General features: G+C 40.9%; 3 protein-coding genes across 3 annotated transcripts in view; 1 reads left to right on the top strand and 2 right to left on the bottom strand.

Moving 5' to 3' along the window:
- LOC308139494 (solute carrier family 22 member 4-like) overlaps positions 1 to 5,575 on the bottom strand; it is a gene marked incomplete at its 5' end in the record, with an annotated part of 11,033 nt that extends 5,458 nt beyond the window's left edge. The window contains 6 exons of the mRNA XM_080508955.1: positions 1,152 to 1,278; positions 1,579 to 1,750; positions 1,870 to 2,024; positions 2,373 to 2,476; positions 4,716 to 4,898; positions 5,366 to 5,575. Coding sequence (XP_080365081.1) covers positions 1,152 to 1,278; positions 1,579 to 1,750; positions 1,870 to 2,024; positions 2,373 to 2,476; positions 4,716 to 4,898; positions 5,366 to 5,575 — 951 coding nt within the window. The remainder of the gene's footprint in view (positions 1 to 1,151; positions 1,279 to 1,578; positions 1,751 to 1,869; positions 2,025 to 2,372; positions 2,477 to 4,715; positions 4,899 to 5,365) is intronic.
- Positions 5,576 to 10,504: 4,929 nt separating this feature from the next.
- LOC308139492 (sodium-dependent phosphate transport protein 2A-like) lies at positions 10,505 to 14,738 on the top strand (the record flags this gene model as incomplete). The annotated part of the gene is made up of 13 exons (XM_080508953.1): positions 10,505 to 10,640; positions 10,737 to 10,880; positions 10,963 to 11,074; positions 11,240 to 11,435; positions 11,684 to 11,785; positions 12,001 to 12,052; positions 12,293 to 12,460; positions 12,846 to 12,962; positions 13,270 to 13,394; positions 13,507 to 13,619; positions 13,740 to 14,023; positions 14,158 to 14,277; positions 14,734 to 14,738. The coding sequence occupies 13 exons, from the start codon at positions 10,505 to 10,507 to the stop codon at positions 14,736 to 14,738; spliced, it is 1,674 nt and encodes a 557-aa protein (XP_080365079.1).
- Positions 14,739 to 31,159: 16,421 nt separating this feature from the next.
- Positions 31,160 to 69,830, bottom strand: pdlim4 (PDZ and LIM domain 4). Its single transcript, XM_080508329.1, has 7 exons — positions 69,630 to 69,830; positions 59,708 to 59,859; positions 51,045 to 51,126; positions 41,325 to 41,698; positions 39,848 to 40,005; positions 35,134 to 35,272; positions 31,160 to 33,405 (listed from the first exon to the last, which is right to left on the bottom strand). The coding sequence occupies exons 1-7, from the start codon at positions 69,729 to 69,731 to the stop codon at positions 33,201 to 33,203; spliced, it is 1,212 nt and encodes a 403-aa protein (XP_080364455.1). The 5' UTR covers positions 69,732 to 69,830; the 3' UTR covers positions 31,160 to 33,200.
- Positions 69,831 to 72,089: the final 2,259 nt, after the last annotated feature.

Here is a 72,089-nt window from a genome sequence, read left to right as displayed (position 1 = left end):
CTGTGCACTCCTGCTTCCTCCTCCTGATCACAGCTGTTTGTCATTGTCGTTAGTGTCTGTATTTAGTTCCCCTCTCTTCCAGCTCCAGTTGCCAGTTCGTCTGAGTTCTTAAACCATTCGTACCCGCTTTTTTCCCCTCGTGTTGCCTTCGTGTGTTTTTGACCTTCTGCCTGCCTGCCCGACACTGCCTCCTGGATTTTCCTCCTCCATTGCCTGCTTTGGTTTTGACCTTCTGCCTGCCCGACCTCGCCTCCTGGATTTCCTCCTCCATCGCCTGCTCTGGTTTTTGATCTTGGACTGCCTGACTTTGCTTCTGCTGTGTTTTATTATTTGTTCATCATGACTTGTGTATTTTTATTAATGTCAAGTCTGGTGTTCTTGTGTCCTATTGTGACTCCTTCTCTGACTGCTCCTGAATTGTTCACATCTGCCTCGTCAGTCCTGCCTTCCAAATGTGTGTATTAAAGCTTTCGGGCTCTCGGGACACGTTTACACGTACATTTGGGCCTTGCATTTACACATAAACGCAGCTACGAGTCACCACAGGGTTATGTCACAATTCGTGATGTTTTTGCCAAGATTGTGATTGGCTTCATGCTTCTCATGACACTGATGCTGATGACAGGTTTGGCATGCTCATTGTAGGTCTGAAAGAGGCATATCTGCCGGTCCGTGTAAATCACGATTTTTTTTTCTTGTAAGCATAGAGAGGGTAATATCAGCTTTTCGAAAAACTTTTGTGTCAACGTGGCCTAGTCACGGGTTTTGGTCCTGTGTCAATGGTCCATGATACAAAGGACTATTTATTTATTCATTCAAGTTTGTTTGTTTTGTTTAAATAAGGTTTGACTCGGTTAAAGTTTGGATTTAGGTTTTGAGTTAGACCAGTCATGGTAACGACTGATTTTGGAGTAAGTCTGCAGGTGATTCATTCATACGCAGATTTGACTTCAGTGCTACAGACTTGTTTGAGTTAGGAACTAGAGCAGCTCTAACAGGGTCTCTACATGATCTACTCACATAATTCCGCATGGATGAGCTTGGACAGCATTGACTCCATCATACCGTATCAGTCAGAGGTGAACACATTTGGTCTTTAAGTAACTGAAGAGCCCATTACTTCACCACTGTTCAATTTAAAGTCAACTTACCAGTAAGTCCTCAAAGATGACATCAGGCGCTTGAACTTTGTTCCACTTTGCAGCCTTTCTAAGTATGGTCTCAGCTTCCTCAACCCTGTCTTGCATAATCAACCATCGAGGAGACTCCGGTATGAGCCTGGTGCATTTCACACAATGACAGAAAGATTCAGACTGGATTAGAACAATTTAAGAAGATACTTCTGATGCAATCGGCATCTCCAATACTTCTTTTCTGAATTTGTTCAATGGGAAACAATGAGCATCATGTGTGGGGTTTTTATTTGCTTTGAATAAGTCAGAAACGATACAGAAATAGGTTTTCAGTTAAATATTGAAATGACTTTCTGGATTTCAATGTTAATATTTCCTGGTGGAAGTGAAGAAAATCTCATTCAAAGTAATTCAATCCTATTGTATTGTGATGATTGAAACCTACCACCAGAAGGGGATGTAAGCAAGGCAGGGTAAGGACAAAGTCAACAGGAGAGATTTCCAGTCTCTCACAAAGTAAGCAATGAGCGGCAATATCATGTAGCCGATCGCAAAGGCCAACATTGTGCCCATAGATGCATAAATGATACGCACGTTGCCAATAAAGATCTCAGAACCTGCAAACAAGGAGACAGAAATACAAAAGGAGTCACACCAAGCAACCAGGTGGAGCTGCATTGTATATATAGTAAATGTGAATTTAGTTGTGGGACTAATTGAATGTTGTCATACATACCGAGCACCAGGGCTGCTACAAAGTTTGACATCTGGCCCAAACCATTGATGAAAAGCATGATGACAAATATAATCCATGAAGTTGAGAAGATTTCAATAAAAGTGAAGATTATCTGCAATGCCACGGTTGCAAATAAAACCGGTTTCCTTCCAAACCTGTGGTGAGAAGAAAAAAAGCATGGGGGGGACCCAGTAAGCTTAATTCTAATATTAAAATTATGAAAGAATATGAATCGGGTGTTAGAGGTCTGCATGTGTTCAGAACATAATTGCTGAAAATTATTTTAGTTGATTTTAATGATGTTTATACATATCCATCAAAAGTTATTTCATCATAACAATCATATGTCTTCATTTGTTTTTTCCATCATTACAAGAGCAAAGAAGCAACATGCACAGATGCAACTGTTCCGGTTCTCAATATTTTAACAGTAAGCGTAAAGAACATATGTAGTAAAAAAATCTAAATGAACAGTTTAACTTATGTTCTTGAAATTTCTCGACCTGTCTGACAGCTGCCCTGAGAAAAAACATCCAGCGAGGACGCCAGTGAAGAAAATCATGGTGGTGAGTGGCTGCATCCACTGCTCACTGCACACCAAGTCAAACTACAAAAGAAGAATGGATGTTAATGTTTCATTCATTTCCTAACATTTTCTCATTCTCAACAGGTATTTAAAATAACTAAATGATGAGGGAAGTTTGTTTAGTACTTAATATATCTTCATATTCAACTCTGGCAATCTTTTTTTTAGATCAAAAAAAATCATTTTACTATAGTGATTGTTTTTATTGTTCTTGAAATATATAAAAAAAATCATTCATTCTTGTCACTAAATATGGAAAACAAAAGAGTTTTGTTGTCATCATGAGGGTAATAATTCTCTATGGCCTCCACTGCTGAGTGCTGGGAAGTGAGACGGTAACAAATGGCTGGAAACATCCAGCATCAGCTCTTAAAGTCTATATGTCTACTACTGTGTAATGTATATTATTAGTAAGTTTCATTCATTTGACACATTTCTCACTTCAATGCAGGAATATAGTGCTTCTATCCATCTGCATTTCGGTCTGTAATGGAAGTGAAGGTGTAAAACAAAGTGAATTAGCAGGAAAGATGTGGAAAAACAAGATTAGTTAGAGCTTTGCTGTGTCAGCCAAGTTTTTATTGTCTCTGAAATCTATGTGACAGAGGATGAAAATCAGGATAAATGTCAGTGGGCGTGGGAGAAAAAGAAAACGAAATTACAACTAACCCCAGGTAAATTCAGACATTTAAAAAGGTCATTCTGCTGACTGAACCGTTTGGGCAAGCGGTTCTGTGTGAACAAGTCTTTGTTATGGGGATAAACTCACCACACACATAGCAACTTAAGTAGGGAAACGTCTGTTACACCAAGTGTAACATGACACAGAGACAGCATATGGGCGTGGAGTGTCAAACTCAGGTCCTGGATGGTTCGTCACTGAGTTCAACACAATGCCTGACTATGAGCCGCTCATTGCAATCAGCCAGGTTGACACATGGAATTCATGTAGGGCTGTGGCCCTCGAGGAGTTCAACACATGTCGTATAAGGTCCGGGGAGACTGGTCATTAGGGACATCAGAAAGAACTGCATGCAAAATGCTATTAATTCTTTTAGATTATCTACATGTCTGTGAATACAACTTCCTCTTATATAGCACAAAATTACTGTGTGAGGACTGTACTCCCTGGTTATTGGGCTCCTCTTGCTTTTTCAGACTTTTTCAGTATTTTTCTCCTGATCCACACCGATGGTGCATTAGAGGGGTGAGCGCCTACCTCACCATGCAGTAAAGTGTAAGTGTGCATACTCAGGCTGTGGCTCCATTCATTCAGTTCAGGTGATTTTGTTGCCTTGTGGGGCCTGAAGCCTGAAGGCCCACTCTCGACATCCTTTAGATGCTCAGAGCAGATTGGCTGGCGCTGATTTGGGCACTGCTTCATAGAACCGGTGGGTGCGAGTCGTCACAACTAACTGAAGCTAACAAACATTAACTTTAGGTCAAGTTTTTTCGAATACGAGTTTTAAATTGTTACTTTAGCAAAGAAACTTAATGTAAGAATACTGAATTTGTAGCCTCACTGGTGGTTGAGTGGTTGAGCTGGCGACTTTGAAATAGCATGAACTGGTCTGAATCCTACGATTGACTTTTTTTTTTTTCTTAATTTTTATATTAGATTTTTTATTTATTTATTTTTGATTGGCTCAACATTTTTATGGGATAAGTGCCTGTATGGTTTGTTATAATGTTGTGGCTAAAAGGGTGTCCACCCTCTTTACTTTGGAATTCAGTAGTGTCACTTGACTTGAAGTTAAAATCTAGACGGTCCAACAAAGGAGGTGTAATAATATAATGCAGCCCCTATGGCATTCTGTTGCAGCAAACATATAGACGTCAGGCCTGACTGGAGCAACAGGTTTCGCTTTAATGGACTGCATGAAGGTGTGTTAGTCAAATGGTAAAAACTATAAATTGAATGGCGGGACACTGGGCTTCAAATAAATGTCAAAACGTTATAATGCGTACCTCATCAGATCAAGACAAGCATCACTTCCCAACTATTCAACAATATGTGAAGCAGTAACAATGATTCACTGTGGTTGTGAGGGAAATGGTTCCATGGGTGCAGTGACGATTGACGACTGAGGTGTGGAGAGACACTATGGCTGGGTTCACATACAAAAACCTCTCTTGAAAGTGCCTGAGCTTGTTTTCAGTGGACTGTTAAATCAGATGGTACGGATGGACAGAAGGGACGGTAAAACAAACTGACCTAAAAATCCAAGACCGAGGCACTTTCACTGGGTTACAATCATACCTCGGTGACGATGGTGGACTCATAGACATCTTTGCTGTAATCCCATCCGTCCACACAGCTCTCTTGCTCCAGATCACTGAGATCAACATCAACGCCAGGAATCTGTCCATGAGACGAGAGATTCTGCACCACATCCAGCCTGTATCTGCTGCATCTGCTCAGCTGCTCTTTGCCATTCACCACCTTAAAAATGCAAGTTCAATGTGTGACATTCATCTGTGAATTCTTAAACTGGACATTGTCATATTTAGGATGCCTTACAGTGACAGACAATGGGTTAACCCAGCAACTATATTGCAACAATATGTCTGTTTGTCCTTTTGATTTAGCACTTTCATAACAAAATAAATAATAAAACATTTGAGTGGAATTACAGAAACTACTATTGAAACTACTCTAGCAATACTCATTTCTAATCTTGACTTGCCCGGTGTGGAAAACCAGCCAAACAAACTGTGTACAAAAATTTATTTTTGTTCAAATTGTATTACATTCACAACGTTCACATATTAAATTCAGGATTACTTACAAAAATATGAGTATTTGTAATAAAAAAAAATGTTTTGTAATAAAACATTTTTGTTGGGGGTTTTGTAGAGTATTTAAAGCTTGACCTATAGAAGGTCTTAAGTGCGTTGTGAGGCGCTGACCTGCAGCGGGATGACGCTGCCTCTCCAGGCTGCCGTCAGGTTGCTGCTGTCGGGGATCCGGCAGCGGTGCTCCGGGACGTCCGTCAGGAGAATCAGCATGAAGCCCCCGAACCCGTTGGGCACGATGGTGGCGCACAGCAGGAAGAAGACCACCTGCTGGAAAAGCCCCCAATGTCCCAGAAAAGCCACGGCATCATCGTAGGTCTTCATACTGAGCGGCGCAGGTCTCAGGTGTGTCTGTAATGGCAGCAGTCTGGCGCTCTCTGGTAAAGGTGATATCACTCCGCCCAAAACCGGTGTGTGTGTGTGCGTGCGTGTGTGTGTGTGTGTGTGTGTGTGTGTGTGTGTGTGTGTGTGTGTGTGTGTGTGTGTGTGTGTGTGTGTGTGTGCTCATTGTATTTCTATACAGTGCTGGAGGTGCAGTCTGCTATTCCTGTTATCATGGGCTCCAACATTGGAACATCTGTCACTAATACCATAGTTGCTCTAATGCAGGCTGGGGACAGAGAGGAGTTTAAAAGGTATGGTGTGTGTGTGTGTGTGTGTGTGTGTGTGTGTGTGTGTGTGTGTGTGTGTGTGTGTGTGTGTGTGTGTGTGTGTGTGTGTGTGTGTGTGTGTGTGTGTGTGTGTGTGTGTGTGTGTGTGTAAGGGGGTGGATTAAGCAGTACAAGTCTTTACAAACAGATCAGACTGCATTCAGCTGAGAGGGTACACTTCTACCTTATTAAACTCCATTAAGTGCAGGGAAATGTCTCAAAAAAACCAACAAAAAAAACCCATGCACATTGACTTCTCTGACTCGCTGTGGTATCAGGAGAGGAATCCGCTTAAATGCTCACGTTGATTCCAGTCAGGTCATGTTTGCATAGATTGAGCCTGTCAGATAAAAATGGTGGCGCGACCCTGTTTGAAAATTCTGCCCTGGGGATTCTTTCTTATTATAGTCAATTCACCAAGTGAAGTTTTGAGCAACGGAAAAGCACATCGTGCCAAATATGTCTTCCTCTTGTCCTGAACTGATTCTGAAAATGGAGAATTAGAAAAGAAGAAAATAGCTCTATTGCCACTATCTATCTCTCTATCTATCCATCTATCTATATCTATATCTATATCTATATCTATATCTATCTCTATCTATCTATCTATCTATCTATCTATCTATCTATCTATCTATCTATCTATCTATCTATCTATCTATCTATCTATCTATCTATCTATCTATCTATCCATCCATCTATCTGTACATCATATATGATATAAATAAATTGTAAAAAGGAAGACAACTCAAGTCAAGAACTTATGTAGAACTTATATTTATGTACAAGCATATTTCGATACAGAGGAATATTTTTGAACACATGGCAGTTTATAAGGTAATCATAGATTGCATGTGAACAAGTTATTCAACAATCTTATGGTCCAAGGATAAAAAAATGTTTAATAGTGTGGATGTGTGGGCTGTCATCTAACTGTAGTATGTATAAAATATCAGCATAGACTTATGTAGTTGTGTTTGATCCCAAAATACTTCATGCCTTTTCGAGACACTAATATAGTTTGTGTTTTACTATATTTTGACCAACATCGTTCTTTGCTCATGTCTCTAGAGTGTCCTTCCCTCTGGGCATGCTCATTAAAAATCAAGAATGTCCTGTTTCAGAGTGACGCAGAATAACCAGTTCATGCTTTTGTGACCTCTTGGAACAACACCTGCGTTCCATCTTTAAAAACAGGTTCAAAGTTCACTGATTCACTTTCTGTTATTCTTTTTTCAATTTTTTTTGTGATGGCCAATGTGGTGGAGCTCTGCACTGTGGTTCACTGACCGTGGTGTGGGCTGCTGACCGGCTGAGTCTGGGTCCCTGTGGCGGGGCCCCCCATAGCTGTAGGCTGTAGCTCCTCTCCATGTGGTCACCTCCCTTGGGTGGTGTTTCCTCTCCTGGATCATCAGTGCCCGGCCATTCTTACATAAGTTTTTATGTTTTGATACGGGCAGTTGGGGCTAGTTGTGTGTGTGTGTGTGTGTGTGTGTGTGTGTGTGTGTGTGTGTGTGTGTGTGTGTGTGTGTGTGTGTGTGTGTGTGTGTGTGTGTGTGTGTGTGTGTGTGTGTGTGTGCATTCGTGCATGCGTTTTTTTATGTTTATGTTTTTTATATTTATTTTATGTATATTGTATGTGAAGCACTTTGTGCCACAATTTTTTTTTGTATGACAAAGTGCTTTATAAATAAAGTTTGAGTTAATGTGATATTAACTACGTGTAAAGTCTGCAGTTGGAGTACCGACAACAGTCAAACTGGTTGTAGCAAGTTTGAAAGGCGTCGTAAAATGTCTTCCCAGCAGAACATTTAATTGGTCAGAGTAATGGCATCTTCCAGTTTGGGTGTATGTATCCATGAGGTAGAAATGTGCTCTATCTTCAATCATGGCTTGCTATGCTTTATTTTTTTGTTTTTATTTCAGATTTAGGCTTGGACAGGGTGTTCACATCTTAGTTATGCTGTTATAGCTTCTGTTTCGTCTGCTTGGAGACCTTCATTCATTTCTCAGGGACCACAACTCTAATGTTTTCTTGATGTGACGCTTGGATGTCGATCATGCATCTGTTGTTGTGGTTTCGGTGCTTTTTACTTAAAACTGAGTTGTGTCATTCTGCCCTGCTGCAGGGTCAACAATGACTGGATTTGTGCATTTTTCGTCTTGCCATGGCAAGGTCATCCGTCTCATGATAATAGTATTGTATTGAGCTCTGAAAAACTGAATCATTATGTGATGCTGTGGAGAACAACTTTGAATCCACTTCAGAGGAAAATACATACAAACCGGAAACCTGCTTCCTTCAACAGCTGGATTCACATTATTAACTGGTTAAAAAGGCTCTTGAGAGGAATTTTTTTTTTTTTTTTTTTTTAATAAGCTATATAAAGCTGCAATGTTTCCATCCTTTGGGTAGTTTGCGAGCACAATTTTAATTCAAATACTTCAAAATGTGAAGGGCCTTTTCTCCTTTAAGGTTTCTCAACTCAGAATGTGTATGACCATCCCTTTTCCGTGTCACATCAGTTCATCACATTCATTTATCTGCTTTGTCAAAGGTAATGCAAACAACACAGGTGCTTTTATCAAACTGCTCAGACAAGTATTTATTTGACACGCGCAAGCTCCCAACAGATAGTTAAAGGTTCTGAATTTGCTTAAGGGCAGATGACAAACTCTGCACTCTATTGTGAAAGGTATTGTCAGTATTATCATACGGAAGCTTATAAGTGCTGGAAGCAAGTCTTACAAAATAAGATGTTGACACAAATTGTCTGTGGTTTGAATTGAATTGCACATAGAAATGCTTTAATAATGTGCGGTGAACATGTCCGTGAGAAAACCACCATCTTCTGAGTGAGAATAAGTCAGTCAGTTTGTTCAGTTTCACAAATGGACAAGCACATAAACAGGACATGTATAAACCAAATATTAAAGTTAGAATTAAAGTCGACCCTTAAATAAAAGTAGAACTGTTTTAGGGCCAAAGCTTTGTGTGATCTATCTGGTCGCTCTTATAACCACAAATATTTTTAAGAGACCACACTCTGTTTGTGTTGTAGATGAATATGGAGGAATTTGTTACAACACATTCATATGTGGAGAAGTAGTTCATTCAAAATTCACAGCTGTATTGCCAAAAAAAAAAGACTATCATGGATACGTTATTTGTTTTGAGATTAATTGCTACATTGATACAAACTGAAAAAATATGTCTCACATTTTAGCAATGATAATTATGTTCAGAACAAGGAAAAACCGTAGTTCACAATATTTTGAACTACTTTATTCTTGATTTTCACAACTTATAAGATCAAGCTATAAAGAGTAAAATAGAAAAGGTTGAAAATATTGTCTTAGTTGTTGAAAAAAAGGCTAAATTATATTGAAAATGATCTTGGTGAAATAAATGTTTTCTGCTGTACTGAGATGCTTTTTATATTCACGTGTATTTGCACATGAGGCTCAAAGGTAGTGAATAAAGACATGAAGAAGGAGGTGACTTTTAACTTCCTATTAGTTAACAAAGTTAATCAATACTTCACTGCAGCTGCTACCTTTTCTTTCCCACCACTGTGCTCTTCTTTCTTTTTCCTCTTTTAACTCAGTCTCCTTTTTTCCCTCTTGTGCAACATATTTCATTTCATTGAAAGCATTTACTTTCTGAATCAAAGGCACCGTAACAACAATTCGTCAGGTATGTAAAGAATATCCATTCAGCAAACAACTGCTATATGTCCATAATGAGAAGGTGTCAATGTGCAATTCAGTTTTGTTTGCCGGGGAATTCAAGAAAAACTAAATTAACACCAATATGTACATGAGAAATAACAATTGTGGACAAACCACACACACACACACACACACACACACACACACACACACACGCACACACACACGCACACACACACGCACACACACACGCACACACACGCACATGCACGCACACATACATATTTCAACTCCTCATCAATGAGACTGGCTGCTGATGTTTCTTGTTTTCTGCCATCATTTGTTCAATTATCAAAATTTTGTTGTTGCCTACTTGCTAATTTATATTCCTTCTTGAAAATCATGTTACTGTCTCGATAGAGCTGCTCAGGCTGGTTTAATCTCACAACGGTTGAAAAATATTTGGATCAGTGTGATTACTATAAATAATAAATGTAGATCTCTCTCTCTCTCTCTCTCTCTCTCTCTCTCTCTCTCTCTCTTCTCTCAATCTTTTCTCTTCTCTTTCTCTTTGCCTCCCCCCTCCCCGTCATGTACGGCAGTCATGCCAACTTCAAGGCAGCAACATGGGAAGACTCTTAGTCTCTTCCTTTTGCAAGAGCAAAAACTGTTCTGACATCGGAAGGCTCTCAATCACATCATAGTGTCTGCCCAGGCTGCTAACAAGGGTTAAAAAAAAAGAAGAGAGAAATAACAATTGTCACATTGTCATGTTTTCGTGTGGTAGTTCTTGTGGCATGAGTACAAATCACTAAAGTTGTAGACCATACTTCAAGGATGTGTGCTGCTGTTCATTTGAAGACTATCTCATGCCATCACAGGAGATGCTGACCAGTATTGTTTCTATGATGATGACTTCCAAGACCTGATGATGGAAATCCTCTCCAGAACAGAGCGAGCGAGTGCGATTGTTTCCACCTTCAGCAAAATCCCCCTGATCTTTCTGCTCCTGTACCTCTTCGTGTGTTCCCTTGACATTTTAAGCTTGGCCTTTCAACTTGCCGGGGGTAAGCACAGACAGGTCATTCCTTTATTGGAGATGTTGATTCCTTTTAAAAGTGTCCCCATTCAAACGTTTCTCTCTCGTTCTGGTCTTCTTGCAGGGAGGGTGGCTGGCGATATCTTTCAGGAAAATGCTATCTTTTCTAATCCAGTGGCAGGGCTGGTGGTGGGAATCCTGGTCACGGTGTTAGTCCAGAGCTCTTCAACCTCCACCTCTATCATAGTCAGCCTGGTTTCCTCGGGCTGTGAGTTCACATGTTAACAAGTAATGACTTTGGTGTCCTATTGAGAAAGTGTTGAGTTAATACTCATTTTATTTCTATACAGTGCTGGAGGTGCAGTCTGCTATTCCTGTTATCATGGGCTCCAACATTGGAACATCTGTCACTAATACCATAGTTGCTCTAATGCAGGCTGGGGACAGAGAGGAGTTTAAAAGGTATGGTGTGTGTGTGTGTGTGTGTGTGTGTGCGTGCGTGCGTGCGTGCGTGCGTGCGTGTGTGTGTGTGCGCGTGTGCCAAATTATCTCCACACTGTTCACTTTGGCTGGCTGGTATGTTTATTATGAATATAGATGCATGCATATCTATTGTGCATCCTTCAGGGCATTTGCTGGAGCGACTGTCCATGACTGTTTCAACTGGCTGTCTGTGTTGGTGCTTCTCCCTCTGGAAGTAGCGAGCGGCCTGCTGAGGCGACTCTCGCAGGCTGTTGTTGACACTCTGCAGCTCAGCAGCGGAGAAGAAGCTCCCGAACTCCTTAAAGTCATCACGAAGCCACTGACGACTCTGATCATCCAGGTAGTGTGTCAGTACTGCAGTGTGTTTATTATCTTACTCAGCAAGACAAATGCAGAGGCAAGTCAGACGCAGGCAGCATCACTGGATGCATCTGAAGAACAGCGCCCTCTGCTGTATTGAATTACCCGTGGTGACAAAGAGTTATACCTTATAATCCATCTATAACTTTGCACACAAAAGCTGATGACTGAAATGACTGAAAAATTGGCGAAAGCATTGTAATGTAGTTTTTGTCTTTGTGTGTGCAGCTGGATCAGTCGGTCATCACGGCCATTGCCACCGGAGACCAGACAGTGAGCAATCAGAGTCTGGTAAAGCAATGGTGTCAAACCACAGCAATCGCAACAAAGGTACACAATAAATTTGCTGCCTGTTAGAGTGTCTGTATGTCGGCTTGAATGTATGTCCTGTTTGTTATAGTGGTCAAAACAAATAGCTAATTTTAGAACTCTAAAAGCAAGGTTCCATCACTGTTATCCTACTAATTAAAGTTACTGTTTATATATTGTACACTAGTAAATGCCTTGAATTAATCTCTTTGCCTCTTGTTTGTTCCTGTTAACAGGATAACGAAACCTCTTGGCCATCTCGCAACCTTTCAGAACAAACACAAAAATGTAAGACTTCTTGACTTCCTTTTTTTTTTTCCTGATTTCAGATTCCTAAACCTTCACTTCACAGTCAGCTTTCTAACCAACTGTTTCAATCATATATTAATTTCGCATTTCAAGGTAGATACAATCAAAATATTTAACAGTGAATCCAGGTTTTTTAATTGTCTTTATAGTTTTGTATCTTCCTGATACAGTCTCCTTCTCCACAGCGTTATAGCATCATGTTGCTCTTCTCCTGCACAGGTGGACATCTCTTTGTCAACTGCTCTTTATCAGACTTGGCCATAGGCCTGATCTTGCTGGCGTGCTCCCTGCTGGTCCTGTGCAGCTGCCTCATACTGCTGGTGAAACTGCTCAACTCCCTGCTGAAGGGGCGGGTGGCCAGCACGATAAACAAAGTCATAAACACAGGTAACATCGCAATACAGCACAGTTCATTATAAATATGCATACAGTAGTGATTTTTTTTTAGTGTGCGACAATAAGACATCAAAGCTGACGTACACATACATAGAAGTGCAGATAGAAGTACAGATATTTTCCTTTATCCATGGTAAGTGCAAAAGTAACAAACCAGTTTCTTTAGTTTTTTTTTAGCCTCACACACCGAGACATGCACACACACAATAACGACATTTTTAATCTCATACAATGTTTTTCAGCATAAGTACCTAAAATCATGACTCACAATTTTGACACAAAGAGAACATCAAGTTTCTTCTCGACGACATTACATGCTTCCTCTGATTTCAGCTGGCCACTAAAATGTTTCTGTGACTCCTCTCTTGTCCCGCAGACTTCCCTTACCCCTTCACTTGGCTGGCAGGTTATCTGGCCCTGTTAGTGGGAGCGGGCATGACTTTCTTGGTTCAGAGTAGCTCCGTCTTCACGTCTTCCATCACCCCCCTCGTCGGTATGCCGTGCATTCTCAAGCACAAACATGATGTACAAGATGTCTTTGTTTACTTTGAAAATAACTTGGACATGTTTCTTAAACAATATTGAGTCCTTTCATCTCGACTGACTAAAATACAAAGAGGTTTGCCACATCTGGAAAAGCCGAAATCAAACTTTGACCCATTGAGTTACCGCCTGTTTGGGTCAGCATTAGCTGGACTGGTGTGGATCCCGATGGAGAATGTTTGCCGAACGTTTTTCAATCTGTTGAATTCTTCACCTCCAGTTAACAGTATGTATCTATATTCTGTATATTACATTAGGTATCGGTGTGATCAGTATTGAAAGAGCCTACCCTTTAACTTTGGGGTCCAACCTGGGAACAACGACTACAGCTACACTTGCAGCGCTGGCAAGCCCAGGAGATAAACTTGCTGCTGCCACACAGGTATACATACTAACAGCTAAACCAAGACTTCCACTTCCTTGTATTTTCATACAAGAAGTGCTGTTATTTACTTTATAATCCACCCAAGTTTGACGTGTCTTTTTTCTTACAGGTTGCTTTATGTCATTTTTTCTTCAACCTTGTCGGCATCCTGCTGTGGTACCCCATCCCGGCGACCCGCCTACCCATACGTATGGCCCGCGCTCTCGGGAGCCGCACTGCCAGGTATAGCAAGTGAAAGTAGTGAGATGTAATTACTTTAGAATAAAAAAAAATTCATAAAGTAAAAGACATCTTGTGACGAATTAAAGAATCGTAATAATGAGAGGAACGGTGTGCATGCAGGTACCGCTGGTTTGCGGTGTTGTACCTCCTCCTCTGCTTCCTGCTCCTCCCGACCCTGGTGTTCGCTCTCTCCATGGCTGGTTGGAAGGTGATGGCTGGGATTGGAGCGCCGGTCATTATGGTGATAATATCTGTCGCAACAGTGAACATCCTGCAGGTGCACAAACCCCACTGTTTGCCGCTCGGACTTCAGAACTGGGACTTTCTTCCTGCATGGATGACTTCATTGCAGCCCCTGGATGACCTGATCACCAAGACGACCCTGTGGTGCAGAAAAGACAGGGGTGAATATATAAAAAATATAAATCGAATTTAATTTAAATTTTTTGCAATTCTTGTGATTTGAATTACGTGCAGTTTTACAGGCGATATGGCAAAGATGTTCTATGTGAACGCTGGATCTTTTCCTATTTTCTAGGCAGAAAACCTGACACAGATGGTATCACTGTTCACCCCGAGAGAAAAGGAAAGACATGGAAGCTTAACGATGAAGACAAAGATTCTGAGGAGAACTGTACCAATAGAAGTGATTTGGACGGTACTGGATGTTGTGGTCGCGAGGGAAGCCACTCGAGCAAAACAAGCAACATCTCCTCAGAGTGCAATGTGTTTGAAATTACACCGTGGTCCATTACAGGAAAAGCAAACGCAGGCGTTCGGCTGCAGACCACTCGTTTATAATGCCACGAGACGGTTACAAAATGAACAACTTTAAATAGATTGAAAAGTGCATTCAACTCAGGAAGTTAGCTGGTTTTGATTGCGCTGCTTTGATGAAACGAAACCCACAAGCTCTCAGACCAACAGAGCAAACAAGTCTTTACATTAGTGCTACCAGGCAACTTAAAATAGCTGAAGAACACATGAAGAAATGAGGCGTGGGAGAGTGACTCACATCACAAAGTTGACAGTCTTCAATGATTTCCACGATGCTAAACTTACTTGAGCGAAAAACAAATGTGTTACCAGAAATTCTCACATCTCTTCCCTTCAGCTTAACCAGTAAAATAGCCCACGTGCTGCACAAAGAAACCGCAGTACAAAAGGTATTGTGCAACTGAAATGCTTCCCCAATAAGGACTTACAGATAATTGTACCTTTCTCAATTCCAATTTTTTTTTTTGGTCTCTGGGTTGAATGTAAGACTTTATTCTTCTCATTGTATAGAGAGATAATTAACCACAGAAGTTTTAGTTTACGTAACCTATCCTAGAAGATTAATGCTAAAACAGGGCTTGACAATGATTTTCAGGATCGTGAACTCAACTTGATTTTCTCGTGAACTCAACAAACTTTGTTCACATGCAATTCAAACAGAGGCAGAAAGAACAAAGCTAATCATCTCCATTGCTGCACAGTGAAGAACATGAAAACTATTTAAGCTTCAGTCTCTCAAGTGGAAAATCTTGCATGTGTGTGTGTGTGTGTGTGTGTGGGTGTGTGTGCGCGTGCGTGCGTGCGTGCGTGTGGTCGCAGTGTTCTTGAGGCACTGTTTTACTTAAGTTTCAGATAATGCAGTGAAATCAATCCCAGAAAACTGGTTTTATGTCAACAGACATTTTATTTGCAGTGCTTTTTTTTTCTGACTGTTTGGAAAGTGAAGTGAATGATGTTACACATGCGGCTGATTTTGCATGAGGAGAAAAACAATTTTCACACTAATGAACCAATGATGGAATCATTTATCATGAATAATGGGATAATTATCTCCCTTCTTTCAGTGGGGGAGTTTGCCTTTTCTTTCCTGTTTGTTATCAGATGTTTTAGTGAGGTCGTTATGTCAGGATCTAAAAAAAGCCCCAGTCCTCACTGATGAATCGTGAAAAGTGTTGTACAAGTCTTTCAATCTCAAATAAATCTAATTGTCTGTCTGACAAAATTAATAGTTAGATAAAAAATGCAGCAGAAAAGTTGTGCCGCGGTTTGAGAACAGCAGCGACTTGATTCTCAATAAACTGAGGGGCACCAGAAGAGGATCAGCCCACAAATCAACCTCCTGTTGGTCCTCTTGATCCGTCTCAAACTGTCATGCAGCACCGTGGATGTGGTGAGTGATGAACAGCTCCCATATACTTGAATGTTATAATTTGCATAGATTCTGTATAAACCTCTTGATTTTTACATCCATTAAACGATTTTGCATTTACCGGTATATGAAATTAACTTTAATTTTGTAACTTCTTGGATGGAAATAACTGGATTGATTGTAAACTATGATCACATATTAATATCTAGAATAAATGTGTTACAGAAACAATGAATTTCATCTATATGATTGTGACAGTCCTGGCAACAATGGTTCTGACAAAAGGTAATCTTTTTTTTTTTTTTTTTACCACGAGAGGACATGAAGTTGATATTCAAAAGAATTTAGATTCTTTCGATTCTTTATTATTCTTTAGAATATTATTCTTTAGAATATTATTCTTATCTTGAGATTATTCAGATTTAAATGTATTATTAGATTCTTTAGATTATTTGGTAGAAAATACTTGAATGTTGAATAAGTGTGTAGTGGTTTGCAGTTGTGCCTCATAGAGAAAATAGAAGTTTTTATTCTTGACTTGTGTGTCTTTCTGTGTGTGATTGTCTCACATGCTGCAAAAACATGCATTTGAGGCAGCTCGCTGATTAAACATTGCAAATGAGTGTATGCGGTTGTTTGTCTTTTACTATACTCCCATGATAATATTCATTTTTTTTTTTTTTTTTTACAGCATCTTTTGAATGCAATTTGTCTGAATCCAATGAAACTCATCTGTGTTATGGAGAAGAAGGACAACCATTAACATTGTATCTGTCAAAAGTAGCAAAAACTGAGATCCGTCTGGTAAAGGATGAGCAATACATGGTTTTAAAAAGAAAGGTCACCGGGGAAGTGATCACAGAAGAAGGTTTCAACTTTGAACGCATTGACATGGGAACATTCAAACTGACCAACAGCTGGAAAAATCACTCTGGACGTTACAAGATGGAAGAATTCAGCTCTGATGGAAAGTCATTGAAGAAAATTGCTTTCAGATTGGAAATATTAGGTATGGATCTTTTTTTTTTATGAGCTAAATAATGCAAACTTTTATCTACTTTTTAAAATTCTATTACTCAGTATTTTATATATTTCTCAACTGAACAAATTAGGATTATTTTGCCAATATTTAAAAAGTAGCTTATTGACTTAATGTAGATTAAAGACTTTATTTAGATTCAAAGGACTCACAAATTTTCGAATGTTATTAAATCTTGCTAATTTTGAACATGGAAAGAAGAAAGCTGATCTGTTGTATAAAGATGATTATTTACTGTGATTGCTGACTAGTAGAAAATAAAAAAAACTGTAATCTGTGAAGTGAGAAAGGATGAATATATATATATAGTGCTGTAAAGTGGAGGGATGGAAACACAAATACTCAACACTAAGTAGTTCAAATATGTACCTAAGTGCAGTTTTTGAGGGAAAGTGCTGACTTTCTGTCTCCCACTGATGTTATCGAAGACATACATTGTTTTGTTTTTCAAATTTGTATTATTCCTTATATTTCTAGAAATGGATTCAGCTCACACCTCAGTCAGTCGACCCCCAGGATCAAACTCAGGTGTTAAAACTTTCTTTTCTTTGAATAGTTGGGATCGACTAAACTACTACTTTCTCTGGCTTTTCAAACTAGAAAAGGGTTTAAGATAAATTCCCTGTATGTGAGCATTGTCTGTGCACAAAAGGTCACCGAATCTCTCTGATGTGGCTCAGCAGCTGCGAGTGGAGCAGAATTATATGTTTTGCTGCTGCCAGTCTCCAAAACATAAAGCTCTTTGTGCATAGCCTAGACACTTTTCAGTCAAGGTGATTCAGTAAATCAAATGACACAACGACATCATCATCCTTTATATTTATATGTCAAGAATTTGGAATATGTGAAATATTAAAAAAATTATTTTATTACAGATATACAGGCATCATTGTTTGATTTGCACACCCTGATCACTGTATGCTTTGTGTCTGTAGATCTTGGCACAGCCGTTCCTGTCCAGACTGTGGTTATCATATCATCAGTGAGTGTTGTCACTCTCGTTCTTCTTGTGACTTTCACGCTTGATATTTTTAGGTTTAAAACGAAACCAAGACATGCTACTGACAACACAAGTAAGAAAAAGCATTCAACCTGTTTCATGTAGCATTTCACAAAGCCTCCACTTTCAGAAGTTAAGAGTACCTTTTATTTTTCTTTCACAGGTCATTCAGAAAATGAAGTAATCTACACAACAGTGACAATAATTAACAATGCCAAAGGAACCAGGCAGAGAGAACCTTGAGTATATGTTTCCCTCCTAATTCATCATTAGTACCTGATTGAAGTACAATGATGTACAATGGACAGTAGTTATCACGAGGAAATGTAATCTGGATCAAATTACTAATGTGAAAAAACAATCGTCACCACACACAGAACACATTAATTGTGAATGAATTATGAATAACTGTATTCTAGTTTTTGCATTATTTGTATTTTTTTTAATGTGTCTAAATAGAACTGTGAAGAAGTACAACAAATTAAATCTTACCACCAACCAAATAATTCTTTTGAATGGGAAAATTCATAACTCATATCTATTTGTTCTCCATACCACTTAACTTGATTGTATTATGTGTGTAAATACATGTATTATTCAGCCCATTACTGACATTTAAATTGCATTATTTTTGTTTTTAACTTTTTCTCGTCTGCAAAGCTTTTATTCATTCATTACTTTCGAAGTTCACCTTCCACACAATATGTTTCTGGATGACAGATGTCTCATTTCTGTCCCTGTTAGAGAATGATGAATGTCCTGTGTAGGTTGTCGTGCTTGTGACTCTATAGTGAAGAGCAATCTAACTGATTAATGCAACTGACTTGATTAATAAAGCCTATTTCTCCTGTTCAGTGTTGTCATTTATTTTAAACAACGGACTCTTAAAAACCCCGTACAGACTGTAAGTTGTTTGCATATTGATGAATGCCAACGGCCTCTTTTCCTATTGTTTTATATAATGTCTGAGGCTTTAAGTGGGTTTGTGTTCGGGTTAGGAGTCAACAGCCGAAGCACATATATAACTGAGGATGGAAAGAGCTGTGGTCTTAACAGAGCGTACAGCACTCACTGTTCAAACAGTATGTCTCTGCAGAACTTTATGAAAGTATAATGTGGTAAAGCAAAAACAAACCATTGGTACCTCGATCACAATACAGTCCAACTCTATGTTTCCCGTAACAGACTGAATGTCCATTTCCTTCAATATATATTAAATAAATTTATGGAATGTATTCATATTTTATGTAAAATTTCTATAAACTGAGGCATTGCATAAGAAATAAAGCCAGTATTACCTGATTTATTATGCAGTTTTCTAAAAAAAGAAAAAAAAAGGGGGTTCAGTCAAAAGGCTTATCGGATACATGCAAGTTTTAAAAATTAAAGCAAAATTTAAGACTGATATATCAAGTAGTGTTTGTTTTTTTACTTCATTTTTTAGTGTTTTCTCCTCATAGTTAATATAGCTTTATACAAACAATGATGGCAGGCAGTTGCCTTATCAGCAGCTCAATGAATCGATGGAACTATGCATTTTGGCTTGAAAAGTGCAAAAATGTGTATATTGACACATGGTTTTATTTGCTTCTTGAGGTTGGTTAGCAGCTTTATTAAATTTGATCACAGTTTATTGAAGTATTTTTAATACATATAATAGTGACATTATAGTTACAATATAATCATTTAAAAAGTAAACTGTATAAATCCCATTGTCTATTTAATTATAGCTTGTTGGAGCATATCAGTAAAAAGCATATGTGTGTATACTTTTATGTTCCTTAAATAATATTTAAAAGTTTAATTTGTTTATTTTTTTTCGAATAAATCTACAATTTCAACGTTTTTAAGTGAGTAAGAGCTCGAAAATCTCCAATTGCAATCACTGACCACACGATGGCGCCACAGATTATTAGAAGTAAAGGGTGATGTTTGCAACGTTTAACTTTTAACAGGACAATTGTCTGCAACTATTAAGGACCATTTTTGGACCATATCATGTAGTTGTTGTAGTGTGTGTGCGTGTGTGTGTGTGTGTGTGTGTGTGTGTGTGTGTGTGTGTGTGTGTGTGTGTGTGTGTACACAAAGAATATAGACAGAAAAATGTTTGAAAATAACTCCAAATGCAATAAAGTATATAAATAGATTGCAACAGTACTAACAACACAAACCATATGTGTCACTATAGCATCTATTTTATTTTTACATCAATAGACTTATGGTTTGTTTCTGTGACGCATACTCTTCCGGGGGAGAGCCGTCAGTGATTGAAGCCCACCTGCGATACACATTTTTTGTTTTCAATCCGCAACCGATGAGTGCCTTGCTTCTTTCAATGACACATTGACACAACGATCACATCAATACCACTTCCTTGATTTCTCGCTAGAATGGGCCACTCTACGTGTTTGAACCATCAGGGAATTTCCAGATGAGCCTCATGACGAACTGTGTCTGTCACTTTCTGGGCCCTGAGACAGGCTGAGGAAGATAAAGGAGGAGGGTGAGTGGGAGACGACAAGGGAGGTTTAAAAGTAGTTTAATGGGTGAGAACAGCTTACCCTGCGCACAATTCCCTGAAACAACCGCTCTCTCTCACATCATCAATTTACTCCTTACAATGCAGTGCCTGCAAACTACATCTCTCCTCGGCTCTCGAGCTGCGTAGCTGCAGTTTATTTTAACTTGCATTTCATTTTTATTCCAGATCTGCACAATTCACATTCACAGATATTATTTAAATACAAATTCACTCACCCTGCCGGGGGAGTTCATCTTTCTTTCCATGCCGCAACATATTTACCTGCAATATTTTCAAACGTTCAATGCAAAGAGTGACTTTCCCTCCCTGCCACCCTCTTGCTCTAAATCTTCCGTGTTTTTAATGGGATGACTGCAGGCGGAGGAGAAGGAGGGCTTCCCCCACTGCCCCAGCGCCCCGGCTTTGAAAACATGTGGCCTGGGAATAATTGGGTTACAACTGCAGCAGTCCAATGGGTTGGCCTTGATTTGGAGAATGAGTCCCTTTACTTTAGTCTGACTGCCTGCTGCTTCCACAGCTGCAGCTTTTATTCCAGGGTTTTACTGTACAGGCCTGGCGGGCGGCCAGATGAGAGAGTGGAACGCAGGCCACACATTACAGCGCTAGCCTACGTCCAGTGTGCAAGGTAGTAAAGGACTGTGGGTGTCTTTTGGAAAGCACATGGGAGCACAGGGGACATTGACATTAGCTGTGAATATAGTCGATTTTTTAATTCAGAAACTATAGGAGTTTCAGGTTATTCAAATAAGGAAAATGAATTAGGACACCAATTTGACATGATGTTTTTCGACTTATACACCAGAAGCTCAGTGCAAATTTTTTCTATTTAATGGAAATCGTGCTGGAAAAGTGTTTACTGTTTAATAATGCATATTCCTCAAAGCATAGTTGTGTCTGACTCGTAAAACAGCAAGACAATATAGCAAACTAACAAGCAACAGTTTGTACTTGGAATCATACTGAATCATACTTCACATTAGTCCAGCAATAACTTTGTAAGAGTTCAAGCCAAATGGAGCTTTTTAAAAAAAAAAAAAAACTGCATGAAGCTGCTGAATGAAGACTTGGCCCACATGCTGAAGGCTCGAGGATCATTTCTTACACTTTCTGTCCTGCAGAAGGTAAACTGAGAAGCGTTCATGACAAACTTTAGACATTAACAACTTTGAGATTACAGGTTGAGGGAAAATGTTGAGTAATTTTTTTTTTTTTTAACTGTTTTAATGTGTGAATAATTGAAGCGACAATTTTGCAAGGCTCTTTAAGCAAACGCTCGCAAATAATTTGAGATATTCTGGAAACTCCTTGACCTCTACCCAGTGAAATTACAGCATAAAACTCAGAGGATTATCTCGGAGCAATGTTTACCTCATATCCAGATATAAATGTTGGTTGGATATATAAATGTAAATAAATGTATTTCCCCTTCTGGCATGAACTGACAACTCTGTATTACCTATGTGAAGATGAATGTATGTAACTGTGGTTTTGTGTGTTTATCCTCTGATGGACCGATGACGTGTCCGGGTTGTATCCTGTCTCAGAACATTATCTCATGAGATCGACTTCAGGCCCTGCAACCCATGAAGTTGGAGAAAACAGCTTTGAAGATGGATAAACTGATATTTTTTCTCTCCATACAAACATTATTGTTTGATACAATAAAACACTTCCCTCTTATTAGAAAGCATCCTTGAGCTCCTTTTGCATTATCACAAAGCTCCAGAGCGTCAATCATGCACTGGCACAAACCTTTAGGGAGGGAGCAGCCATGTGTGGAACTTGCGTTTCATTGAGAGCAAATTGGGGTTCAATGTTTTGCCCAGAGGCACTTTGGCACATGGCCAGGCAGACGTGGGGATCAAACCACCCACACTGGAGGTCGAGGACCACCGGCTCCAGCGCGTCACTGAAAGAAGAAACTATATTAATCACTCAGCTGAAAGCCTTCTGCTTATGATGCTTTATACATTGTGTTCCACAGCAGGACTTCCTGTTAAATGAAATTTCTGCTGATCTCACTTGAAACAAGTGAGCGATTATGTTAAAGAATAACCGCAGTGTACGGGAAAGTTCTGATATGCTTTATTGATTCCGATGGGGTAACTTGGCATGTTTGCCATCATAACAATAAAAGTAATATACTAAACCAATCTACAAAGGAATATTTCCCAATCATATTCTAGAACGACGACTCGTTAACATTCTTTTCTGCACTTCAGCACGCAGGAAGGCGCTTCTTGTTGTCGGAGCAACTCCTCAACAAACATCGCCTGTTGATTGGCGCTTCCCGCGGTCGTGGCGTCAGAGGTCAAGGTGCAGCCACCTCTCATCAGATAGCATCGGATTCCTTCTGTGCCTCTCTTCCAACAATGTGTTGCACGAGCCAAGGTTGTGGCAAAAAGTTTCCTCATGTCATCCGTCTCCCTTATCAGACAAAATGTCCACCAATCACGACGGGCCAAACCCTCCTCTTGTTTTGCACTTGGAACACAGTAGCTGTTAATTTCTTCTCAGCTCAAGGGGGTCAAGGTCTGTGAACACTGTTAATAACGTGACCTCGGTGTTGCATAGAGCAGTGGCCAGCGTGATTTCAGAGACATTATCAAGGTCACTTAGACAATGAAGACTCTTATCTGGCAACAAAGGCTCCTTGGTTGGTGAAGGAGGTAAAAAAAAAAACGATGACACGCCTCGAACTTCAAGAAGGAAACGTCTGTACGTTTGTCAATAAAATAAATGATAAAATGGCTTTGGAAGTGACCAGTGAATGGAAGTGACCTCGGTGAAACAAAACAACCAGCCCCGAAGCCATGGAGCTCATTACTGCTTTTCATGGTCACCACCCAGACTGAATAGGAAATGAATGCCAGTGTGTGGAACACAATAAATCCAGTGTAATCTCTGTCCGAAAAGGAACCACGTTGGGGCGCAACCCAGAACTCGCTGGAAAGTACTGGGTCATTTGCGATTCAGAGCAACGAGCCAGTGACTGAATTCACGTCCTGAAAGGTCTAAATGATGCAGAGCAGTGACATATTATGGACCTCAGCAGGCCACATGGGACATTCACTTTAAGCAGGCCCACACAAGCTCCAAAGTACAAGCTTCACCGACAAACAAACAGAGAAAGTAAAGACCCACGTGCATGTGCCTGAATGTGACGCGTCTCCGTGAGCAAATCAATACATGTGAAAACCTAAACTCTTCTTCGCTCGCATGCTGTCGGAGTTTCTCACCGAGATGCTCGCCATTTTTATAGTCCTGCTCAAGGAAACCATGGAAATGTCAAGCAAACAAGCGCTGTCCTTTGGCAGGCAGCTCGCTGGCCTGTGTCTGTGGGAAACGTCAGACTGAGCTGCTGCTGCTGCTGCTGCTGCTAAAGCCGTGTCAAACGTATGATGGGGAAGCAGACGGGCCCGACTTGGTCACTGGACCAAAGAAGTTACGTTAAAGTTTAAATCCTCCCAAAGAATTGACGACCCGTTCTCCTTTAACTGACGAGGTTTCATTCTGTGTTTGCCACTATATAAAAGTATGTTCCTTATCTCAGTCTATGTGTATTCAGTTTCAGCACAGTTGTGCACCACAAGTCTGTTCTCGGTCTGATTATGTTGAGTCTTTTAGCACAATTACCCTTTTATGAAATGAAACTTCAACTGCTGAGTTCCCTTCGAGGTATTTGTCTTGGTCAAGTGGGATGGCCGGTGAAATAGCATTTGGATGAGGTAACGCTAAACCTCTGCCCTGAAACTAATCAATATTAATGAAATTCCTCTGGCAGCCAGCTTTCCTCCGGGCACAATGTCCACAATGTCATCTCGGTGGCAGCTTCATATCTGCAGGTAATTCATAAATACCTCCTTGTATTTTGAGATTATAATGTGAAGAGAAAGTCATTTATAGTTCATTTTATTCCACTTGGTCATGTTTGACAACTGTTGTGACACAATCTGGGCCTTCATGCTCCAGTGAGCTTCGGATACCTTCCTATTCCAAGTAGCTTAATGGAGTTTCCCTGCAACAGATCTCGGTTTGGTGCGCTGAACTGGGCGAGCAACGCGAAACCTTCACTCATGAATGCACATGAATCAGATTTTAAGCTTTGAGTCACGCATCTGAATTTGGAGATGAGCTAATGTTTGTGAGTGACATGATGTTCCTCCATTGTAGAAAAACATCTGTGGATGCAACCACTGACATGTCATATTAACACTACAATTACACAATGCTTATCATCGACAGAGGGACGGATCCCTGCTGTGAATGTAGAGTTCACATTACACTTTGAAATTTGGCGAAAACAAGCTTGCGTTTTTGTTGTTTTTAATGGAGGTTCTTGCTTCCATGTTGGGACAACTATCGTCAGTTATACTAAAAATCAACTCTCCTTTTTTGTTACTTAACTTCACTTAACTTCAATCACTGTTTTCCATTCAACATACTTTTTGGGCTCATATTTTGAGCCTTTTCTTAAAAAAAAAAAAAATCTAATCATGTTGTTATGCTCTCATGCTTTTTTGCCTTTTCTCTCAGTCTCAGAGCACTGTTTTAATTACATGTATATGGCGGTGTTTTTGCCTTTGGCACTGTTTTGTCAAAGAGGTTGTTTAGCTTCTCTTCTTCTCAAAAAAAAAAAAAAAAAAGGGAAAATGCACTGTTGGAGAATGCGTCCCTGGGTCTGAAACACTTCAAATTGTTTTTTATTAAATTTGCAAAGCGAGTGAAGTTGTCTTGGAGAGGATGACTGCGAATGGTTCTGCATTACCCTGAAAATAAACAAATGTAACTGCATTTGAAGCCTCAAGTCAAACTGTAAAAGCTGGTCTTTATTTGTGTCGTGAAAGTATTTTTGAACCTCATCTGGGCTCCCGACCGCTGGCCTCGGCTGCACCGGTGACCTCTACGCTTGGCTGCACGCACAAGCAAGCAGAGGATCGGGCTGAGGACAGATAAAGGCCAGAGGACAATGTGTTGAGTTGCAGTTTTATTTGTGGCGCGGATATTTATGTTCTTAGAAAATGAGCAGAGTGACTGATTTGCTCGAAAATGTGTTTTTTGTTTTGGCGGCCTGTTACCGGCTGGGAGACCGATCCATAACCCAAATAGCTTCTGACTGCAGTGAAGCTGTGACCTCTGTGAGCCTCGGAGGGAAAAACAAGACAGAAATGACTCTGCAGGACGGTAATGGAACTAGTCAAAACATTAAAGCAGTTTAACGGTGGAACTGGATTGCATTGTTTATTCTTGCTTTTAACTAGAGATGGATACCATCCTGGCTGTTTGTGTTTGGGTGATTTATGTTGAATCGCCTCAGAGAGCAGCACAGAGAACTCCAGTAAAGAAGCTGGACCCTCCTCTCTGCGTCTCTCCGACAGAGTTATGGCTCTTCTTGCTGAGTACTTGGACCTTGAATGATTGTATCTCCAGTCTATCTTACTGGAAGAAAATAACTTCTTTTTTTTTATAGAGCCGATGCTGTCTGGGAAGGCAAAAGGTCGATGCGACCATGAGAGAAAAAAAAAAAAAAGAGAGAGAGAGAGAAAAAGTCTCACATGCATCTTTCAGAGTTGGTTCAATGGTGCCAACGGTTGTGGAACTTTACATACAGTCTCTATGGTATCCGCTGAAACACGCAGCTGCTCCTCTGGGATGAAAAGAGCATATTTAAAGAAAAGTGCGTTGGAATGCATGCGCCCTTAAAAAGACTGAACAGACAGAAAGAAATGGGGGGGGAAAAGGAGAAGACCTGGAAAGAAAAATACCTGCTGGGGAGCATGAGGAGGGAAAATGGGAAATAATACAGAAGCAAAGACTGGACATTGAGATTAGATAAGATGCCATGGCCTTAATTTTGTATTTCTGGTCTAGAAATCTTGATTTTGCAGCCTGTTTACCTTAAAATGAGTGTGTAATATTGGGTGTGTGTTTTTTTTTCTTCTTTTGTTCATTCATTTCAGTTTAATGTCCATACAGTGAACAGTTCATTGGGTTAAATTCCGGATAGAAAGAAAAAAAAAAAATCCTCATGAATTAAATATGCCTGCTTTTCCATAACGGTAAATAAACTAAGAGTCTCTTTTAATGAAAGAACACTGACGTTATGTAGCTCTTATGAGAAATTGAGCCCTTGCATCAATCTGTCATCACTCTCTGTTCGCCTTACCTCACACAGGGCCAGGTTTTACTGAGAGGAGACTAACATATGAGCTGACTGTTTTGGTTTTATATTCGCTTTTATTCAAGCTGACTTGAGAGGGTTGAGATGTGTTGCATATGTCTGCAAAAAAAAAAAAAATCTGCAGAAAACTCAACTTGGCAACAACATTTTTTTTGGGGGGGGGGACTCTTATGGGGATTTATATTGTGCACAGTAAACAAAAGACCTCAGAGAATATTACTTCCCAATAACATATCTTTTATACATCTTCGTCATTGCCAGCAGGAATAAATAAAAGTTTTCCCAGATTTATTCAATGTGCATTTGACTATGTCATTTGTTTGTGCGTTAGTAGCTGTGTGGCTTTTGTTATAGTTTGACCACAGTCGTTCAGACATGGAAACAAGCGTCACGTTGAAGTGATTTTCGAGCACGTTGTATTTCATCATAACGTACAGGAATGTTTCCTGTTCCCGTGACAAAATGAAAGTTCAAGAGTTCATTCAAAGCAGTGAAGGATGATACCAAGAGCTGTACAATAGTTCACTCTGCAACAAGATCCTGGTTTGATTCTGGGATTGGGTCACTTTCTTTGTGGAGTGTGCATGTTCTACCTGAGTGTGCATGGTCCCCTCCTTTAGTCCAGATATGTAGAACTTCCTTTTATATAGCCTATGGTTCCGTGGTAGAATTCTTGCCCCACTCACAGGAGGCACCGGTTCAATTCCCAGCCAAAACAATGGAACCTTGTTTGTACTATATTCAGTTCCTTTTAAAGACACATTTTTGTTTATTCTGGGGTTTTTTGGATGGGGCATCCCCCAATGGGTATCAACCTTTGTCTGCAAATGAGCCTTTATTTTAAATCAGAAATTCAAATATGAAAAACTTTACACATGCATGGGAGTGTACATTTTCTACCTTTTGAGGACATTCTCGTTATAATCTCATTTTAACACTATTAAGACTTACCAGAAGTAAATTATAAAAACATTATTAAATTTAAAAACAAAACTGGCTCTTCTCTCTTTCGGCCCTGTTTGTTGAAGTGACTAATCTCTGTGAACAGCTTCTTTTCAATGGCTGATGCATTAAGCCTCTCCTGCGTCGTGGCGTTAGAGAAGAACCTCTCAGCTTCTGCAGTGGTCATTTTTTTATAAGAGGAATCGTCTCTTGAAAGACCTCATCCCGGCTGTTCTCCATAAACAGATGGAATAAATCCACTGCACCATGACAGGCTTTGAATTTCTCTTTGCCCGGAATGAGTCAACTGTTAACTTTAGAAAATTCCTCCTGGAAGTAAATCTAACCATGACTCGATCAGGCAGCCTCAAAAGCAGGGCAAACCAATTTTTACTATATTTAAGCATTATAAGGACAGCAATAAAAAAAAAAAAAGCAATCCTTTTTTTTAGCTTATAATCTCACATGACGAAAAGGTTTAGCAAATTCTTCAACAGGAATTTTGAGCTAATTATCATTCTCACACTGAACATGAGCTTCCACAATGCAAAGCCTTCATAAACGTTTACATCCCTTGAGATACTGCATACTTTGTCTCCAACATTTCCATGCCCACCATCTGATTTCCATAAGGATTTATTGGGGAGTGCGAGATGAGTATGAGGTCACTCTGTCACTGTCTCTTTCTAAAATCCTCTTTTAACTAGAGTGGAAGCAAAGCTCAACTCGGGCTTCATCCCTTCACGAGGCCAACCAAAACACGGAGAGGGTCAAAGGTCATCCAGTGATATACACATGCAAACAAACTGAAGGCGTCTCAAACTGTGCTCCTCCTCATCATTTTGGACTGAATAAACACAAAAATACACACATGTGCATATATCTATAAGATTTAAAACAGACCTGTTCAGACTGTCCCTGAGGCTTTTGCCGTTAAGTTGCACTTACGATTTTTCCTTTGTAAGGCCTGGTAACACTTCCTTAAGATTCCCTCCATGAACATTAAAAACAGCCACAGCAAGAGTGTTATAAGGTTACTAGTGACAACAGTACACATAAACAGAGTGAAGGAAATTGTTTTTCATTGAGTTTTTTTTGCTTTAAAAAGCTAATCATTATAAAAAAAACAAAAGAAACATACAGTAATTTGTTTACTACGGGAAGAAAGCACATGCTGCTACGTGTGGCCTCGTCTCTAATTCTTCACTGAAGACAGTTAATATTGAAGTTTTCAACAGCAGTGTGAAAAACAGATCCACGTGCACACATTTCACATTTCATTCCTGTCCCGATTTGCATGCTCGGTAATTCTTTGTCATCAAAACAAAACTGTTGATGTTACTGCTGCACTTATGCCACAGTCCTTTAATGTACAGCAAAACGTCCCGCGCTGTTTGAAGTGCCACACATAAGATTATCCCCCGACTCTTTCATTATCGAGGAAAACACTCCTCCAACGGCGTTACAGCCTTGAAGAAACTTGACTGTAATAAATTTGGGTTTTTTGGGTCGCTTATATGGGTTTTTTTGAATTATGGTACATGTCTTCAATTTATATGAGAGGAGGAATGGTTAGAATGCATGTGCAGTGTCTTATACACACGTATAGTCTGCGTACGAGCACTCATCCATAAAGACTTTACAAATCATGGCTGTCACAGGCAACAGATTGGTACCGTATGGAGCAACGAATCTGGAATGAATACCATGCTCCTTACAGGTCCACATATAGACAAGAGTAAAATAGAGAAATCACTTGATATCAAAGGGGGGAAAACGAGAGTTTCTTGAAGCATTCTTTTTATACAAACTTAAGTATTTTTGCTCCATGTCAATGATTTATCTGATCTCATCTTTCTTTACCAGCTCGTGCGTGTAAAACAAACCTGAAGAAGTAAACGATACAGTTAATCTATTCACTTCTCCTCACAGGTCAGTCTGAAATATTTGACCCTGCCTGAAATAAACAGTGTTTTAAAAGTGTGATGGACACTGCAGTGCTTCCCGCATACCAACACAGCTTCAAACTAGACATGTTTATCTGAAGTGAAATAAATGTTTAGAGGTTGGGGTTTTTTTTTTTTTTTTTTTTTTCCCATGCAGAAGTCTTGTTTTCTCAAGTTGTATCTTTTTTTTTTCAGTTTTAGTTACACGGTGAGTGCTTGTGTGTGACCTTTTGTTCAGGGACGCTTCTCATCCTGGTCACAGTCTGTTTCTGCCAAAACAAAAAGGTTGAAATACAGTTTTGATGCCGGATCTTTTGCACTGGAGTCGACAAAACATAACCTTTTCTGCAAGCGAGCCATCAGAATAGCACTTTCGCACTTTTGCAGTGAATGAAGACTTTATTTTTTGGACAGCATTTTATAACAAATCTTAGGATTGTTCATTTCAGCGTACATTTTTTGAGATAACTATTCAAAAATGACATTAATCTCACGCCACTCTCTATTTCTGAAGCCTAAGCAATAATTCAAATCAGTGCTTCAGAGTTAATCACTACAAAGTTTTTTCCATGTTAATGTTGAATGTGAACATGTTGTGAATGAGTGTCGTACTTGGTGGAGACTGTGAGTAAATGTGAGTAATGCTGATTCTTTAATGATGTAACCATTCATCCAGACATTATCTCTTTTACTCCCCGAGTTGATTCATCGGCCCGGTGTCTCTCACACTGAAGCTCACAGGAATTCTGCATGTGTTCATAGTATCTTCACTGGTGTCTTGAAATTGCAATGCAACCAATGTTCCACATTCCCTGAAAGCATCACCAGAAAGAACGAGAATAGCTGAGGTATCATGGATCATTTCCTTGAAATCCGTTCCTATTTAAAAAGATGCAACACACACTTGTTTTTTTAGGGGTGTTTTGGACTTTTGCTTGATATCAAACCGAAGATGACCATGAGAGGTGGATCAAACAGAGTCGAGCAGGTAATAAGAAGCTAAATAGATGATTAAACCGAGACACATTGAAAGGCTGAGACCTTTGTACACACAGCAGGAGGAAAGTGAACATTCAGGTGAGACACATGGAGGGCGGAGCCACAAGACACAAGACGTGAGAGGAGAAGTGGCTCACATGAACACAAAACCTAAATATAACGTGAACCATGACATGAACCAGGAAAACAATGAAACATAAAGTCACCAGGAACCAATTGGTGAATAAAGCACCAAACTGACCAAAACAAAATTCCGTTTTAACTTATTTCACTTATTTATTGTTTACTTATCAATTATCACTTGTTTCAGTTATTTATATATATATATATATATATATATATTTATTACAAATGATCAACAATCCTTTCCTGTATGCAAATATACTGACAAATATTCGGAATGTAGTTAAATCCATCAAGTTTTGATCATCTAAGACGCCACAGGACAAAAAGTACAATCAAAACAATGGACGATATGTTCCAGCAGAACACCTTTAAAAATAAAGAATTTATGATTGGACAAACTTAGCAGAATATTGTCATTTGATTTGAGGCCTCTCGTAACCTGTGTGTTTGAGGTTTTGTGTCATAACACATGAGGAACCCCGGTGGTGCCGTAACATGAGGCTGTCGTGTCAGGACTCGAGTATAAAAGACAAATTGATTACTTTGTACTTCTGTATGTATTTCTGTGGGAATTCCTTGCAGTTTACAATTTGTAAAACAAATGGGAACAATCACGTCATGGTTATACAATTCTCATTTTATTTAGAACCTTGGGAAAAAAATAGCAAATAAGAAGATCCAGATCAAAAATGTGTGTTTGGTAGAACAATAAGTTAAATACAAGACAAAAAGGATTTGTGACAAAAGGATCATTAAAAGACAAAAGGGCAAAGGCACAGGTGACTTGTTATGTTATGAACTAAAGCAATTACACCGGAACAAATATGTACAAAACCAAAGAAACACTGTCGCAGAAATATAATTTTCACATAATTTACAAGAGGGCTAATATTGGTGGTATAAACCAGCAGCTACACATCAATGTCGATATCTTCAAAAATCGATGGACAAAAGTCAAAGAACCAATCTCAATAACCTTGTTAGTAATATTTCTAAAATCGAAAATAATACCACTCTTCTCCACTCACCAGTTCACTCCACTACTCACAATAAGCTAAGACTGATGGCTACATAATTACAATTTTATTTCTTCCCACAGAAAGATCTCAAGAAACTCTCAGAGGAAAACTAGAAAATATATTTCATTTTCTGTGACCGTGGGTCTGAATTCACTTTCGGGAGACAATACAGCTTCCCACACCTACATCTGCCTTTTTTCCTCTCTTCCAGAGAGGTACTGTCATGTCAGTGTGTAGCGAACCCCCCCACACCCAAAAAAAGAAACGAAAGAAACAAAGTGAGTATTACTCCCACATGTTTGAGTCTGTCAAGTCCCAGTTTACAAGTTGCTAACAATTTTCTCTGGCTGTGTCTCAAACGCACAGAGGCGATTTAAAGGCTGTCCTGAGAGGTGGGGAGCCGTCGGTGAACTTTGGGCGCTTGTTTTTTTTTTTTTTAATATTCTTTTTATGAATGATTCTTCTCTCAGTCAGGTGTGTGAGCCAGAGACGCCAACATCTACGATCTCTCGCTCAAAATGTCCCCATTGCATGCATGCACCGAATTAAGCTAAGTGAATGATCATTAAAGTCTCATTTCTCATTTTGTTGTTTCAAAACTGAGGTCGCTGTGTTCACATCTGGGAGAGATTCTTTAAGCCGATTCTCACCAAGTTTTAGAGCTTCTCACAAAGCTCTGAGGCTATCTCCTGCCGGGATTTGTTTACGTTTTGGAAGGTGGTGCTTGCATAGCTACATACGGAGGCATTTACCAAAGGTTAGAGTTCGGTACACCCGGTCACCAAAGCATACGGACATGAATTCCAGACACTCACAATTATACCTGTCAGGGATCTGCTTTATATTGCCTATTGCTTCATAAACTGATAAAAAAGAGCAGATGATCAAATTCTGGAAAGTAAACTGCGTACATGTAAATCAGCAATGCAAGTATAATAATGACAATAGCATGAGTAAAAACACAGATTTCAACCCTCAACCACAATGTATCACCGTGCCGAACATGACATTTGCGTTGCAAACTGCTATTATAAATCCAAGAAAAGATCCCAAAAGATTTCTAACGACCTCTGAACAATCAATCGCAGCAAACACACCAATCAGCTGAAACGGTTCGTGTGATGGTATGCAGAACACACACTAGCATCTTGAGGTTATTGCAATGCTGGCATATAACAATATGTAGGTAATATATAGAGTAGTCACTTCAAACAGCATTCAGCTTTCTATGCATTGTTTCCATGTTTTAACACGCAATCCTCAGTGACTGGGCTGCACTTGTGGTGTAAATGTATATACTTTATCATGACAGTGTTGGTTTTATTTCCACAGAAACAAATATTGACTGCAAGCAAGATGAGATGCGAGACGAGAGCCGTGAGATTGGGAAACAGAGAATAAGGCCAGCTGTTTTAAATGGTCGACAAAGCCTTATGCTGCCAATACATTTCAATCTGCTCAATATACATAGCATTGATGGAGTCTGTCACTGGGGAAATGCTGATCTTAGATCATTGAAACATGAATATCAAAGGCCTCTGAATGCAAAGCTGACCCCAGATCAGCATTTCTTCTTGACAGAGCCTGATGGACAATTATTTGAATCCCCAGTTATATCACTGTATCACCGGCCCCTCCATCTCACACTAACTCCACCTTGGAGTTGGGATACACTGCAACAACATCGTAGCCTTCTGGGGGCTGGACGCGGGCCATGGCGTGAGTCTCACAGTACAAATTGTCCTCGATGAAGAAGTAACCTCTCTGCTTCAGGTTGATCCCACAGTCGTCACACATGAAGCACTCGGGATGGTAGAGCTTGTCGCGGGCCTTCACGATGGTGCCGCTGGAAGAGGGGGTGGAGACGGAGGGTGAGACTTATGAATACGTCACATGTCACTGAGCAGAGGATCACTGAGCAGAGGATCAGCCAGGTGTAATTTAATGTGACTATTAGGAAACTATTGTCAGAAACACATCAATGACAAAAGATATGCAACAAACTCAATCACAGGTGATGCTTGGGCCATGCTTCACATTTAGTTTTTGAGATTCTCGCTGTGTCAGTCGTTTCAGGCTGCTTGACTTCCCTTCCTCATGTCTGATTGCTGATTGCTACCCTGATGTGTTTCACCTGTGCCAGAGTGTGTGATTGTCTTCACCTGGCGGCTGTGGTTTATATTGGCGCTTTTCTGCTGACTCTTGTTTGCTGGTTTGTCTGTGCTTCAGTGTTGGTTGTGTTGCTGTGATTTCTTCATTTCCTCATCTTCAGGCTTTTCTCTGTGTTTGGATTTTTGGACTTTTTAGATATTTGTCTCAACAGCATGTTTTTTAGGTTTTTTTTTTTTTTTTTTGGCTGCCTGTTCTACCTCCCCTGTTCTCCCAGCACTTCTGATGAAGCAAGCCCCTTTAACTGAAATGCTGGTATCTGGCCTAATGAGTCCTTTCCCCAACCGGTGACCCCGGACAGCTGGAGTATTTTGGAAGCAGGTTTTAGGGATGCGGTGTCACTGGAGAGGCCAAATTGTTAAGACACCATAACCTAAAAAGGATGCAAATAGTGGCTCACAGTTGTATATTGAATTCTCCATGGTGACAAATACAGCCATTTTAAGTGTGACAGTATTTGCGTATATAGTTTAATAAGGCCTGAGCAAAGGTATAAGTTTGCATCGGGTGTGAGTGTGCTCTCGAACAGCTCCATATTTATTCTGGCAGAGACCTGATGCAGCAGCAGTGAATCAAGTGGTTCAGTCGCACATTTGATGGCAGTATTCAAAGGCGTTCACTTTTCTCAATAAGATTTTCCTTTGTGGACTGGGAACTGGGCCCAGCGACCAGTCAGCAATTAGCCTGCTCCTTTTTTTTTTTTTAACTGCTCTCCCAATGTAACCACACGACGCTCTGAGTAAACTCTCGACACAGTGCTCCATACATGTTTCACGGAGCTGTAAAACTCTCTGAAGTCACAGCAGTCTGACTGTACCCGACAAGCCTCCACAGGGGCCGCTTGTTAACAAGTACAGCAAGCTCATGACATCACCGCTTACCTGCAGCTGCCTTTACAGAGCCAGGATTACTTGTGCGTGTGGTTGCTTTGGCAAACGTCGAATGGATGTGCATGCACCTGTGTGTGTATTAAGACTGCGTATACTGAGCATGAGAAAGGGTGTGGAGGACGGAGTGGTTTAATCATTAAAATGATAAGTGAAGACAGATTTCTCTGAGGACTTTTGAAAGGCCTGTTGGTGCAAGTCAAGCCATGGAAGCAAAGTGCTTTACAGAAGAGTCAGGCAGGACCTTTGAGTCACCTCACATGGCTTCATGGCTCATGAAGCAGAAAATAATTTCGAGATGCATTTCAAAGTGCTGTGACAGAAAAACGTCAACATCAATGGGTTTTAACAGGAGGCCACACCAACCTTCGCTTAACAAACACAAAAGCAAAATATACTATCTCATTTTGATGTATTTGGTCGAACAAGTCTTCAATTAAAACATGTCAGTTACAGACTTGTGTTGTTCACTTGTTAGAGTTTAGGTAAACACCAAACCGGGGTCTTTTAATACTTACACGATGCCGTTACAGCAGCGTGTGCACTGAGGGAGCTTCTGAAGTCCTGTCATGGGGGGTGGGATCGGGCTTCCCAGCTTGGGGATTGGAGACCGAATTGGAGACTTTAAGCTTCTCATCCTCTCTGTTGGTGACATACCTATGATGACAAAAAAGAAGAAAATTAAATTTAAAGCATTTGAATGGACACCATAAACATCCCAGAGACCAGGCAACTCAAAAAACACCTCCTCTGGTGACCACTTTTTTATATATGTGTGTGAGTGTGGGTGTCCTGGGACCAATAAATCCGAGTTAGTGCTGCTCTGGTGATTCAGGGGGAAAAGGCAAAGAAGTTCACATGAGTGTGTATTAGTGTGTTTGCCCTTTGCAGGAAATTCCATTTTAGTTTCAGGTAGTAAGACGAGGTTGGGAGGTGACACGAAGATGGATTAAAAGTTTCCACATTATGCTCAAAAGAGAAAACATGTGCCAGTTTCTGCACCACACTGAGCTGTTTAACCTGCCCTGACCGAACCTGGAAAAAAAGAAAAGTTAGTCATTTTGTTTCAGAGATCCTCAAAAGCTAAGCAATATCCATCGACGGTAACAGATTGCCAAGATTCTCAGAAATTCAATGTTGACCACAATCGATATTATGTTGAGTGACATCAGTCATCTACCATATTTGACAAAACTGATATAAAATCTTAGTTTGTCATGTAAATGTTTTGGGTTTTTTTTCCTGAAAGTTAAGATCACATTTCCTATTGACCCTATCTCTTGCTTTTGTAAACAGGATGTTGCTACTTATTCTTCTCATCTAAGTCAATTGAGACATCAGAGGATGAAGGAAATGTGCACGCTAATGTGCTTCACAAGTTAAAATCTGCTGCAGTTGACAAAATAACGCGAATAGTCTTTATTGATGTAAAAAAAACAAACACAAACTTTCTCCTTGTTACTGTTGCTTGTTGCTCAGGCTTGTTTCTATGGCAAACATTAGATTGTATGGTCCAGACATTATTGTATTCTAATGAAAGGAAATGTTGTATTTGGTGCTCAATAGATAAAATAGAAGTGATTGTTCCTTTATGGAAACGTACCAAATGTGGTTAAGTGAGAGAAAAGTAATCCTTTTCTCTCTCCGTCTCTCTGGCATTACCCTCTCTATGACTCTTCTGTGTGTCTGGCATCTTCCTGTGTGCTCCATTTAAGTGTCACATTCTGCAGAAGCATTTCCAAGTAGGAATTCATCAGTCAAACCGGCCAGACACCAGTAGGGGAAAACATCCAACGCCACACAGGCCAGATTCAAGAATCACACCGGTCCGCTACAATTACATAATGTGTGTGAACAGCAAAAGTTGAGTTCTGATGACATTTATCTTTCTGGGAAGAACAGCAAGATTAATCTTTCGTACATTTTGCGGATGTCTGACATACTGTATGAGAATCCCTCATAGATACATTTTTTTAGGGGTTTTTTTTCAGCCTATTTATGTTCTCACTATCAGTTTTTGTTAAAAGACACATAAATGACAGGGGCAGTTAATTACGGTTTTGGCGGGCATGGCTTTCGGGCTTCCCACGGGTGGTGTTTTATTTCTTTATTAGAAACGATCAGATCAGACTATCAAACGTTTGGTTATGCCTGACTGGAGTGTATGAAAGTGCTTTATACTGGATGTCTGGAGCCATTTCAGCAGTTCCTCGTGCAGCTGGACGTCCATGAACTGCACTGGATGACCTCTCTCTACTGATGATGTGCCAGCAGAGGCCATATAGGCCGACAAGCCAAGTATCGCTGCCCCGAACCACAGTGGACTGACCTTCCATCTGGCACCTGGCTCAAAGCAGTGTCCTTTTCCCTCGGTAACAATTAGCCGCTGACTGCACTGTGATTCCAGGGGCGCACATTAGCTGGATGTATTATTTTTTGGGGATTAATGTCTCTATTACCTAATGATCTAATGCTGCACACTAATGGAAAACCTTTCTATGTGCAGCGCTCCTGTGACTTTTGAGCAGAGGGGAAGGTTTGACTAATAAGAGTTTTCAGACCACAGGCCATGATTAAGTGCAGTAAGCAGAATGAACAAGCGCATGGTTCTAATTTACATTTTGAAATTGCCAAATTAGGATTCTTATATTTCCTAGATAAACACAGACAGACGTGATGTCGTTGCTCATTTGAAATGGACCTCACCCCATGTGACATTCATGGCACCCCATGTGTGTGTTCCATACTGTGACTAACATCAACCAGACTTGTATTGTAAAACAGACACATGCAGGCTGTTAACCTTCGTCCCAACTCGAACCTGTCTGATGGGGAGTCTGAAGCCTCCAGAGATTTATGGACAAAGGGAATCACAATGTCATTCCAGACAGCTAAAGTAGGTTGGTGCTTCGAAGGCTTCTATGCGATACATAAGGGGGCTGTCAACATTAACAGCAATAGTGAGTCTCAACACAGTACAAATCCTTAGTTTGTCACGGGTTTAAGTTTGCATTTTTAGCATTTCTTTGGTTGCTTAATTTGTTGTGAGGACAGTTTACTTTTCTGACAAAAGAGATTTGCGACGAATGTCGCTGCCTCAAACACTCTCACTTTACAACTTTACTTAACGGTTTCTTCACCCTTACACATTGTTTTCCAATCGCTGTGGAGCCTGTGGAATTCTGGGTAAACTGACACTCTTGTTTGCTTTAACTCTAAAAGCCCCTGGAAGTCAACATGGCCTCTCCAGGGGCTTTCACCTTCAAAAGCAGACTCACTGTGGTGATACAAAATCTTGACAGCCCGGCACACATTGGAAAGCAGGATGATTTTCACACGTGAAACCTGAGAGCTATCAGACCATGTATCCTTTGTTTGTTGTTTATGGAGTCCTGTGAAAACAAGACCCGACCGAAACACCGTTGGCAGGATTTCCCTCTCGCGGGGATTAAGTGATGCTTCGAGACGTCAACGAGGACGCAGGTAGCTTTTGAGAGGATCCAAAGCCAAACAAGAGGTGTCTCCCGGTTTCAATGAGGGCTTTGCTTATCAAGCAGCCTGCCAGTCCCCAGGGCTGAAAGACAACTGACAGCAGACACGGCAGGCTCCATTTAGTCCCTTGAACCCATCAGCGGTCTTACACCTTTCCTCCGCCATCTGTCATTACCACCTGTCTCTGTCTTTAGCACACTCTGCCGGATTGCTTTGAGCATTAAAAGAAGTGATAATTAAGGGAAACAGCATAGCTTGGCGGTCTTCCAGGTTCTCCCTGCAGGAGCAGCTTGCTTTGTTTCTTAGGCTCGAAACTTTCCTTTTAGCTCGCACTTCAAAGCCCGGAAATGTGAAAAAAAACATGCAGTGTAACACAGTTTCACATGGAAAGAAATAGATCACGTTAGATGAGGAATTGAAGCTTGTCCATTTGCCTTCATTGTATGTTTTTGCAAAATAAAAACTTTAAAAATGGTAGAATCAATGTGGTGATATATGCTTTTAGGGTTCACTTTACCAAATGGAATGAGTGCAATCCAGTGAGTAATGGTGAGGAATAATACTTCAATTTGTATTTTCATATTAAAATCAGGGGTTATTGAAACCCCTTAATAATGCAGTTTACGCATACATTTTCATAGGCGAAGATGATCCACAGTCTAAAACAGAAGAATTCATGGAGATGATCAAGTATCTATTTCACCAATTATATGATGTTCAGTGGGATTACTTGTAATCAAGTAAGTCAGTTTGTTTTTGACTCACCGTTATGGTCCAAATCTCAAACCTTCAAAATGTGCGCAAACTCTAAATGAGTTCAATCATAACTCATTCGGTAAATATGACTCTCCAGGTCCATACATGTATAGCTGGTAATGCTCCAGAAACTAAAACTGACATTAAAAGGATATTCGCTCAGTGTTTACAAATTAATCATTGGCGATTTGTTCTCACAGGGCACAAGTCCACTTCTCAACAATTCTTAGAAATTCTTACCAAAGCACTTGGCTTATGATTATTACTTTCTCCACGTTCGCCCTGCTTTAGTGGTGAACATGGACCCTGAAGAGGAGGTTTTAGTTCTGGGGATTAGCTTCCCCTCTGCTCCTGTCAGCATCACATGACTCTACCTCAGATGCTGGAATGCCAAGCAGTCAGAAGAGAGACAGGACGACCAAATATTTAACTTTGTTGTCCTTTGTGATGTTGTCTTTGCTGTAAAATGTCCTAACAAAACTTCCCTTTCTGTTCAACTGTGTGTGAGCTATTTAAAGCCCTTCATCTTTCTTTTGCTTTCATTGTGTCTGATTTTCTGTTTGTTGCTTTCTCTCTCTCTCTCTCTCTCTCTCTCTCTCTCTCTCACTTCCTATCTGTCCTCCAGCCTGGCTGTCTGTGTTTCTCTATAAAAGGAAAGCTATGCCACTTTGACGCAACTCATAACAGTGCCTGTGGAAGATGTTCTGCGTTTGAGGAAATGCTGACTCACGAATTTCCAGGGTTAAGACCATAAATACACATAAGATATTACATAACAACGCATGAAAATTGCACAGACAAAACCAGCTGTTTGTGGTGTAACTTGCCTTTAAACATGTCATAAATAGACTATTAGGACAGCTAATATATTGTTGCTGAAAATACTCACATATGCACATTGTTTAGACACAAATCTGCTTGCAGTGAAAGCAGACGCCTTTGTTTATGACTCACTATAAAAGACACACATGCATGAATTCTTACCACCATCTTCAGCCTCGAGGATACCCTGAAGGTATTTGAAGGAACCAGACTGTTTGGGTTCTGAGACGGGCTCCTCATAGTCCTGCAGCATCCTGTAGACATCCGACTGCAGGTCGAAACCATTGCGGCTCACGGGGGACTGGACAGGAGGCTCTGGGCTGAGTGACACAAGAGAAGCCGGTAAAAATGTCAGGTGCGTACAAAACAGGAATTTGTTAGAGCAACTATTTGAAATAAAAGCACATTATTACAAGGATTATGATGAAAATGATGACGTGAACATCGGGGGCTTGTGGTGGAGTGAAAAACTACTGCTACCACACTTTTGTTTCTCACTATTTCTATGTACTGAGGCGAATAAGACAAATTGACAGAGGGGAAACCAAAGGCGTATACTTTCTCAGTCTCTTCCTCCAATGCCAAAAGCACACACACCTTAATCTCATCACCTTTGCAATATGTTTTTTTTTTTTAATATATATTCATTCATCAACAAATAATTATGTCACCTCACAGGAAGGAGCTCCTTCTTTGGGTACATTTATAAATCCAAACATCTCCGTGGTGAGTTGTGCTGCTGATAAACGTGAGCAAATCCTGACACACTTAGCAGAGTGTTTTTATCCAGACTCCTCTCCAGAAGGAGTCTGGGGACACCGTTGTGTGTGTGTGTGTATGTGCGTGTGAGAGAGAGAAAAAGCCTGCAACAGTGAATGTGGGACAGAGAGGCTTGGGAGCATTGTGTAAGTGAAGGTGAGTGACAGCAGGCGATGGACAGTGTTAAAATGGCATTTGTCCATGCGCAGGCCAAGTGAGGATTAAAAGTCTTATCCAGGGGAACTCTGAGAGTTTTGGAGAGGATGTTCACTCCAACACAAGACACACAGACACACACACACACACACATTTATTACACGCTTGAGGGGATACACAACAACAAATGGCTTTTCCAGCAGTGCAAAATGTCTCTCCGAGCAGGTGTGTCAGGAGACTTCCAATGTGTAACTGCTTAAAGTGTTCTCGAAGGAGCCAGCACATGCTTTTACGCATCTGTTTAAGCGCTGTAATAAATTGCCGGTCCATTTTCATATAAGGCTACACCTGGAGAAGCTTTCACAACAGATAAGTAGGATTGTAGAGGCAGTTATTCTCATACCACTTATGGTGTGGAATGAAGCCGGATTGGGGAAATCCCAATAGACAATTTCTGAGTAGATATGCCTCAACGGCTGTGTTAAATCCAGGGCTACTGCACAGACAAGGCTGACTCTTCTTCTGTGTTAGCAGATAGGACAAAGATAGTGATCACAAAAACCTATTTATTGGAATTTACGATAAACAGAGATCTAATCTGAAACGAAGTGTCATCTGGTTATCCCACCAAAACTGTAGATATGCATTGTTTGATCCCAGTACAGATTCGGGATGCATTTCGTCATCTACCCAGCTGTTCCTGCAGACACTTTGACGGTCTCACCTGTGTGTGGCACTGATGCTGAGGGCTCCCATCTTGCTTGGCAGAGCTCTGTCTCCGTTGCTGCCATTGTGAGCATACAGTCCCGCTGGGTTGTTGTACTGAGCGTGCCCATTGCCGTTTCCGTATCCGTAGCTGTGGCCGTTGTTGGGTCTGGAGTGTCCATTATTCAGATGAGTGGGCTGCGGGGCCTGGGTGGGCTGTGGAGCCTGAATAGGCTTCAGAGCCTGAGGGGACTGCAGAGCCTGAGGGGACTGCAGAGCCTGAGGGGACTGCAGAGCCTGAGGGGACTGCAGAGCCTGAGGGGACTGCGGTTCGGGGGTGTAAGAGGGTTTGCGGCTGTAGCTGCCGTATCCACTCGTGATTGGACGGAAGTTCTAAAACAAAACAGAAAAAGCAAGAGAGAAAAGGCATTAAAGGGCAGGCAAATCTTAGGACAGCATGGTTGGGAGTTATCTTTTTTTTTTATAGAAACATAGGTTGGGAACAATGTAGATAAAGAGTAACTCAGAGTCAATGACCAAAAACTTCGAAATTACTAAACTGGAGATTTAAAAAGTGAATCACGATTCGAAAGCAAGTGCTGTGGTGCCCTGAGTGAAATCCACTATTTTATGTTTTGTTTTTATTCTTTTTTAGATAATAGTGAGACATTTGAAGACACAGTTTGCATTAGATTTCCACAAATATTTCTGTCAAAGCATAATAACCATAGACTTTTCATTTGCTTCTTTCATGGAATAAAGACTTCAAGGGTGCGGACAGAGCCGAGACACATTCATATAATTTTGAATTGTGAGATTCTGACCACAGAAGTACCCTGCTGGTGCTGGTTTTGACGTATCTGCCGGACTAATGCAGCACAGATGCACAGCCACCTACAATTACACCACCGTACTCTCTGTAAGTGTGTTTATGCTGAGGTCAACGCCCTTTCCAGGGATTTGGATAACCGATGCTTTTACATCATTGAGGCTCCCGGTGTCCGCCGCAGCTATCAGCGCGGTGCTGTGAAAATGCACGTTGCCAGCCTGGCTCCTCCATCGCAGAGGCCCAACTCTTTATAGATAACGCTTTATTGCAAAGCTTGCATGATGTCACCACCTCTGATAGTGTTTCGGACATTGCAGTTTTGGAGATAGCCAGCGCTTTTGAGTGATTAAACATGGCTGCACAAGATCATAACTCTAGACTATAAACATTTCAGCACAAATGAAGTGACTTGTTTACAAGTCTAGCAATGTAGGAGGAAAGGAGACAGTGAGCCCCTGCAGTGTGTGTGTGTGTGTGTGTGTGTGTGTGTGTGTGTGTGTGTGTGTGTGTGTGTGTGTGTGTGTGTGTGTGTGTGTGTGTGTGTGTGTGTGTGTGTGTGTGTGTGTGTGTGTGTGTGTGTGTGTGTGCATCCATGTGTGAGAGTGTGTGTTTTGGGCTGGTTTGAAGAGCCTCCCCACAGGTGGTGGAGGTTCACCGCCTCTCCAGACAGAACCCCTGTCATTTCAACAGATGGGTCCACAGAGCGTCATCCTGTCCTCATCTCCCACATCGACCACACACACACACACACACACACACACACACACACACACACACACACACACACACACACACACACACACACACACACACACACACACACACACACACACACACACACACACGCACACATGCAAGTCTTCTGGAATCGGCACATTTCAGCATGCTGGACGTCCTCTCTTTTCCTCCGACAAGCCCACATCTTGAAGTCGGAGAAGCGCTCTGTCATTGCCCTGCCTCCTGCAGTTAAGACAGATGACTTGAAAGAAACTTGAAACCACCTCTTCCCAAAACCTTGGACAATGAAGAAGGATGAAGCCAAATAATGCTTGCAAATAACCATTCATGGTTGAATTTCACGGGGGCAGGCAAAGGAGTCACAACCGAATGTGATTTCGCCTCAAGAGCCAAACCCTGTCCGGGCAGGATGTCAGAAACACCCAGCTCTCTGCGGCTCCCTCTCCAAGTAAACCAGACACATTGAAGTCTGACTCCCACCGCAGAGCCAAATGGGCCCGACCAGATTCTACTCGTTATCTTTAGCTTTATTTGCACAGATGGTGCACTTCTTGGGAATTCAATGTAAGTTTTCTCTACCTTTTAGGAAATCTATGAAGCTTCACATAGGATTGAAGTCTATAAGTAACATTTGCGATTCATGTGGCTTAAATATGGACCTGGAGGTGGGAGAAATGAGGAAGTGGAGATTTTCTTTGAGAGTGACCAGAATGAACAGGATGGAGCCAAATATTGCTGTGATCAAGTGGTATCACTTTAATAATGAACATGAGAAGTGTGTCGCTGAAAATGTCCTTGTGGGGTTGTCTCACAGAAACATCCTCAGCGTGCTTCTGTAAACACCTTCACTTCCCATTTTGGAGTTTCGTACATTGTAATTTATTGTGAGATGTTCAGCTGCTTGCTTTCCTCACTCCCCTTTCAGATAATGCCTTGATTTATTGCAAAGTGTTTAATTTCCCATGAAAACACTCCAGAGGGGAGGGGTGAAGCTTGTCATAACACGCCACAGTCCTTACATGCCTTTTTCGTCTCCATTATTCATTTCTCACTATGAAATGGGTGTTGTGTCTGAAGGTAATACTCCAAACAATACCTGTATCACTGTCAGACGAGCTCAATCATGCTTGTGTTCAGAGGATAAAGGATATGATGTCAGGAAAATCCCTTATAGTGTATTGTGTTACACACTCCTACAAAGACGTGGCGAGAAGATTTATAACACTAATTTGTCCAGACATGTCATAAAAGAGACATTACTGTACATTACCATCAAGTGATGTGTTTCAAAAGAGATTTAAAAAAAATGGAAGGAAATGTGATTTTGCTGTGAGAAAAGGTTAACAGGACAAAATCATATTTACCCAGCCAATATGAAAGTTTTGCTAACCTAGTCATCATCCCCATTGTCTGATAGAAGTTAATGTTTATCCATCTTAACACTGTCTGAGACACTGCAGCTCCTGAATGCCTTGCCTTTGTCTTTTTCCCCTCATAACACTCTTTCCTCCCCTGGCTGCGCGCGTCTGTTCCACAGATACTTTCTTTGGGTGGATGGTGGATTTATAACGCGGCACATCTGGCGCTTCCCTTATAAAAATGCCAGTTTGGTAACATTCAAGACCCATAAGTGCTTTCAAGCTGCTCTCACAGTTTAGCAACTTGGATTCTTTTTCATTACAAAGATCCTCTGTAAGCAACATGTTTCATTTCAAAGATGTATCCTTCTACTTAAAAAGCCAAATGTACATGGGTTTAAAAGGGATTTGACCCTCAAAGTGGCTGTCCTGGTAATCTGGTGAAAACCTTATCGCTGTAATCCTCCTGGCAACCTTATCTCATTTTTCCAAGAATAGTCAAAACAGTTGACGATTTATAGACGGAGTTGCAGTTTATCTCTTACTGAGAAAAGATTGTTGAAAAACGTAACCTACAAGGTAATCTTTTCTCCAAATTTCATATTCTTGGGAATGAATTTCCTATAATTTTCTCCCAAATCTTAATCTGCTGGCTCAGGAAAAAGACTAACTTAAAAAATAAATAAATAAAATAAACATAAACCCTGAAAATGACAGGGAACAAGGACCAAGGATCTCAAATAGTATAGCACTGTTTTTCAGTGGTAAACAAGCTCCACTAATGTTTCAGGAAGACTGGCAGTCATGAGAGTTATGTACCAAAGAAAGAAACACATAAGAAAGCTTGCATTTGCAGGAATTTGTGTTTACGACTACCCTCCCAGCTTCTCTATTCATTAACCGGACTAAAAGTCCCTGTGAATAATAGGGGCTTGAATGGGAGTGGATGGCACTTTCAGCTCTGGTACCTCAGTCTACAACTGCTGTTTGGTCGGACTGATCAGGAGACATGAGGGGGAAAAGGTGGAGACTTTTAATTGAATTCATATGAGGACGAAGACCTCAGTCGTCTCTCCCAACCGGGTGCACGTATACAAAATCATGATAATGCACACACATGCACGCCACTTCCTCCTCTGCTGCCTCCTGCAAGCTTTAATCCCTTTGGACATTGAAAATTAAGCTTTTCACATGGCGCTCTGCACCACTAACCAAACACAAACCAGCCCATTGTGGCCCCCGGGGCCGGGCCCTGTGTGGCTGGCTGTGAGGAGAGACAGATGGGCATGAAGAGGAGGGAAGGTGGGGGTGCTGTGGGGACTTAACTAAGCAAAAGAATGCACCCATCTTTTTCCCATTTGATTAGACTCCTTTAAAAATGCATAGCTACTTTCGTCAATAAGTTTTAGGTTTCTTAGCTGTGACGATTGTTGGCCGGGAAATATACATTTGAAGAGAAAACATGAATGAGATAGAAATGTATGTTTAGTTTTGTTTACATGTGAAATGATCGATCGCTAATAAGCCAATAATTTGAGCATTTCTTGTACAATCAACTATTGCTTCTATCTAAAAAAAATATCTATTTTTGCTTCGCTTATTCAATTGTGTCTCTCCATTTACTGAAGTGACAATGATTTGAGATCTGTCTTCCGATGACTGTGGCAGCTGAGATAGATAAAATTTTGCGATATATTAAAATCTAACATTTAGCTGAATTAAAATTAACAATATAACAAATACCGTGATATCTGACTTAAGAGTTGTTGGAAACTGGAGTCCGAACATGCAATCTTGGGAATACAAATCCACCCAAGCCTAGTATTGAATATTAATGCTGTGAATGAATAAAGCCAAAAACTGTCCAACTGCGAATGCAGGTGAGTTGTTCTAAGATTGATGGGGGGGGAAAAAAAGAATGAAATAGCTGAAAGCCAATCACTCGAAATCCTTTAAATCTGCTTGCAGGGGTGCAGGGGTTGTGCACTTTCAGCTGTTGGAGTGACTTCTTCCACTCCTCGTCATGCTGGCAGCCAAGCAGGAGCAGAGAAACCCTGCATACGGATTTGGACATTTCTGGAGATTACTTGCCGATTAGTGAACACAAACAACCAAGTAAGTGGGGGTCACATGCTCATGATCTGAAACGAATGCTGTGTGGATGATTATAGCGCTGCTAAAACCTTCCCCCGAATGCTTCACTTGTCCACCAATCTGAGATTTCCTAACAGGCGAGTTGAATAAGTAGCAGTAGACACAAAGTACATGATTTGGCAAACTATGAAACTATCTAATGATCCTATACTGATAAAAGACAGTCACATGCTGTGCCTTTTCTCCCCACCAAAACATCATGCTAATACAGTGTGTCACAATTTATCTTTTGGACTTGCTTTTATGTTTTCAAAGGCGAATGGTTGATAAGAAAAGACACTTCAGGGAGACGGCCTTGTTTGATTCATAAAAGAAATCCCTATCACACACACACACACACACACACACACACACACACACACACACACACACACACACACACACACACACTCTTATGTTTTAGGAGTAAAAGTCAATTCCAAGCAGAAAAGATATAGTGGTCTGCAAGTCATGCAAGGACTTTATCTGTCAGCTCCTATTAATGTTAGCCCGGAGAATTCGGTTTTAGCTGCCAGCTCCTGGGTCGAGACTTTAAGCCTCAAGTGACGTTCGATCCAAAACTTTCAGCTTCCGCATTGTGAAGTTTCATTCTTTCCACAGGGCAATAGCTCACAGCCACAACAGCTATTGCTATAATAATAGGCTCGCTGCCATGAATGGCATTTTTTATATTGGTTAGTCCAAAAAAAACAAGTAGCATTCGACTTTAATGCCGTCGAATGCTGGGCCGTTCCCACCTACTTGAAACTGCCACTATGTAATTTAAGGAAAGGAATTTGGAAACCTGAAATGTCAGTAACTGATGGTACTGATTTACTGCTGCATAAAAATGTTCCAAGAGTAAAACAGACAACCGAATGCTAAAACACAGAAGTAAGATGACACTGCTATTTACGAGACTGAGAATGGTTTTTTTTTTATGTTTTAAATGTGTCTTTGTCTTTAGAAATAAAAGCAGAGATTTAAGATATGTGAGTAAAAGTGGGGATTTTCTGTTTACTGCTACTGTAAAACCTGTCATCGAATCTATTCTTGACATTAACTAAATGCCTTTGATACATAAAAGTCAAATTTTCTACATGCAACATCACATTAAATTGTGCACAATTGTGATTAAATGTTTTGAAAGCTGGTTTTATACATGTGGGTTTGAAAGTGTTTTTCTTTTTCTTTTCTTGGACTTTGTGGAGCCTCTTGCAGAAAATATTACAATGAAACTAAATACAATGACAGACACAGCACTCCAAAAAATACAAAAGCAAGAGCCTTCAATAATAAACCAGGACTACTATTGACTCTAAAAAGTGTCTGCTGGTTTTAATAGACATTTATAAATGCCATGTCACGTCAACAACAGGCAAACCTTGCGTCCAATGAGGAAAGTAGCCAACGTTAGGGAAAACTACTTTTTCCTTTGGTACCAAAAACAAAAGTCACTATTATTGTGCAAGACAATGAAAAATACAGCAGAAAAAAATAAAATAAAACACCCTTAATTTTCCAATGCAGCTTAATCATTTGAGTGAAATTCTGAAGTTGTGTGAAGCATGGGGTCATGGGCTATATTCCTTGGAATTAATCCGAGTGTCGCGCTGATTTCACCAAACTGGTAAAAGAGACAATCTAAAAGTGTCTGGAAAAACAGTTACAACACACATCAGGGTTCACTCATACGTTCGGTGTTTGTAGGGCCAAAAATACAGCGTTCTCTCATCAACTTTTATGCGACTCTCCTGTGTTCCCGATGTGAAAGGAAACACCTCATAGCTTCCATGTGTCACTTCCCGTTCGGTAGCAAATTCCCATCAGTGAGACTGGAATTTCCAATGAGGCCAGTTGGTCATGAATAAAGGGGGGGTGGAGGGTGGGGGTAAAGGATTCGGAGCTCATTAACTTCGGTCTGCAAGAAAACAGAGCGTTAAGATGCTCATCCACAAGTATTCTTAGTTAATGGTGCAATCTGTAAAAAAAGCAAAAAAATGCATGTGCAAGCTGGGACAGTCTGCGGTTTTTCCCGAAGGTTTGTTTTGTTTACACATTGTCCTTGTGTGCCTTGTTTGAGGCGTACTCCTGCTGGTCCAGGCGTACTTGAATCAGTCTCATTTAGGAGGGAACACGGATCATCATTTTGATTGGAACTTTCTTTCAAACACAATTATGTGTTGAAAAAAAACACAAAAAACCCACAAAAGATTGATAAACTTTTTTTTTTGCTGTCATATCTATTCTTGCTCACTCATTGAGTCACTGTGGTCCAACCATATCACATCACACAGTTTGGCTGAGCCAGTGTGTGAGGTGATGGAGGATATATTGTTTCCATTGTGTCTGGGGAACAATCAGCATTGTCGTGTGTTCGGGCCATATCAAAATACACCAGGAAGCAAAGAAGTAGAGAGCTTTGGGGGGTTTTTTTTGTTTTTTTTTTAATGTGACCCCAGGGAGCGGATGTTTCCCCTTCTCATGCTAAGAAGAATCCACCTGAGCGTGACACTGAAGCGGTCTTTTCTTGGTACTTTTCAGCTGTCATGGTTAACTTCATTAAATGAGACGCCGGAGGACTTTTGTAATAGATCTCAGTGGGGAAGAAAGGAAGGACTGGACAAGCTATAGAGGAAAAATAGGAGCTTTGGGGAAGAGGAGGGCTCCTCTTATGTTTCAAACATGGACATCCCTTCTGTGTTATAGGCAGTTTTGTTGCTGACGGTGCCTCTGACTCACGTTTGGTGTTAATCAAAGCAAGATCAGAGCCAGCTGCTGATCTTTTAAAATGATGGATGCATGGATGGATCCATCAATCTCCTATATTGTCTAATCCAACAGGATCCTGGGGTGTTTGGAGCTGATCTCAGCTGACTGTGTGCAAAAGGCCCGATTACACACCGGGATGGTTCATCAGTCCATCAAAGAGCAAATACAGAGAGACAGACAGTCAAACCCACTCACCTTTACACCGACAGAACCAACAATCAATCCCAAAAACATGATTTCCCACAGAACCTGCAAAGAGTCATGGCTCAAACAGAATATCTGTGACATGACAGTGTCAGCTTCAAACATGCTCCTCTTATAGTGTACCTACTGTATATAGCAGTGCATTGACTACAACCTTCACTGAGCAAGCACTGAAGTTGTAAGATATTACAAATACTGGACAAGATAGAATTTGTTTAATTTCAAAGCAGGTTTTACATCTTTCACACTTAGAAATATAATGTATTTAGAGCTAGTCAAATGATGGTTTTAGTGTCTTTAGGTGTTATTTTTTGGCATCAGGCATAAATAAATTTACATTTGTCTCAATACAAATCCAAGATACAAAATAATATTGTTATGATAAAAGGTTCGCTGAGAGGTTACCAAAGTCTAAGTTCAACCATTAGCCTGATAACTCAGATGCATTATCCTAAAACTCCCTCCATGTTCATCTCTGCCTCTCAGTCCATCACAGCGTCACTGATGAGTGGGGCCAATGCAGTTCACCTCAAATCATCGTGTACCTATTCTATTGATTTAGGCTGAGCTGCGCTGTCACGGTGAGGCCTGAGAACCAAACAGATCAACCCCGTCTACCATAACACAATACTTGACAAATGGACAACTCTCACATGTCTGAGGCACAATATGCTCATTGTCTGTCTCTTTCAGTCCCACAATCTCCATGCTCACAGCGTGCGCACACACACACACACACACACACACACACACACACACACACACACACACACACACACACACACACACACACACACACACACACACACACACACACACACGCACACACACACACACACACCTCCTATTCTCCCCATGGTCAGAGACCTGCTACCCTGCCAGCACTGGAAAACTTGGAAAAGATCATCTGTGAAAGTTCATCATGCCTTGAATATCCTTTTTGGCAGCTCAGACATTTGGAGAACAATCAAGATACTATTTCAAAACCATTCCAGTGAACAGTGGGATGCATTCTCTCATTTATGATCATGAGAATGATAGTGTACGTGCAGTTTTCAGATCTAGTGCTGAGCCCGTTACTATGGACTGTGTTTACAATATAAACAGACTGGGAAGACTCCAGTCTCACACCCAGTAAACCGTACTTTAAAGTTTTGACCCCAGATGTGACTGAGCCTTTCTTGTGGCTGTTGTGGTTCATTGATAGAATCATTCATCCACAGCAGGAGATTTTTAAGCTCAAAAAAGTTGAACTAAGACCAGACAAGGGAAATGTAACACTTTAATGAAGCCACTGGCCACCTTGTCTTTAAGATGATCAAATGCAGAGTTTAATACTCATTATTACACTTGACATTATATGCATTCTTATTAATGAGATAGAAGCCAGTTTGAAATATGTATCATTTGGTAAAATGTGAAATTGTTCATGAATATCAGAAAATAGATGTAATAAAAAAAACTGAGTGAAACATCCAGGTTTTTTTTTCAGGATAGTCTGAGTCAACTTGCTTCTGTAATTCATGGGCTCGTACGGTATTCATCCATCCATTCATGGTGTTCATATTAGTGAGTACTTATTCAAGTCCTGACCAAATTGTGAGCAACTGACAATAAAGGAATGAGTTCCGACAGCATCCCCACTGACGTGATTTGAAATGTAAAGAAACACCTGTGATTTGTGTTTCGGGAAAACAGCGGTTACCTGTGACTCAGGCTCCGTGTACGGGCTTGTCTTGCCATCTTCGCTAACTGTTGGCGACCACACTCTGTCTCCTGAACCCGATCTGAAAGACAATATCCATGAGAGAAATAGAAAGTCAGATAAATCATCAGTCATCCAACACCCAAGCAGTGATGCATGCCTCCATTTAAAAAAAAAAATTTTTTAGCTGACAGGATTTTCCACCAAACGTCTCCTGTGCAAAGTATAATTGCTAATTATAGTGAAAATGTCTGAAAAGGAACAAAAAAGTGAAAGTTGACACTGTTTACTTTAGCCCTTGTAGAAAAACTATTTGCCGGGAAAGATGACAAGTTTTTTCTCTATGTAAAAAACTGACAGCAGTACAAGTCTCCAATAAGCCAAAGCTGCAGATCGCACACTGAAGGTGCACCGTGGCATCTGGCACAGTTTTGGCCGCAGACCTTTTAAATCCTGGATTTTGCAATGTGGGGCCTCCCTTATTCTGTCGCCACTTTGCCGCTTTTCTGTTCCTTTGGCCACCCGTGATAGAAATTAACCAGTCCAGACTGGGAACTCCCCACAGAAGCTTGTGAACACACTCTGAACCAGTCATCTAGCCACTGCAATTTGGGCCTGGTCAAATTTGCTCAACTGTAACTTTCTTTTGCATTTATAAATTCAACTTGGCAGCCAACATGTTTACCTGCTGCTCTATTAACCAGTATCTCAATAACAGGTGAAGTGAGTAACACTGATCATCTCTCTGCCATGGCACTTATCAGTGGTCATAATGTTGTGGCTGACTCATTTTTCAAGAAGGGCGATAAATAGATGTGGATTGCTTCGTTTACATTTAGAAGCACAAACAATTCATTTCTTTCCCTTTGATAAACATGAAGAGGAAAAGTTAAAGTAATGACTCGCGTGGTAATTTCTTCCTGTGGAGCCCACTTCTGATCACTAGGGACCGAGCTGGGAGGCCCAAGGGCTGCAAATGAGGCCTGGTTTATTTTTGAAATTTTCTCTGCTATCCAATAAAAAAAAAAACCTTTTGATAGGATTTAAAGGGATTTTGCAAAAGTGGGCCCAACAGTGGTAGAATAGTTAAAATTCTCCCTTCAGAGTGAGAACGTTCTCATTTTGCATTAGTTTGCATGGAGTTTGCATGTTCTCTCAGTTCATGAATGTTCCTTTTTTTTTCTCCCTGTGTGCTCCAGAGTCTTCCCACAGCCCAGGCTATTTGGTTACTCTAAATTTCCCATACTTGTGAAAGTCAGTGTGTGTGATTGTTTAACCATTATTAGCTGGGATGGGTTCCAAGCGCCCCACGACCCTAAGGTGGATATAGGGGTATAAAAGATGGAGAATGTTGCCATAGCATTGGCTGTTCTATGGGAAAGCATTCCAACTTCCAAAAGGGTAACACAGGGATATCATGAACAGTAACTAAAGCACTGCATGTGTGGAAGTGCATGGTTTTTTTTTTTCCCTTCACCCTCCTACCCTATTCATCTCCACCTCCGCCCAGTGCGACATAAAAAGGAGTGTGTGCACAGGCATTCATTTGTTGACCCCATAGAGGTTGGGAGTTGAGTCTAAAGAGGTGAGGTCACTGGCTCGCAGCTGGCACAGCGTTGGCGAGGCTGAGGCAATGCTTCAGATATGAAACACGGAGGTGTTGCTATCAAGGACGCTCTTATGAGGCGCCGAGTGTCTGGCGGATGAGCAACGGCTACTGCGTAGGATACGCCCTCCCCCTCCACCGAACCCCCCGCGATTCAGGGACAGAAAGCCTTCATGCTTCGAGATTGTTTGGTTGTGATGGTTACCACACAAACAGCCTATTGAGAGGGACGAAAGTTCAGTCTGAAGTGGTCTATTTGAAGTGACGTCTTGGAAGGCAAAGACAGAAAGACGGAATTTACCATCCATTTATACAAATGGACCTCTGAATGCAGAAGCACGAGTGGAAACTGTGAGCGATGTGACCAGTTTACGACCAACAGCATTACGTTATTGGGTATATTTTGCTGTAAGACATGTATTGATGGATGCCCTTCTGGATAAAAGACATGTTACGTTGGCTCACTGAAGAGCAGACTGTTTTGGAGAATTTTAAATCACGCATGACATAAATAGCAACAGCTGACAGGAATAATCGGTAGCACACAGGTTTGATTAACGACTTCCGATTGTATGGTCATTTTTTTCCCCGCTTCCAGTACTGAGTCGCTCAGCGATTATCCATGGCTGTCAAAGATTCAACATCAGGCAAAACAGCTGCTGCACATACAATGACCTGTTGATTGTCGTGCGAACCTCATTTTTCTTTACTCTGCTTTTCCACTCGACTGTACACACCCAATCCAAGGAAGAAAGAAGAAAAAACACACAAAAAAAAGCTTAGTGGCAAAACGTGAGTGGAAATACCAGTTCTATTGGATATCTGATCTACTAATGAGATCACCATAATTCTTCAGACTGAGTCTCTGAACTTTGTCTCACTTCTACTTTCAATTCGTTTTACATTCTTTGGCCAAGTGTTGTCTTTGAGTTCAAACCTATCCTCAAATGCATAAACTTGACAAAAGTAAGTTTGAGATTTGTTGAGGTTAGAAACTAGTTCTATATTCCAACGTACAGATTTATAAAATGAAATGCTCAATTTTCTTCAGATATCTAATGAGTGAAATAAGTCAAAATACAAATGGATAAAAGTATAAATAAAAAAGAGGAAATATATAGAGAGGAAGACAAATAAGAAAATGAAAGTCACAGGTCATCACAAAGACTTTTCCTATTCTTCCCTTTGGTCATATTTTCCCCCAGGCTGACCTCCTGCTGCCAGGTTTAATTTCCTGATTGGGCAGATCCGGGTTTTGGAGCAGTGGATGAGTTTATTTTGGCAGGACAGGATCACCATGCTGGAGGAGGAGCATGGGACAGCAAAACATAGTGCCCTCAAATTAAGATGCGGCTGATCAGGGTTCATTTCAGAGTTCACAAGTCTTGCCTCGCTGCAACACCCCGTCAAAGGGAACTTAAAAAAGGCCGTTCTTGGCCTCCAATCGTACATCAGAGAGCACAGTGAAGCTGCTCCTAAGGAGTTTAAACGTTTGTTGGTGCAAACAATAACCTTTTAAGAGCTGTTGTAGAAGTCTGACAGATCTGAGGGGGATTTTCATGAAGGAATTTTCATTGGGGTGATAGCAAGATCAATGTAAGCAGGTGGGGAAAAAAAACAAAAAAGAAAGATGGATTAGCCCCTCACCCGAGCTCTGCATCGCAACCTCCCATATACCATTGATGTTGCAGTCATAACCACAAAAAAAAGAACCTTTTGGGGGAGCATGAGGGAATGATGAGATGAAGGGATCAGAAGGCCTCAGAGCCGGTGGAGGGTGGAGGGGCGTGCCTGAGAGACGGTTCGTTTTTGTTTGTGTCCCATCTGGACTCCTGTGCTCTTATGGGAACCCATGCAGCCTCACACATGATTCCTCAGCTGTGAGTCACAGGTCGTGGAGTCAAAGTGAGTCAAATGGGGGTAATTTCAACACAAAGAGGATCAAACTCGGTCTCTTCTCAACTGTCTGATTTTTCTCTCATTCTTTCCAAAGGCGCTCTGCTCACATGTACACTCAGACATTACATTAAACATCACTCCAACTAAATCTTGGCCCTTATTGCTTACAAGTGCATGGCTAACATTACCTGTCAGTGAACGTTTGGATCGATTTGTTATGTCAATCTGTTGTTACACTTATGTTTTATGATAAGCATATGTATTGAAATACACGGGGGGGGGGCGACTTTGCTTTGATATTCATCCACTTGAAAATGTCTACTGCCAAACACTGTAAAATGGATTTGAAATGCATCTGTGAAGTTCCAATGAAAGCTTAATTGTGAGGTCAGTGGATTATTTTAGAAAAATCCCAGTATTGTTTCTGCAAACTGCTGTATTGCAAACTTCATTCACCCCAAACAAATACCAACGAGAGGACGAAAACAAAACGATATGCATGCTAAGACCTTTTGGGGAACTTTGATCAATCTTTGAAGCTCTGGACCAAATCCTCGACTTAATCCAACTTTATATATTCTACAACAAATAGGATTTGAAATGATGACAACCGCAGGTATATATTTCACTGGATGTTTTTTTGATTGGAGAACAAGATGCAGTCTGAGTAAAACACAGCAAAAACAATATGACTCATTTTTCAGCACATTTAACTTGCCACCCTCTTTTCAAAGAGCCTGACCGGCGGTGGTATAACATCCAAACCGCCACCATGTGTCTCCAGGCCACATGGAAATCCAGAGAGAGGAAGTCACCATGGATGGGAGTGCAAGATGAAGAGAAGCTAAAGGAGAAGTTAGTAGATCGGGTAGGATGTACAATTGGAGAGAGATACTTCAGCAAAATGTGTGGAAATTAGTGATGAAGAAGGTGACAATAGAGAGGTTGAAGAGAAGGGCATGACGGACAGATGGAAGGAGTGAGGAGATAGTTCCACAGCTGCTGAAAGTATTCAGAGACTTTGTTTAGGTCTCAGGATATACAGACCGGTCAAAGCAGACATGACACACTACAATATGGGCCCAGTATGTCCATCCAGATCATGACATTACAGTGAACCTGGACATTTTTTAGACATTTTTTTTCCTTCCCAGTGTGACGACAAAGCTCCATTTGAAGAGCGATGCCAAGAACAGAAAGGTTTGAAAGGCCTGCATCAGTGGGAAAGCCTGATGGAAAATGGAAATAAGTGTTGACCTCAAAGTATGTTTTTTGTTTCTGTGTCCATATCTTGGAATATTTCTCTATTAATTTTTCCACCGCTCTTTCTCTTTCGGCATCTCCATTTTGGACAAGCACAGAACCATGGCGTGAGATAACATGATATAGAGCACCATGCAGCTGGGATTGAACTTCAAGTGGACAAGTCTACTGTCATACATTGTCACTGCATGTAACTGCTAAACTGTACATGCAGTGACAACTCACTTCCCAGGGTGTACCCTGCTTTTGCCCATAGCCTCAGTTAGCTGAGATCAGCTCCAGTCCCACAAACATTTGGTGAAACGGATGGATAATATCTCAAAACAATTTTTTGTCAAACCTAATTTTCTCAAATTAAAGAAAAATGCAATCTGTAGATTTAACTGGACAAAAGTGAACGGAAGTGGTTGCAATAAATACTTGATTGTAGACATTTTAAAGTGGATTTCTTCTTTTATGACTTCTCTTTATTCATCTTTCATGAGAACGAAGCCAGAATCCCCCCGATACCGCTAACACCATTTTCTGAATTATACGTGGGTTATGAAAGTTAAAAATGTGGACCCATTACAAAGAAACATTCTGGTGTTACACAAGACGTCAACCTCGGTGTACTGTAATTTTGGTTCACAGCAGACGTGTAGACTCATATATTTGTCCGTCGGCAGCAGCACAAAATTACAGGTCTCCCATTTCTTGTGACTGTTTGGAGTATTTTATGGCATCGTGCTTTTAATGAGGGCAGAGAACTGCTGCACTCGAAAATATTATATTTTAGTGAGTCAGCATGGGTTCTCCATGTTCTGCCCCAAGTATTTTGACTCCAAAATCAATGGTTGCAGTTGAATAATCATCAATTATTTCTCTAGCCCGTGAAGGGAAGAGTGTTCTGAATGAACTGAAAAGCCCACATTTTACATCTCCTTTAATCGACAGCACACAGACTTAATTGAAGCACTTGAACACACCCATGTCAGTGTCCTTATAAATAATAAGTTAGGGCTTGAAAGTTATTTGCTATCCACAGAGCGTACCTCCATGTGCTCCATTTGAAAGAATTGAGCCTTTAGTTTCTGTGGGATTTGTTAGAAATAGTGTGAGGTACTTTTCCTGTTGATGAATTTGAGAGATTGACTCTTATTTGTGTGCGTGATCAGTCTTAGTGACCGTTGCTGTGTATTAAGACACAACTTCCTGTTGAGCATATTTTCTTGGAATAAGTTACAGGCCACGCAATGTTTAGGACAATGGGTGCAATATTTTACTGACAAGCCACAGGCCGACAAGAACTTGCTTTGGTATTATTTCCTTCGGTGCCATTTGTCAATTTGAAATAAGAAAAGAAAGAAAAAGATGTTGTAATTTCATCTTGATGTTCTGTATCATTCAGCAAGAACGTTCAGTTATTTCAAAACTTGATCTGAAGAAGGAAAAGGAAAATGGTCTTAACTTGCATTTACTATTTAATTGAATTTCCAGCAAAGCACAACTCAGAAAAGATTGGCTGCAAAACTGCATTTTAAGCAAAGGAAAGCCCATGTGGATTTTTCACTTGTTCTATCTGATTCACTGCTCCTCTACTTGGCTCCAACTTCCTTTATTTTTCAGTCTCTCACTCTTGCTTTCACTCCATCATTGTTCAACTTTCCCCCCCCTCTTTCTCATAATCCCAACCACTTTTCACCAAAGCTGGTTCACTCTCAAAACTCTCTCGTCTTCTCATCTCGATCGCCAAATGCTGCCTAACTATAAAACCCGTCTTTGTTTTATTTGTACCACTTTTAACTCTATCTTTCTTCCTCTTCACATGCAGATCACTTCAGCTCTGTAGCCAGAGGTGCATACCTCTCTCCCAGATACGCCTTATATTCCTCCTGCCCAGCAGCGGGGCAGCCTGCACTCTCATTATTCAACCAATATACTGCAGAAAAGGTCACATTCCAGCAGATAATTTTGCCCAGCTTCTGGTTATACTGCCATGTTTTAACTATTGTATCAGTTCAAAAGGGAAACGAGAGCCGTGGTAAACAACGCGGCTATATCTGATCCTTTTAACAACAACTAAAAGATCGCTGAATAGCAATGTTGGCACTGCATAAAAGTCAATAAAATTTTATTCTCAATGACGAAAAAGTGTAGTGTACACACTAAATAACACTAAACCACTCAACAAAACAGTTTCACCCTCACCCATTACACAGCCCTGCTGACTAGCATTGCTCATAACCGCATTGCATCGAGTGAAATTACGGTCAGAGTCACAGGGTTTCCAAAGACCGAACATGCTCTCTTAAAACTACATGGGAAATGTGTGAGAAATTATGCACGAGAAGGCTTTCATCTCGACGGCAAGGCATCAGAGCCAATATAAGTGTAATCGCTCTCTAACAATGTGGTGAAGAAAAAGCAACTAAAGAATGAAAGTGCGGCAAGGGATCAGCTAATGCGTGCTAACGGGTTTTCATGCTATAACCATCACTCTAAAGTGCTTCTGCTTTTCATCACACGAAATGAGGTGTTGGCATTTAGCTTTAAGCAGGTTCGACCACTGGGGGGGTGGATTCAAGCTGAGTTTGGGAACATTAAGATGCAAGTAGTTGAGTGTGGGAGTGCTCTTATTTGTGCTCCTTCAGTTATAGAGGAGCTCCTCCAGTCTTTGCAATGAATACTACTTTATGTATACTTAAATAAATTTACAATCCTCAAGTGGACAAATAGCTGCTGGGCCACTTGGCTTGATATATGAGTGAATGGTTCCTACTACAAGGAGGAGGAGGAGGAGGACGAGGAGGCTCTTGCATGCGAGAGTGCACATGATAAAATACTAATACAAGACAGAGGCAGAAAAGCCTTTTGGGGTTCTGGCATGTGAATGTTTTCCTACTCCGATGGATCTGATCGTCCTCCTGGAGGGATCCTCGTTCGTGCTGTGTATTCAGGTCAACCTTTTGCACCGAACCATTATGGGAGAGATACAGAAAGATGGAGGGAGAAGATCTTGCGCATGCTGCCGTAAAAGGAGCGAGCTGAAAGCACCGGTTGGCAGTTGTCGCTTGTAACTGAGGCTAAAACCACACAGCGTTCTTCTTCGAAGCGGACAGGATTCAGGGGCTGCCAGATTCACTCCACACTTTCCAATATTCTGGAAACCCAAAGCAGCCATCTAATAGAGATGTGGGAAGGAAATGGCATTTCAGATTTTTCCCTTGGTCACAACCCATTAACCAGCCGTGACCCTTTTCCTTTCACACCCCCTTGTCATTAAATGTTTCAATGGATGGTTTCCATTCTGCTACGCAGACAGAGACATGCTCCCCCGTCCTCTGTTTAAGGTCAGCCAATTGTCGAAATGAAACAATGCTGCAATCTGATGAGCAGAATACAATTTCCCATCTAATGAACGAGCAAAGCCTTCAATATTGACCTGGGGAGTCCATTTGGAAAAGGTCACTGTCTGACTCACTGTACGTGCAAGCCTCATTAATTTTGACGACGCTCTACGGGGGCCGCGAGCGGATCATTTAAACCGTTGTAAACCTGTCATTTGTCGCTATGACTCAACTGTGCCAGGCTAAACAGAAATAGAAACAATATGTTTTCATGGACAAGCAGCAGCAAATGTCCTGAGTCATGTAGGATTTGTCAAATTTTTCAACTCATTTCACTTAATGAGACTGACACAAAAAGACAGCTTCTGCAGAGGGTCATAGCAGTGATGACTGTTTAATAAATCACAATACTATTTCATACTATCAGTTATTCTGAATGTGTGTGTGCCATGTATTTTGAAACCCTTCATAACTGACATTGGTCTTGCACAATGGGTGATACCATTTATCGCCTTATCATTGGCTACTTCCATTACCCTAGTGCAGTCAGATTCATGTTTCAGTACCTGCAGATCCTGAGCGTGAGCTGCTGAGTGCAGGTTTTGATCCGGTTCTGAGCCTCCATGTGTGTCATGACTTCTGTGCTGTCGCCATTGATAGCCAGAATGGTGTCGCCCGGGCACAGGTCACCTTGGGCCGCCTTGCTGCCAGGCGTTACCTAAAGGCAAAACAAGCAATAATCAGATAACAATCAGAGCATGCCCTCAAAAAAGAAAGAGAGAGATTGATGTTAAACTATCAGCGAGGCAAAAAGGCAAAAAGACCCAACAGATAAAAAAGGAAGAAAGCTTTGGCGTGGGACTGTCAATAGAGAAGCCAAATTCAACAAAGGAACCTCCTTTTTGATTTATGTAATATTGCCTTAGGCAGCACTCTAGGTTGTCTAAACTCAGCAACAATGACGCTGGGAAGTGAGAGGCCACTCACAGATTGGAGGTGCTGAAATACCAGGAGAAAATTGATTTTTTTTTTTTTTTATCACTGGCCTTTTGAAATTGAGTACAATCCAACCATATGCAATTTTATGATCATCTAAAAACTATATTGGAGTAAATCCATTGTCACTGGTTTAAGAGTTCAGGGATTGGCTACATCAAGCCTTGAACCTTCACAACTCTTCCAAGCACCAACTTTGCAAGTATTTGCTCAATATGCTCTTTTCCTCTTGAGGATTTGTCACTTTTTTTCTTCTTTTTTTTCGGGATGTCATGAAACGGATGTCCACATTGCTTTAATCTAGAGGATTAACTCAGCGGTCAAACAGAGCCGGTCGTTCTTTTCCGTGATCTTTCATTCCTGAAACATGCTGATCTGTGGACATTTGAGCCCCACGGAGAGACGTAGGAGTGAGGTGGAAAGGATGAGGGGGGGAGACTTATGCCCCAGTGGGTTGGTTTCACCTTCACAGACATACCAAGCAACATATGATATCAATTTTCCATTATTACACACACACACACACCCACACACATACATAAATGTCCCTGCTATTTCCAGGCCTGCCTCTGACTGATCTTACACTCTTGGTGGACATAAATTGAAAGAAAATGCCAATTATTTCTGTAAAAGGAAATATTCAACAGCAATGAAACACAAACCTAATGAAAACTGAGTAATTGTCACTGAACTCCATGAGCTGTCCAGCAATGATATAAATGACTACTTGTTTGTATTTTTCCATTCATTAAAATGTGAAGAGTTCATTGACAGCTGGATGCAATTTATGCAGTCACAGTGGTTTTGAAGGGAATATTGAGGAATAATCGGTGACATTTTTATATCACCTAGAGAGCTACAATTTCTTTTTTTTCTTTTTTTTTGCCATTTGTGATTAATAGCCATCGTATGGTCTTAAACTTTTTAAGAGTAGATACAGAGATACCAGCACTGACAGTAAATCAGTGGCAGCTGCACATACAACAGAAACAACACTTTAGTTTCTCTGGCAGAACTTTCTCCATTAACTGATACTGTCAAAATGTAAGGTCAAAATTCCAAATCTCAAATTTTCAGTCCAGTCAAGAGGTGATATTTAATTGTCCAATCATTAAAAAAATGATGGGAAAACTGTCTAATTTGCATCTTTTTTAAACAACTATTCACAAACTCATGTTCACAGAGCAAAAAGCCAGAAACAACTACATAACTGCATGCATTTAGTACCATTATTTCATTAATGAACCGTTCATATGTCAAGTTTTGGTGATTCATCTTTGTCATTCTCAGATGCGCCACTTTTTAAACTCATCCATCTTCATAGCAGAACACCCACAGACAGATCCCACACTGTCTTTTGAAAGCCATACCACCTCAAGAAGTGCACTTATGGAGGCTTCATGCCCTGATGATTAAAAACGTGCGGTGAAATATCACTGACTTCACAAGAAGATATTAGCAATCCTATCCAACATAAATGAAGTTAACGTGTTGAAAAACTAAACAAAAGCCCAGAGAGAGACACGGGGTCTGTTTGTCCAAGAATTGCTAAATGGGAAGAGCCTCTTAAGGGCGAAGGCACACAAGTTCACGGTTCATGAAGCACTAATAGCTGAGTCGTGTGGTTCAGATGTGGAATTCCTAATTTACAGCCTCTGACCGCCCAAACGTCCCTGACTTAGTTCCGGTAAACTGAGAGGTCACTGTGTGTGTGTGTGTGTGTGTGTGTGTGTGTGTGTGTGTGTGTGTGTGTGTGTGGGTCTCGAGAAAACAACAAATCCACCTAAACTCAGTTATAAACCTTAGATAAACAACCAAACGAGTATAAGCTGAACCAGGTAAATGAAAGACTGAGTCTTCTAATGGGGGGGTAAAGTATGAATCAAGACGATCCGGGGGTGGGAAATGTAACAGATTCTTGTTTGTCCAAGCCAGTGTTGACAGACACTGAGTGCAGGTTATAGTTTGACCTCGTCATTTAGCACGACCTCCCCGGTGTGAAGGCATGTCAGATGTTTGTTTGTGCCTGGGTTGTGTCACGGTGGAAGAAAGTTCAGGCACCCCACAACAGGCACACACGCACACGCGCACACACACGCACACACACACACACACACACACACACACACACACACACACACACACACACACACACACACACACACAGAGTGACTAACATCACCTAAGGGTCAGACCATAAAGATTAGTGCATGATTCACACACGCACATACTGCGGTATGCCATACACCACAACGGCATTCCCGAGGTCGTCTCTATACGACACTTCTAAACATCTGCAGAGAAATGTAAAGCAAATGTAGAGCTGTGCAACCAAGACATAATCATAATCTGCCATATTTACACTGAGCATCTTTAGGAGCTTAAATATGTTTTGGTTTTTTTTAATTACGCTTAGCTCTCAGGCATGGACAAACAGCTTCAAAGCTTGTTTATCCCAGATTTTTTTTTTTAAGTCGTATGCATACTAAACCCTTGTGGTAACAAAAGCTTTGGAAAGTGGCAGTCTTCTGACATCTTTTGAAAACAAACCCAGTGTGCGACTGCTGCTAATGAAGAGCTGAAATGGAACAAAAAGCTGTTGTGAGCGATGAAAAGTGGTTTCTAAACCACCGTGGGCAGAAATAAAAGGCAAAAATTCAACAAAAGGATTCAACCTTAGCAACGTAGCCTCATATGGTATGAATTCAAAAAACATCCTCAACAAGTAAACTTACTTTCAATAACAAAAGAAAAGCCTTTTTTTATTTTTTTTATTATTTACCAGGATTCTGTTTCGAGGAAATACAGTCAGATGAGTACATTGACTATTGAGCAGCACTCATGTGGCAGTGATAACTGGTGATGAGTTAGATTCATTAAGTCCACACAAAGTGATCATTGTGCTAACAGAAGCTGGACATATTTGTTTCCTTCTCTACAACTGCATGATAACTGGTCAACAGTTCAGGCAAATACTGCAACTGATGCGATGAGATTTTAGGCCTTTTACACTGGGGTAAGATCAAATACGGTGTATAAGGCATTGAGAGTGACAACCATGATTGAGCATGAAAAATATACTTTAGCAACCAGCTGTTAGGAAATCTGAGCAGCCACTTCCATGTGGATCTACTCAACAAATAGTGACACTGTTAAATGCGAACAGATAGCGCGGTTAGCCAATGACACGGCCTCATGTCTCGCAGCGACATGGCGGGGCACACTGAGGCTCAGTGTGGTTTCACTCAGGACGTGAGGCTGACCGGCGAAGGAGACATCATCTTCTGGACGCATGCACAATGCACAGTAGGAGACATAAAACAGCTTGAACGCTTTTACTGTGCTGTAACGCCAGCATTCACACAAGCCATTACAGTTGTCTCACTGTTCTTTTCTTTTATCAGAAATTAAATCAAGATGGAAAGGATAAAATGTGCCCATTCCTGAAAAGTTGAACTATGAGGGATATGTGTGTAGTTATATGACATAGTGTATTTAATCTTGTATCTCAAAAAAGAAAAGAAAGAAATGTGTTTGAAACCTTTTAAGATGCATAGTCATCCAGATCATGTACTAAACATGCAGACATATGCAGCAGAACCATCCAGAAGTATTCCAGCGTCGTGATCTGCTGTAACAGTTGGAACAAAAGAGATTGTGTGATAGAGACATGGTGGAGTCCAGATCAGATTCACAGTAATAGAGCCACTTAAATGTTCCTGACAAAACAGTTGTGTTTCATTTATTCATTTATTTAAAAGAAAACTAACTTTCAAACTAAGATTGTTATCTAAATCTCTTCTGACCTTCAAATCAACACGAAGCGGCCAATTCCTTGTGAGTTTCTTGCTTCACGTCCCTCTCAAAGTATGTTTTCATGTATTCCAGAAAGACACATTCTGCTGGGTGGGAGTGTCGAGTCTCTCGCCTCAGCAACACGGGGAGTAGTTCCTGGCAGCGCGTCAGTCGGCTTTGTTTACTTGTTGGACCTGAGATAGCAACCATGGTTATGACCTTGGTGGTGTTTTGGAAAGCCAAACCATGGCCTGGGGTGCAAGGATGTGACTGATGTGAGCTGTTCGCAGCCAAGATGACCAACAGTGCTGATTATGATCTAACTGGGGTCAGACTTAAGTGTTTGTAATGCATTCATGTACTGCTGAATAGATCATTATATCGTTACACACTCGCATTAGTCATGAGAGAGTGTGTGTCGCAAGCCTTGTAAATCTGATTTGTAATAAGACAGTCAAGCAATTACACATATGTATCACAATATTTTGCACTTCTGGTACTTCACATTAAAGTTTCTCGAAACCTTGGAAATGCAATGACATTCATAGGGCCATTAGAGGAATTGTGTTTTATCATGTCACATGTTTGATGTTGATGCTATTCCTCGGTGTCTTGGCTCCGTGTGACGTGCCAATCTTCTTTTGCTGGTACTCTGGCTTTAGACTCGTGTGTCACCTTGCAGCCATTTCGGCCTTGTTTACACAACAACGTTTCAAGTGATGATGCATTGTTTTTACTTTCTGTTTCCAGAAATGCTTTGCCTGAAAACCGTCATGTTTTGAAAACAATGTCTGTATACATGGAAACGGGACAAAAAAGGTAGTTTTCAGGTAAAGCTTCCGGTTGGCACTGTTTATTTTCGCAATGAAACCACACACACATGCGTGCAGAGGACACGGCCACTCGTATGGACAGACGACAAAGTTGGATTGCTATTACGGGTGACTCTCAACTATGAAACTACCAAGTGAAGGACAATATGGACTCGAAGTCATGTCACTCAGGAGGCTGCCGTTGTTGTTATTGTCCATCGACTCAGCCATGTGCAGAAGAACTATTTCCATTTTTATTAGTCCTGAGCACCATTGTCATGTAAACCGACCCCAAAAGGTTTTCCTTTTTCACTTGAAGACATTGTTGTGTAAACAGGGCTTGAATGGATGGACAGACAGATGGACAGATAGTGAATACACCAGCATTGAAGCAAATTCTTTAAAGCTACATGGGCTCAGGACCAGAAGACCATATCTGGCTAAGTCCCCAGTGATGCCAGAAGAGTTTATAAATACGTCAATCACTGGCTGTATCACCAGCCTCACGCATCAGATAACCAGATGAGCAGGAAATGCTCAGCAGCAACCCAAGGACTTGCATTGTTCCCTCTTGCCTGGCTACTTCAAGATCTAACCATCCTCACTGACAACAGGAAATTCTTTGAGAGCGCCATCTGTTATCTTGCGCTCAGTTTGTTGTGGAGATGCGGCATACTGTATGTAATTCTAGGCTACGGTTCGAAAGCAGAACAGAGAGCAGAGTAAAAAGCAGACTATTATAACCAGCAGTGTCCAAGACACAACCCATGTGGCTTTAGGTCACATGTCCTGTCTCTGGTATGTGGTAAAGACAGACAGACCTACACTGAGAGATTAAAGGGTACCAAGGACATTGAGTTCATTGGACGTAAAACTGCAAATGCACTCAAGCGTACAGTATATGTTCCTAATTTATGTTCTGTCATTCAGTTACGCTTTTTAAACAGCATAAAAAACAAATTGTGAAACTGTAGGTCTTGTGGTTATATTTATCAAATTCCTGAAATAGTGGTGGAAAATGTTGATTTGTGGCAACAGTATAGCACACGAGAGACAAGAAAAGAAATGCACACATGAAGGCCGTGAGTGATTTTCACTCTCTCTCTTTCTCTGTCACTTCATTTAAACTCACAAACATCAACCAACAAGAGAGAAAATGACCAGCTCTCTGGTAACACATTAGTCTGCATGCCTGATGGTGGACCTTGAGCCCTCTGAGAAGCTATAAGAAACAAAACCATGAAGACGAATGTAAGTTGATTCTTTTCTGCATCCAATGATCTACAGATGCTCTGGAAACAACTGTTAAAATAAAGACCCTTAGCATAACAAGAACCAGATTTTGGGCCTATAGTGTTAATCATGTTTTTGTAGAATGTATTTTGTATTCGGGCTCTTTGTCTTTCATGATTGAAAACTACCATTTTGAAAATAAGATATTCTATGCGTCGCTATAACTTTTGGGATATAATGAATCTCTATTTGAACAGCTTCATCTTGGCTTTCGAAAACTTTCTCTGCACCTTCCTTTCCAAATGATCTGTGCAAAGACCAAATCTGAATTCTGATTTGTGTGAAAGCTTCACCTATTATTTTAAGCCTTAGGTCAAGCAGGTACAAGAGGATTGTGGACAGAAAGGTGTTGGAGGAGCCGTCGCACAATGATTTAGCTCAGCTCCGCTGATGATTATTTGCACAGTCCACAGTTGTAAATTCTCTTCCACAGGGCGACTGTTTGCCAGTTGGCAGGACTGACAAGTGTCCTGCGTCACCTTGTGCCTGGAAGTCACTTTGGCACCGAATTACAAAAAGACTTATGGTACAGCTGTCATATTCAGCACCTCCACTCTAAATGCTTCAACGGTTATGTCAGTGATTTTATAGGTTTCTGTTTCCCTGCTACTCAACCTCTCTCATTCACGGGGGCATTTAACAAGCTAACCCACCATGCTCATGCTCACTACCAGGGAATGTGTTTCCAGAGTCAGACAGACACGCCACTAACTGGCTTAAGGCCTAATGGGCTGGCAGGGAACTAATGGGCTTATCCTGGAACATTATCACCTCAAGCAAAGAACCAGCTGCTGCCATCGGAACTTGTTTTCTGGTATTTACAACTTTCGCTGTCCTGAAGTGCAGGTGTTTCATGGCATGCACTATGCAGAAAAACGTGGATGATCTAGGGGCGGTGATCTTTCAGCAACACACGCAAACGATTATGCAAAATATTGTGAAACGAAAGCACGTTAAGTATTCGATTGTCAGTTTTCTCCTCTTCTCTCTATCAGCTTTTCAAAGCCAGCAAGCACAGCAGCTTGAATTGCATTAACCTGACATGGTGCTAAAATGCTGCCAAACGTAGCGTTTTGGATCATTTTGGAAGACATGTTTCCTCTCCAAGTACATTCCGACTATTCAGAATCTCTAATCGTCGTCTTGGGCAACCACGGTACTGGAAGAATGTACCAGACGCCTAGTGAATTCCCATTTTAGGAGATACTCAAATATATCAGCAGCAGTGAATCACATAATACTTCAGCGTCAACAGTCCCCAGGTGGTGAGGATGAAGGATGTCTTTTCCACATTACTACGTCTTACGCACTTTTTCTCAAATTTGATTCCTTCACTCATATAAATCAGAATGTCTAACAAAAGGATAAAGCAATTATCAAAATCAGCCAGTAAAGCACATTTTGGATTGTCTGTTGAGGATTCTGAACAATATGTGTCAAGCTGGACATGGAGTCAGCTCTGTGATGGCTGGTAGAAAGCTCGAAAAAAAAAAAAGTCTTTAAGAGGCAGTGTAATGCATGGTCTTACTGCCAAAACACTGTGTTTATGAAGCTGACATGACATATTTTACTAAATATGCTTGCATCTCAACAGCTGCTTCCTTGTCTAATTTACAAGCCAAGACTTTTAGGGTTGCCAAAAAACAAATAAATAAGTAAATCCCTGTTTACTTCTGCAAGCAGCTCTTCCAATGTAAGTGCAAGCTTTTTTTTTTTTTATCATTACCCCTGTTACTATATAACTGTCAGCTAAGTGTAACCTCTGCCTCATTTAATTGATGCTGTCATTACTACATTATGCAACATCCACAATATGAAATACTTCCCATTTGCATTGCTATGGCTTTCTCATCGGCAGCTATGCACGTAAACACAGGCTGAGTTGGCGATAAACTGTGATCAGTTGCACACAAAATGTTTTGTCATCTCAAAGTTGGCATGAAGTGCAATAGGGATAATTTAGGCTGCTGACAGTGCATCAGCTGAAAACTCAACACCCATGCTAAAGGAGAGAAGAAACTTAAATATGAAGATGAAACCCAAACATATACTGGATATTGTTCAGTGCCATAAAAAGCTCGATTGTTCCAAAATAAAACAAGTGATGGAGTGTTAGGTTTGCTCGTATCACGGTTTTTATAGCCACACTTCAGTGAGATATGACGAGTCCAAGGTGCCAAGTTAACAACTGAGTCCTGCTAATGTGAGGGTGAAACCATAAACTGGCAGATGTACATCTGTCGAGACTTTTGACTCTTGCACTAACTCTGAGTCACAGTATGCCTCACCACTGCATCACAACTTTTTCATTAGTAGGTGTAAAAAAATAAATAAATAAAAAGCAGGCGGTCTTTTCGGTGACCTGCACGCGGGTTTGTTGTCGTCTATCAAAGTCATTAATAGCCCGCTGTAAATGTAGAAATTACACCTCAGGTTTGAAGGCCCTGTATTTAAAGGGTCGGCTTGGGACTGGTGATACAGCTGAGCGCAACACCTGGAATCCCTCAGCAGCACCGACGAGCTCTGATGAAAAACAAATGTCAGCGCCTCCCCCTCTGTCCCCTCTGCAAGCCCTGCAGAAAGACCAGGCTGTGTTTACCCTGGCCAGGATGAACTATTGGCTACTGCCAGATCCACTGCCAGCGCGCTGACTCTTGACCCATATTCAGAGGGTAAGGAAAGTTCAGAAAGATTTGTGAAAACCACCTCCACTATTATTTTATTTTTTTGTTGCTACTACTGTATTCCTATTAACAATTTATCACGGTCTGGTTATAGTAACTAGATCCCTTGATGTCATTGTCAGATGTGCCATGTGTTTTAAAGATGTGAGGTCAAGTTCAGTCCATCAATACTGATAGAAACTATATAGAATAGAATAGAATTGATAAAGTTGATTTTGGACATGTGGGTACAAATGAAATTAATCAAAACAACAAAATGAGATAAAAACAAAAAACAAAACAAAACAAAACAAAACAAACAACAGAGCAAAGTAAAACTAAAACTAATTAAATAAGTAAAAAAGACTCAACATAACTTAAAAGGAGTCAGAAGAAGCTTTAGCTTTTTTGCCCCTCAACCTTCTCCTTCTTAGCCATCAGTCACTCCACATCCATGTACTTATTTATGTCTATATTTACAAACAAATATCGATATCCAAATTAACAACGAAAATATTAAATAAAGTATATAAATAAATAAACAAATAATAAATCAATCTTGACACGAGAATAAAAAATTGGGGGGATTTTGACTAGCTTCAGAATGTCATTTTGTCAAATGTATGAAGCACTTTTTGGATACGTTTCAGGGGTTATTGGGACTGCGTTAATCCAGCCATACATCCCTGCCTGTCAAATTGAGGTTTCCGCGTGCTTGTTGTCTCACCTTATTGTAAATGGTGTCCTAAAACCCATTCAGTCAATAGTACATCTACAATCCGAAGTAGGCAGCTGTCATACAATCTCGACAATGTCCGCTTTGATAGACGTGAATTGGGAATCGAACCGGCAACCCCCGCCCGATCAAATGGCAACAACTCCACCAACTGAGCCCAAGCAAACACCGCAAAAGAAGTTGCAGTTCCTACCCTGGAGACGGTTAACGGCGTGCTGAAGTCTCGTCCTCCCACCAGGCGAAACCCCCACGGAGAGGGTCCCTTCAGCGTCACGGTGCGGGGAAAGTTCGCCATGTGAGTTGGGATGGGGGGGTGGGGGGGGCGAGGGGAGGTGGGGGAGGCGGGGGGGACAGGCAGATGACAGGCAGGATGAGTCGGGGGGTTCGGGTTCGGTAGGGGGGAGTAAAGTCCGAAGCTCCTCGGTTTAATAGAAAATTGGAGAGTGAACTCGGATTAAACACACACACTCCCTCTGCGCAGCTGCTAGGCAACGCTGTCCCGGCTCTGAAAACTTTCCTCCTCTCTCCCCGAATCAAGTTTAAATAACCAAGCCGCCCCTGACGTGTGAGAGGACGGGCCGCCCAGTCCGCCTCCCTCCAGCCGGCCCGGAGGGAGGGAGGGAGGGAGGGAGGAGGCTGCTCCGACTCTCAAAAATCACTTCTTTAGGACAATCTGCAGGTGTTAATAGGAGAGAGTGCACACACGTGATCAAACTGCGGATTTCCTCTCAGGATTCATTCTTTTATTTATTTTTTTATAAAGCTCCTTCAATGAACATACGTATTTGTTGTTGGTGGTGAGTTTACTGTATATCAATCTGAAATATAAAGTTACTTTTCTTGATTTGCTCTCACATGATCGCACTTCAAAGTGTAATTACATCAAACCAGGGGTGACAAATATAAGGCACGAATTTGCAGTGAATTTGTAGCGAATTTAACACAAAACCCAATCATATGTGGCCATTTAGTTCTCAGGATGCCAGTGGGAAATCCTGAACATTACTGTATATGATGCATGAAAATACCAACAAATTATTATTGGCTTTATTACATCTAAAATGGTCACATTTTTCATGTTATTGGCCGTTATTACACCATTGGCGATGTTTAGCATGGTGTAACACCTAGTGATCCCTTGCAAAATTGAGCAAAACACATGTCACCGTATGTCTCGGCCCTCGACCTCGATACCCCTGCTCAAAGCCATACTGTCAGGGTGGGTTTGTGAAAACATGCATGCAAAAGGCTGTAAAATCCAACAGTTATAGTTGTTTTTTCGAACTTCTCAATGAGTGCAGTAATTTCTGGAACTAATTGCTCAGATTTGGAACAAAATACACAGTTTTTTAAACAGAAGCAGTAAATTTTTGGGGGAATGAACACGCAAACCTCACAAAGAAATGCCCCATTGGTAACCACTGTATTCAACAGACGAACCTTTCTATTTGTTGACCTTTGCTGCTCGTGTGACTGACAACAATCAAGACAACGGATCGAGGGATTACCAAAATATGTTTTCCTTGTACTTCTCAATCACTCCCCGATCGGTGTCGTGAGCTAAAAGCTGTAAGGTCTCCGTATCATGAAACAACAATGAAGATGTTGTGCGGTAAAGAAGGAGCCCTCACAGACAGAAAAGACCTCACCCATTTGTCAGTGGATATCCCAGTATCCTCTCTGCCCCACTTTTTGATTTTTCATTTCCCCAGCCAATTATAGAGTGAGTCACTGAGCTCGAGTACGATTTTTCTGCCGCTGACTGGAATGATCTCATAGACATTCCTGGGAATGTGTCTGTTAGACGACGGCAGACGTGTGCAGCTCCGTCTGAAAATCTGAGTCACTTTGAATCAGACTAGTGATCCCGCTTACTGTGTAGGAGAGTGGCACCGATGTCAATCAACATCAGGTACAGTCACTGCGTGAGTGGTACCGCTTTCAGACTTTACTAAATCAGCTGTTGTGACACAACCGATTGAGAAAATAAGAATGATTGTTTGCCGTGTTGCGTAATCAAACAAAAACTAATAGGCGGGAAAAAGATGAGTCAGGTTATGTATTTCTAAAGTCACAGAAGTGAAGTCAGGTCAATGTAAACCAGAGGAGTCAAACACATTTTAGTTCAAGGGCCACAAGCAGCCCGACCTCATCTTGAGAGTGAAACTGCCATAATAACCTTTAAATTTAAACTTTTTGGGGCTGATGTTTGACACCCCTGATCTAAAAAAAAAAAAAAACTCAAACAAACAGATACATAACTGAGTATGCGCTAGGATTCCTTGTGTTTTTGCAAAACAGGGTGTTGGATATAGTTTAGATTGTACCTTAAAGTCCAAACATGTATCTTATTTGGACTCTGTTTTGTAATTGAGTAGAAGCTTGTCAATTCATCTCAATCCCAGCATGTTTCTTATCTCTGATCAAAACATATTAAAACAAAAGTCACTAAAAACCGACAAAAAAAAAAATACTACCAGACAATAACTCCTATGAAAACACAGGCCAAGCCAGTAATCATGTTTACAATGGCGTCAGCCGACAGTATCCACAGATAGCCCTTTTACTTGAAACTCAGGGGACTTCAAAGGATGACTAACCAAAGAGTAAGAAAGGTTGAAAGGCCTGTTTTCTGCATCGAAGATTTATTGGG

This window comes from Blennius ocellaris (genome assembly GCF_963422515.1).
Source record: "Blennius ocellaris genome assembly, chromosome: 14".
NCBI classification, from domain to species: domain Eukaryota; kingdom Metazoa; phylum Chordata; class Actinopteri; order Blenniiformes; family Blenniidae; genus Blennius; species Blennius ocellaris.
Note: the sequence above shows the minus strand (reverse complement) of the source record. Positions and strands in the feature narration are given on the sequence as shown.

Bases quoted from the DNA above. Each gene is read 5' to 3' on its own strand.
- pdlim4 (XM_080508329.1), bottom strand. From the start codon at position 69,731: ATGGCGAACTTTCCCCGCACCGTGACGCTGAAGGGACCCTCTCCGTGG. The intron at 51,127-59,707 runs GTACTGAAACAT...ATTGTCTTTCAG, and splicing joins CTCACGCTCAGGATCTGCAG to ATCGGGTTCAGGAGACAGAG. The intron at 41,699-51,044 runs GTAACCGCTGTT...GTTTTGTTTTAG, and splicing joins ACACGGAGCCTGAGTCACAG to AACTTCCGTCCAATCACGAG.